We start from the raw sequence: 60,948 nt of genomic DNA, 5'->3' as shown, positions 1-60,948 counted from the left end.
TGTTTCATTGATTTGTAATCCTTATTTAATACTAAAAAAACACAAACATAAAATATAATGTTTCTTTATTTTCAGTCATTTTAATACTATCAGAATTATGTTCATTATGAATATTAATGAATGAATGAATGAAAGTGATACAGAAAAAAATGAAAACAGGATATATTTGTTGGAAATTAAAATTTGAATAAAGTACTATATAAGATCTCAAATTACCCCTTTAAATGTATGTTTATACAGATTTATTTTTTAAATCAATAAATGTAACATACAGTCATGATTTTGAATTTGACCAAAAAAAATTTGACATCATGATGGCAAATATAAGCTCTTTATCTTTAAGAACAGCAAAAGTGTGATTTAAGCGTCGAGTTCATTGTCTACTATCATTGCACATGAAAATGTACAGCAAAACTAACAATGAGAAAAATAAAATTGGATAAACAGATTGATATGGAGTGAATAAATAACAAGTCTGTATCAGTTTGTATAATATTCAAACATGATGATAAAAAGATGATTAAAAGGAGTGTCTCGGTTTTTTTTATATGGAAATCTACAAGGTGAACTTGACCTTGCACCTAGATTTTGCCAAACAGACATGAGTCACAATACAGATATATATCTTGTATATAATACACCCTTAAAACAAACTTCCGTGCTCAATTTAACCTTGTATATACCGATCAAGCACAAACGGACAATGAAAAATAGACAAAATGATTAGAATATACCCTTAACATTGGGGGTGGGTAAGAGTTGGGTGAAATACTGATTTCATTCAGTTTCACTATCATCCGATTCAGATAAGTCAGACATTTCTTCAAATATACAATCTAATTCAATAAAATCTGTCTGCAGAGGCATATCGATAAAAGAGTGAATTTGACTCTCTGCACTTTTATCGGAAAATTCAGATAAACACAAACGATATCTTATCCACTGCTCTTCAGCTTTCAACTTAAACATCATAAGCATATGCTTACGACCAATTTGATACCTGTCATCTTGTGTGGCTTCCACTATAAGATTTAATAAATGTTGATTTTCATCATCAATATGATGCAAGAAAGCTTTGACCTCTAGCATTGTCATTTGTTCCTGCTCCATTGCATGCTGGTAGAGGGAGTAGGCCTGGCAAGCCTTTATTTTGTCTTCATCGAGGAAAGGCGAAACATTCAAATCCTTGAAGAATGTAGCAGATGGTGAGCTGACTTCAGCAAAAAAAAACTTTTCACTGAACTTGCTATTAAATTCTTTGAGGCTTTTCTTTATCTTTTCACTGTTGGAAGACAGCTGTTTGGAAATTCTTTTTGCCATCTCTTGTCCATCTGCCCAAATTACATAAAAGCATTAGATAATAACATGCATGATAGATTACCTGCACATATTAGTGCAGTCACCCAGTATGCAGTAGTACATATGTAGGGCTAAAGAAAACTATCAAAAGTTATACAATGTACTAGAAATTTAAACAAACATGGCTACAAATAGACCAAAGGTTTTTACTTTGCAACCTTAGTTGAGTTCTTGAGGATTTAGTTGTAATTATCATTAAAAATAACTGTAATCTCTGTTATTTTGACGAGTTGAATAATTGACAATTTCTTGTTTATGGAAATTGATGAGCAAAATTTTGAGAAACATTAAATCAAGAGTATTCAGTTATAAATATAAGAAAGATAAACAAAATTTTCTTATCAAAGTATTTCTTCAGTAAAGACAGAATGTATTGCTTTTCATTAGCAAACATTTGTAGTTTTTTGAGATGTCCTTGCTTTAGTTTGTTTTTCGCTGATTCGGCTAGCTCTTCTTTCTGGTCATCCAAACTTTGTACATTTATCTGCTTGCCTACTTTCTTCATTTCATTTTCTGTTCTGCAAACGAATTTTAAAAAGTCAAAAAACCATAACAGAATCAAAAACTATTACAATCAAAGACAAATCCTTTCAATAATTTTTTTTATTATTTTGATAGTTTTCCGTTAGTAATCATTTTCAAAAAGATGCAGATTCTTTATTCTAAATGGATATCTAGGTTTAACAATAAATATTTTAATATTGCAAAATAACATTGAAAATTGAAAAAAAATATATTATAAGTTTTTGTCTTCAAACTTGCCTTCATTACTAGGCAAACCTCATTATCTAAAATTTGTTAAACTTAAAGATATCTGAGGATTAGAGACAATAAAAATTACAAACTACAAAGAAAAAGAGGGACTGTCATAATATTGTGACATATCCCTTGTATTCAAGATGTTAGTGCTTGAGCTAATTTATTTTTTTTTGGTTGACATCCACCATACACACACAAATATGACTTACTTTTGAATATGGTCTTTAAAAAGTACCTTTTCATCCTCAACATTGGAATCAGCTAACATTATCCTGCACAACATAATATTAAAGTTTACATATCAAAAATCATATGAAATAAAAACAGATGCATAGAAAATATGTTTTTGTTTTAATACTTTAAATAAGTCAAACTTCATTATCTCAAACTGGATGGGGCAAAGAAAAACAATGTCAATTTTGTTCTTTAAAAATCATTTTAAGAGACTGAAAATATTTACGACTTTGTCGTAAGTTCTTTTGTAAAATAAGTTCAGCCATTACCTATATACATGTACAAGTACCACATGCATATAGGTAATGGCTATAAATTAATACCACACATGAAACACAATTTCAGTCTTTACTTCACCATTCTGAATTGTTTGATCTACTACTACAAAACAATTAAACTTGTCTGTTACTTAACAAACAAACAAAAATCATTAATGAAGATTCTAGAAATAACCCTCCATTGGTCTTTCAAGGAATTCTACTAACCTCTGTGTTACAATTTGTTTGGAGAGCCAACACTATCTTTCATCTGGTGTTAAACTGACTGTGAGAAATGGATAATGAATTCAGCATTAACTGGTTATTCACAAGCAACGTGTAAAAAATACATGTTTGCTTATACATGTATATACACCAGGCTTGGGGCGAATTACATTGTAAAGTAATGCATTACATTACCATAACTTCATGAATTTGGGCATTGAATTACCATTACTTGATTTTCTTGAAGTAATGCATTACATGAGTAAAGCAATGCATTACCATTACTTTTTTTTTAAAGTAAAGTAATAAAGAGTTTTTGCAAATGTTTCAATATTTGAATTTGCAAAAACTCTTTATTAGCTTTATTACAACACTCTTTAACATATCTACAGCTTCATGCTCAGTATCAGGTTCAAATTCAATGAATAAACAAGAGTCATTCTGTATTTGAGTCATTTGGCATGATACAATATCAGATATGAAATAAGAGACACAGGATAACATGCGTAACAAAAAACAATTTATAAAATAATGTTGCAGTTTTTAAAAGCTAAATATAGATATATCCCCAGATTACACAAATCTTTATATTTTTGGGCACTTAATTTTATTAATTTATATACAGATGATTTTTCCGAGTTATATTTCTTAATATATTTTAATCGTATTTTTTTTTACGGAGGACACTTTAAGACAAAAGATTGCTGTTGCACTTTATGATCGAAGTTTCAAAGGGTTCATCTTTTAAATGCATCCATCTTCCGGGCTTTACTAAGCTTGGACTGGAAAATACTACTTGATGATCTTTATCTTAGGATATATTAAGTGCAATAAAAGATTAAATACATAAATCTTGTATTTTCTTTCAGTCCAAACTAATGTACAGTGTAATTAATATACAAAAGAGAGAGAGACAGAGAAAAAGAGAGAGAAAATAAGTAAGATTATTTTCAAATGGGTTATAATATTGGAAGTGATATTGATTTTCATCATGGATGGACAGTGCATTCATTTTGCTTTTAAAGGCGCATGTCCGTCTCCTATTCTATTGTGACATAGCGAAGGGAAGGGGATTGGGGTGTTTAGCACTTCTTATAGCAATAGATTGTTTTGATACTTAGATTATTCTGGGGGCTTAGTGTGTTGTTGACACTTTTCTTATTAAAGTGCAAACTAATTGCAGTAAATTGTTTAAATGGTTAAAAACTTTTAATAACAACACTCTTAAAATGTTTTAAAATTGTTATCTTTAGTAATAAAAACAATTCAAAAATGAATTTTAAAAAACCTTTTTTAATAAAACAAGTACAATGAAAACATTTTTTCTTAATTAGAATTATTTCTTTCTTCTTTAAAAATAATTTTAATCAAATTCAATTTCAACTATTCAGTTATTCATCACATTTTTTAAAGTGAACATGCATAAATATGCATAGTAATGCAAAGTAATGCCATGTAATGCCAGTATTACACTAGATTTTGGAAAGTAATGCATTACATTAGCATTACTTGTAATGCTAATTTTGAGGCATTACACATTACTAGCATTACTTTGAAAACATGTAATGCATTGCAATGCATTACAATTACATTTAGTATTACCACAAGCCTGATATACACACACCATTGACAAATGCATGTATATCCTTACAAGCTTAATACTCAACAATATTTACCAGTAAATCTTACCAGAAACTTGTCTTCCACTTCTTGATAACTCTTTCCAGAGTAAAATCCATTCTGCTGCACTACCTTCAAAAGATAACCATTTTTGGTAAATGTATATGGTTAAGTAAGATCATTGATAGCCTCCCCATGTATTTTCCTCAATATTTCTTTTTATCTATCAAACTTCGTTTACAACATACCATCATGCTTTGCTTCTACAGCAGTGAACACGTCTCTGGTTTCTTGTTGCAATTTTTTGGCTTTCTCAAGCATGGCCTTTAATCGTTCCCCTAAATATAATTTAAAGTTCAAATTAGCAACCAACTAACAGAATAATCAGTGTGTCAAATTATGAAAACAGTTTAATTAATAAATAAATAATGCAGCGCTTCTTTACGAGTATATAATTATCCACCCCCAAATATGAAAATGTTCAAAATAATATCATGTAAAAACAAATTTACCTAATTTTTCCTTAATTCTGTTTGAATAATGTTCTAATGCATCCACTAACAAATAGTGTCTGTTTGACACAGTCATTTCTTTTGTGATAGAACTGAATTTTCTGAGGTAGGACCACAATCTCTCGACACCTTCTCCATCATTAAGTCCAGTTCCCTCCACAAACCTTGACCAAATTCAAGCTAAAAAAAAGTTTGTTAAGATTTACTTTTTGCTTTTTAAAACAAAGTCAAATCTGGAAACCAACGCCTTTAAATTTAATGTGGAGACAAATCTCTAAAGCAGAAATTATGCAGAATTCAGTAGGTTTAATCTAATCTAAATATATACACTATCAGAAGTAACGGATCATCGACACATTTTGAGAATTAATACGCAAATACTTCTGAACTTTGCAATCTCGAACACTGATGTCTCAAATACCATTGTCAAAATGATTAAGAAGTTTAGATTCCTTCTTCTTTAAGTATTTTAACCTAAATATCTTGAATCCTTGGATATCTTTGAGTTTTTTCTCAGTACCTTGACTTCAATATAACGAGGTTTGACTGTATTTTTTTTTCTGACTAGTTTCCACTGTAGGTTGGTCTTTATTATAACAAACAAATAAGAGTTTACAAAAGTTTGCAGCTAAAAAATGCTACTTAAAAAGAGGAGGGGTTCCAATTACAGTTCTTATCGAATAATATCAATATAATGTACTTCTCAATTTCAAATACCCCATTCACTCCAATAATTGCATATGACTACTAAAGCTAGTGATTTCCAATAAAAAATATCTTTCCAAATACTAAACTTCAATCATATTCTTTCACTTACAATACTATGCAATGTATATAAAAAAAACATACACATATAATTCTTATTTTTAAATTTAATTTCAAAATTGCTGGTAAAGGATTGCAGTATTCTTAATACAGTGTGCTGACTTATTAGATTAAGCCAGCAGTGTACTTTGATCCAATAGATTTTAATAGAGCATACCTGGCATGCCATATTATGTGCATAACTGTGAAACACTGGCACAACAAACTTAAAATTTGCCTGTAGGTCTTTGTTTTCTTTCTAGAAACAAAAAAAAACCAATATAAAGAAAAATGAAATAAGACAGGTAAAAAATAACTCATGAGTTTTCATACTTCTTATTTTATTAACTATACCTGCAAGTGTCTCTGAAGGCTACATGCTATGTCATACATAATAATTCCAGCTCTTTCATCCTGTTCAGAATTGTCGACCAAGTGTTGTAGGAGGTGCACTGAATATGCCAATCTAAATAAATTTAGTATAATACATGTATAAGCAGACTGTTACTTGTGGCACATTTTAATTATCAACAACTCAGTCCAACCTCATTATCTTGAACTTAAGGTAGCTCCATACTCGTAAAATTCTCTGAGGAAAGTTGAAAAACTGAACTGATTTCGACTTAATAGACTTAAATGTCATCAATTGTTAGAAAAAATATACATGTCATCACACTTTTTGAGATGCCAGATAAACATAAACTAAAGCATATTTTAGCATTAGAAAAATGTATTTTTTTTGGTTAAAAGTAAAATCTTGTAGGCAGAAATTTGTTTTTCTTCTTTAATTTTAATGTCAACTTTATCAGAAAGCTTAAATTACAAAAATATTTTAAAATTAATCGTTGGAATAAGAAAAAATATAGCATTTAGACATGCAACTGAGAGAAAAGTCAGAAAAAGAGTTATTTCCCCTTTGCATAGATAAAATATATAAAAATTTGGAAATTTAGTATAAAATTAAGTGCGAAAATATCTTGAACCTACCAATAATTCCAATTACATCCATGTGATTATATTCACATAAAATAAATAAAACTATCTTGCACAATTTTTAAAGAATTCAAAGTTTTACAAAAAAGTGTGACGTCACAGAACACTGGATCTACTTTAAATTACTGTAGAAGCAGAAATATTTGTTGAGGATTTAATTTTGTTATTGTTGTTGGCAGTTTAAATCAACGAAATTAGATTTATGACACATTTTTAACCCAACTATCAATAGACACAGAGTTGATACACAATACATATAAGGAAAATACGATATGTGACAAAATTGAATGCCAATGAAATTATATTTGGTATGCTAACAACACAATTTCAACCCAAGGAAAATATATGCTTCAATAGTATTTTTTATGGCGTCGAGCGAAGCTCGAAAGCCATCTAGGGCTCGTACGTCCGGAAGTTACATTTTTAGGAGCCGAACAACTCAAATGAGTGCAAAGTTTTCGTATGTGTTTGAAGAAAAATAGATGACATACTTCAATTTCGAGCAGAACTGTACGTCAACAAAACAAGTTTGCAGATTCGAAATGGTTGCCGTCTTTAAAAATGTTCACATTTTATTGAAAACAATATGTCTCGGTTTCAGCGGATGAATACACTAGCACCGAGACACATGCGATAGCTGGGCTTACGTACTCAATTTGGTTATGAAATGTTCTAGCCTGCAAAATAGATTATTTTGTATCCATATCGAAAATTGACAATGCACAAATGTTTGATCTTGTAGAAACAAAACTTCCTAATCGAGCGATAAGTACATCTACAACCAACAGTTATTTTAAACCAACTAGTGAACTACTTTCACTTTGTAAACAACGTGAATGGGTGCTTTCTTTTATCTACCCCGGATCTTTTCGGCCCGTGTCATTTGGATCCTTGTGAATTTTAGATGAAATTGATAATAAGAGACAGAGTGGTTATCAGCAGTTTACAATATGTAGAATTAAATACAATAATAATTTTAATATTTATTTTCATATAAATAGAGAAAAAAAATCTAAAAAAATTTTAACTCCTAAGATATTTCTATAAACTTAAATTTTTAATTGAAATTCCAAACTTTTTAAGAATTATGTGAGCAAATTTGTAAAAAAAATATGCATAATATACGAGGAAGGGGTCAGGAAAAATATATGTACAAAAATAAATTACACAGGAAAAAATGGTCCTACATGCACAACTTCAGTCTGTTCACGGGTCTTCTAATTCTCATTGACCTTCTATGAGGAGCAGCTGAGGTGGTTGAGGGGGGCGTTGTCGTGGGGGAGCGTTGTATGGGTAGTTCCCTAATGTATTGGTGTAGAGCTGCAGCAGGTATTGGCATCTCTTCATATGCGACACACTCTTTCTACACAGATTCTGTGTACTTCACATGTACAAAAAAACCATAAAGTGGGTTAAACATTGTGTATCAAACATACATGTTTTGCAGCAGTAAAATATAAATCTGCAAAATTACAGATACTGTGAACTTCACATGTACATAAAAAACCATAAAGTTTAATATTCATTGTGTAAAAAAAAAAACCTGCTAAGATATTGTGTACTTCACATGTACAAAAAAAGAATATTAAGCTGTCAAAATATGTACTTTGCATCTATTAAAGCATCATTTGCATAAAAGAAAAAGTCAAATGCTGTTGCGTCTCTCAAAAAAAAAAAATGACTTGACATAAGATTACACCTATAATTGTTAATTTACAAAGCAAGTTTCTTGGCCATTTGCAATCTGGTACGCTTAGCAATAGTCCCTTCAGGGGTAACCAATGGCTTAGTAGAACAATCAGTACTGGGTGTGGGGGTGTGGCAGTGCTGCTGCTAGGAGTGGTGTACAAGGAGGGTTGACTATGTAGCTGTACTACCACATCGGCTGGCTGGGGGGTTAATGTTGGCTGTGGTGTAGCAGATGTCTGGGGTAAAACAGGGTTATCCTCAGTATCCTGTGGTGTTGGTTGTGGTGTAGCAGATGTCTAGGGTACATCGAATGTATCCTGGGTATCCTCATGTGTTGCAGGTATACATATGTCGCAGCGAGAGTCCTTTTCTAACTTGCGTAGTAGCCACCTTCTTATAGTCAGCAATATGATGATTAGGGTACCGAGAACACACCATGCACGCATTCCTATCAAAATATAAAATAAATAATTCTGCAAAACTTTTAAACTCTGTCAAACATTACATAGTCGTGATCATTATCATCATCAAATGTAGATATGTATGCATGTATTGTTTTCCACTCTATTTCAGACTTTTTGTAGGTAATCTACCTTTTCTATTTATAATGTGCTGTCTCGATTTCTTTGTGTAAATCTTGAAATTAGTTTCTTAAGTTTATCTTTCATTAAAATTAACATGCAAGCACAAATACAAAAACTAAACTAGTAGACTAATTGTTCCCCCCCCCCCCCCCAAGGTTCATCATTATAAGCATTGTATCATATTTATGTGTAACGTGTTAATTCCCGCACTTGCGCGGGATATCATCTAGTTTCATAGAAATGTCTAAAAACATCCGCAATTTAAGTCGACCACCATAACTTTTGATATATACATTTCTTCCTAATATTCACTTTTTTATCCAGAATGAAATATATTTTTTTCTTTAAACTACACGAGCGCAGTTACGTACATTTTGCTATGTATTTTGTCGTTTGCAATTTACGGCATACACAAATGCAATAGTTTTGGGCCAGAACTATCTCAGTTTTTATGTGCCATAAATTGCAAGCGTTTAGCGTAGGAGGAATTATAGCCACAAGGCATGTCAACGCGGATTTTACCGAAGAGCTACAGATCGGCAGCTAATGGCGCACCTTTTATTGACCAGTCTAACAGAATGTATAGTTTCATATCTCTTGCAACTTGACAAGTTGAGAATTCAGATGTTTGGTTGAACAGTACATATATCTTTGTAAAAGTCATGCAACAATTTAAATTGGAACTGTAGACTTTCAAAAAAAATTCAACCTTTACTATATCCATGATCGTAAAAAAGGTATTATGTTACCATGTTGGTTTAACAAATATTAAACGCCAATTGTAAGCAAGTTTTCCCCGAATAGTGTACAAATAATTCCTTCATTCTTGCAAAACAATGAAAATGTTTCATGGCGAAAACGATGCATTCTCAAATTCATCAAAATAAAATATAATTCAGGTTCTTTCATTTTTTTATATTTTTAAATACATAAATAGTCTCTTCTCACTCATTCATTTCATACATACATTTTAAAGTACCCTGATCCTAGTATGCAAATTTATTATGAACTTATTTAACTGAAATGTAAAATGCAAGGATAAACATTAACGAAATAGGGGAAACAGTATGAAAAAACACCAAATATCTGAATAAAAAATATTGTCCAAAATAATTTTGCATGTTTTGTTTTTAAAGTAACTGAACTTAAAGTGCCGACCCCCCCCCCCCCCCCCCCCCCCACCCCACTCCTTTGGATCAAGGTACTTTAATGACTCTCACAGTTTCTCACATCTTGGCCTTCTTCACATCTCTGAAAAGAAAAAATAAAAGTATTAGAAATTCATTTACAAATTGATAAAGCAGGCGAAATATCACATAGCTTTATAAAATGATTAAAGATTATAAATTTGACTTGCATTTCACAAATTTCTCCATTTCTTTTCAGTCCGGTAACCTGTACCGCACTGAATTGTCTGCCTGGAAAAATCTTAGCAAGGTTGTCCTTCGATATTGTCAGCATCATATCGTTAATCTCAATGAGATTGCTGCAATGATAAATTCATAAATATCAGTTTGATAGAACATGGATGTAGACAATTGGTTTATGTTTATTGGGTTTTTTTTTGCCATGTTAAATGAAATTAAATCATTTAAATGTGATATTTTTAAAAGCTCTCTTTTAAAATCATTTTAATACCTTACTTTGACAAACGTAAAAAGGTGGCATGGCAAGGAAAATTATGTTAGAAAGAAATTAAAACAATAAACATAATCAATGTAATAAACATCAGCAATAGTTTTAGAACGGATGATGCATTTAAAAAAAAAAATAAAGCGAAAGGCAAAACCTTTCTAAGAGAAAAAGAAAGTAGTACCTGACAAAGGACACAGACTCAACCACCCCCTCAAATCTTTCCTGGAGTTCTGTGCATTCATATGGCTGCAATTGTTAATCAATATCAATCAATATTAGAGTCTGATGAGGCATCAAAATAGCATCTTAATATGAAGAAATTCGTTTACAATATTTCAATATTTTACTTAAACTAAATAGAATTCATTTAATTTTGAATCAATACTTTTGTCTCTATGTATAGATATTACAATGACTTTTTTGATAGCAAAAACTATTGTGACGAGACAGTGTATGCATTTTACCTCGAACTTTGTCAGAGGGGTGGACGAGTAGCACCTCTGCTTATTGAAGTCGTTACTGGGGACTATATTTCGGACAATATACATGTCCCCAGCAACGACTTCCAGGTATGTCTCCTTACCCCATGGACAGCTGCACCTCCCTTCTTTGCGAACCGGTGGACACCACTCCCGTCTCACCAATCTAAATTTAAAATCAATTATTAGAATAGTACTCACTTGTACATACTCAAACAGACATCGACGCTTTTTACTTGGACCGGGCCAAGCGACAGTCGTGTGTTGTTAGCCAATGACGATGCGTCAGCCATGTTGTAGGTTTTAGGATTAAAAAAATTATTTCTGATTTTGTTTCCTCCTCGGTCAGTTCGAATGAGGTGTCCATTATCTATAAAATATATTTAGATCACTATTCAATATTCCTATTATTTTCATTGATATACATCCTCTCGTCGTATGTGTGTGTATGTGTGTGTGTGTGTGTATTTGAGCGTTTGTGTGTGTTTGCCATTAATTTGTTGTTGTGTTATAACTGTTAAAATATTTTTGAAGAAAAAGGGATGCAACTCCGTAAAATAAAAATACTTACGACCGAGTCCGCCTTGAGCTCAATGCCAAATGTGGGGTGGCTAGTGGCATTCAGAATTTTGTATTGCTTTCCAGGAATTAAACTTTCAATGGTAGATTTTTTGAAGCTGGAAACATTTCGCACAGCCCCCTCCCCCTGAACAATCGCTGGCATATAATACTTGATGCTCCGGCCAGATGAGTCGAAACGGCTCTTAAAGGAAGTGAACATGAAAAAATTATCAAGGGCTAAAATTTGTCTGTTTGATGTGTATAATGATATCTGAAAACCGTTTAGACAGAGCTTTCCTGAGTAAAAAGATATACCACTTAGAATAACTAATTCTTGCAATCCATGAGCGCTGCCATATTGTTAAAATCATTACCTCCCTGCTGGGTTATCTCTAAGCATCTAAGAGAGGGCAGCACTGTTGCTGCCGTCAGTGAGACACATTGCATTTATACACACGTTTAGTAACAGAGATAAAATGCCATCATCAAAATGTGAATGGAAACTTGAAAGGATTATGTAAAGAGTTGTCATTTTAAACAGTGTTTATGGAGGAAGATTTTGGATCTCAGAATGATGCATTCCCACCAGCAGTTAATGTGACATTTAACTAGAATGGAATGTCCGTGGATCAGTGTTATCGTGACCTATTTTTTCTTGCACTCGGGAATTTGTTGTTTATGAGTTTGAGCATTATGTGTGCTAGATAAATGAGCACACAAGGTGCATGCACAGCATCCTGACTTTTAAAAAGTGTCTTAGTCCTGCTATTCTTCTGACAGCATAAACAAAACCGGCGTTCATGTCATCAAGATCTTATGTATAAAAAAAAACAAATCAGAAAAATTTCCAGGGCATTTAAATAAAAAGTAACGGTAGGAAACCCCACAAAGAAAATGGAATTACAATTTTATATCATTTTGAATTGAAATCTAAAAACAGCATTTTATTTTTGTAAACACTGACTGCCCCATGCATCTCCGTACAAACATCTGGAATGTGATGGTCTTATATTTCACAAATTAGTTTATCTATATTCATTTTTGTACAAATGATAAATAGTTATCTGAGGTTCATTTATAGAAATGTACTAAATCCTTGTCTTCTCATGACAATACACAAAATTTTTCTTCACATCAAGGCATATTTTTCTTCTTAACTTTTATCAACTCTGTACATAAACACTGGCCTAGTTCCAACATTGACCCAGTCACCAGCAGCAATGTGGCTTATCTACGTCAGAGAACAGATGCATGCTGGGGAATAATGGATTACCTCCATAAACCTTTCACTGAGAGTGTTAAATTGATAAAATCTCTTGATAGAAATAAACAAAAAGGTAACAGACCTCATTTTTAAGTTTCAAAAGGCTTTTAAAATTTATTAAGCAACAATTATTTTTTTCATGTTCACTTCCTTTAATTGTTCTCATCGTAAATTGATGTTACATGTACACTCTGAGATTCTGAAATAAAAGAAAAATACTATGAATAAATATCTAGAGAAACGAATGAATATATGCATCTATTGACACAATTTAAATGTAAATTGTACGTCCTGAAGCAAAAAAAGAAAAGAAAGCACAACAACAACAACAACAAACACGATGTAGTAAAATACTGATGATACATATATTATAGAATGAGAGAGAAAAGCAGGGAATACTTAATTAAATAAATCTGCAATCTTAATATCACGCATTCGTTTGCACACTCACGCGTTTGTAAATTAACAAAACATATAATTTCGACAATGTCAAATAAAAACATCAGTATAAAAAAGGTTTCAACAAGTATTAACAACTCTTACTTGTTTGGTCGCAAGTTCCGCCATAATTCTACTTCAGGGGCCGAAATGATTTTAGCTGGTTTTTCTCGCTATATATATGTATGCTTTGAAAAAAGTGCTGACTATGCAATTCTTTACCTTTAACTGTAAAAGGATTGAATTTTATTGGCTATCTTGTAAAAACTGTAGTTTCTGGTTGGCAGTTACCAATCACGCAAAAAGTCAGGAGATTTCCAAATTTTAGATTGGTGTGTTCGAATGGGTTCATGTAAATGACCCTCAGGCGATGCGTGCTTACGTGGAAAAGTCCTGAGTCTGCAGTTCTATATCTTGAACTCTTTGTTTGCTTGCTTGAGTAAACGCGATGAATGAATTGGCAGGAAAGTCACCTGATTTCCAATAAGTGACCGCTATAGTGTGCTCTTTATTTCCACTAAGTTCTATAATAATGCAAGTAGTGAATACAAGAAACATATTTATATGCATGTAACAATGACATGCTTACATTTCATTAAGATATATTGCATGTGCACTGTAATATATTAAAAATCAAAACACAATGACCAAATTTTAAACAAAGTTAAAAATAAATTCCTTCATGAATAAATATGTCACAACAATCAATTAGAGATACAGTCTCCATGGCGTATTCGGTTGTGCGTTGGCTGTCAAATATAAAGGTCGTGGGTTCGAACCACGCTTCTATACAAACATGTATTTTCCTCGGAAAGGGAAAAAACATTTCTGATAATTCCCCAATAACAAATTTTCACATTGAAAGTGCTGATCAATTTATTAACCTGCACAAAAAATACAAGCAATGGGAATAAATTTCTATGTCTCAGCATATGTCTTAAATAGTGTCTAATATCTCACTGATATCTGAATTTACAAAAAAAATATGTCTAAAAATGATGCTAAAATGTCAGAAGTGCAATACCTTATTGTGACATTTTGAAAATTGAACATTTTTTTTAAAGAACTGTGAATAAATAATAATAGTTTATGTTGAACATAAAGACTTCCCAGATGATATTCAAAGTATTATGCTTTAAATGTAGACTGTAGGACCTTTTTTGACCAAGCTGTGGTTATACCTTGTCAGGAGTTCAACAGAAACAAGAGTCCCATGGGCCACATCGCTCAAGGGGGGGTGGGGGTGTTATGATTTGAATTAACTTGAATCTACACTAACTAAGAAGTGGTTCTTGAGAAGATTTTTAAAACATGATACCAAATTTTTACTATTTCTTAAGTATCTCCTCTTGAAAGAGGGTGTGGCCCTTCACTTGAACAAAATTGAATCCCCTTTACAAAGAATGTTTTGTGGCAACTTGGTTGAAATTGGCCCAGTGGTTCTAAAGAAGAAGTTGAAAATGTGAAAAGTTTAAACAGACAGACACTGGACAAAATGTGATCAGAAAAGCCCACTAGAGCTTTCAGCTCAGGTGAGTTAAAAATGTAGTGTGGCAAACAAAACATCAATTTTAAAAATCTGAAAGACATTCAAATCAAAAAAGAATTTTTGAAGTGTAAACCAACTTGATTTTTTTATTTTAGAAAATAAAGACACAAAGAACATTTTTACCAAATAGATTTATCAATTAGAGGGTTTGTGTGTGTTTCAGATATATATCTGTACAGTCAATATTTTTTACTTCCCCCTATGATACCCGTTTTCTCTTTTTAGAAGAAATCATATGTTTCACAGCAAATTTCATTTTACTCCAGTGAAATTTTTTCAAAGATGGCTCTTTTTGTTGAGCATTCAAACAATCTATTTGACCTGGAGTTTTGTTTCTTCTAATGAACGAACTGAACTGCTTCTCTAACGCCCTCTTCTCCTCGGCTCCATACATGTCTTTCAACTACAATGATACATGTAGAACCAGCATGACATCAAAGTAAAGAAAGATAAATTAATGAAACTGTCTTCATACTTTTATGTCTTGATTTTTTAAGTCACTAGAAAATTTAAATTCAAAGGCCTGTTAGGCCTATCGCATTGAATGCAGGGCATATTAAGTTGCCATAACACCTCAAATTTTTGATTGGTGGCTTCAATTTGTCTATTTTAAACTGACTTGACTATCACCAAATTCTGGAACTACAAACATTTTCACCATTTTTTTTTTGTACCTGAAGAGGTGAAAAGAAGTTAAAAAGCTGTACATATATTGAGTTTTCTTTGTCCCCTTTATTAGTTTTTTCAGTCACACAAATGCAAATGAAATTTCACTTTGCATCAGTGCACACAGAGCTCATGTTGACCAGATAATACAATAGCTGCCCCAGGTAATTGTTGGCTACACAAAATTGACAGTTGTGAAATGCTGCATTAGCCGAGGGTCATGAATTGAACAAACTTGAATCCACACTATGTAATGACAGGTTTCACAAAAGTTTCTTTCTGGCCCAATGGTTCTTCTCTAAAAGATTTTTGAAAGATGAAACCAATTTTTCACCAATTCTTAAGTATCACCCCTTGCAAGAGGGCATGGTCCTTTATTTCAACAAACTTGAATCCCTTTATCCCAGAATGCTTTACGGCATTAAGTTTGGTTGAAATTGGCCCAGTGGTTCTTGCAAAGTTGAAAATGTGAAAAGTTTACAGGACAAAATGTGATCAGCAAAGCTCACTTGAGCTTTTAGCTTATGTGAGCTAAAGACGTGAAGGAAAATGGAACAACTCACCAAATTTAAATTTCAACAATGAATTACTGTTCTTTGTGGTATTTTTAAATCAAGGAGTACAAACATGTATTTTCCTCGGAAAAGGAAAAAAACATTTCTGATAATTACGCTTGTCGTAAAAGGAAGCCCGAACAGTTGCGATTGATATACAGTGTACCGTATAATAAGACTAAACAAATACTGTGGAATCATTAGATTTTATGGTTGGTCAATTTTCGTAGAATCATGGGTACCTCTCATCCACATTAACATCTCCCATGAATTAATAGATTAGGGTTTCAAAGTCATGTTTCTTTATTGCTAGCGCTCTCGAGCGCTGGCAACTACGTTAGTCTTTTTCACTGGAATACGCATGCTCGACTCCATAGTAGGGGATTCTGTGAATACTGTACTACTGTAGATATACTGTACCATTTGAATTCCGTTTTATCATCTACACATGAAGTTTTGTGTTTTATTGAAAATGTCGAAAAGTAACAGTAGCTTAGGTCCTATAATGCAAAGTTATTCAAATATTATAATAAATAGCTAGCTTTATCTTAAATTCATTCAAGCTCGGAAGCCAACCCCGAATATGTTTTCAGAGTGTGCCGGAAAGGCCCGAGAAGATACGATTGCTACACAAAAGTACCAATGGTTCTTGAAAATGTTCACCTCGAAATTGAAACATAATGCCGGATTAAGGCACAGTCAATGAGCTATGCCATTGCCGATGTGAAGCCCACTCTAGATTCACAATTCTAAATTGAGACCCCACTTCAGTACAATTCAAGTACACCACTGTGCCTTCTTATTGTTAATTAATCGATTCATATATTTAAACCAACGTTTTAGAAATCTGCTTCTGTGTTTAAGGATGGCTACGGCGCTAGCTCACCAATCTTTTTAAAAGATAAGCTTGTGTTGGTATGAGTTAATACCCGAAATTTCGTCCCCATGATCCTGTAATATTTAAGTAATCAACAAAAAATGGCCCCCATGAATTTAAACGAATCCACAATATCATGGAGAATATGGGCAATACATCCAAAGGATTGATATATCTTCGTACTGAAGACAACGTTGGTGCTAGCTTACATATTTATCATTGACAAATTATAGCATAAAACTTCTTTAAATACTTGATATCGATTTTTCTGATAATTTATTTTCTGTTAAGATATCACAGATGTAGTTTTGATATTATTTGCGTTTTACAAAGTTATTAGGCAATATCCAACAATTTATTTTGTTTTGTTTACAGGTTCACCCAACTAAAATATATAGTTTATATGTTTTATACGCTATACACTATATGGATCACGAATTCGTACGTTTTTAAATGATTAGCTTAGCCTAGTAAAGCGACAATACAAGTATGACCTGACCAAATAATTTTATAAAAATAAGTAAATCTACAGAGTATCATGAAATAAGATCATTAAGTAAAAAACTAGCGCAATGCTTTTTACGCCATAAAATGCAAGGCGTAAGTTTTATTTTTTCAGCTTTAATTGGACCATGTTTTTTTTTTTCTTTTTGTGATGTAACTTTGATCGTTCTAAATATTTCAGTAATGACAGTTCACTAATTGAAATATCATAATTATCGAAAAGTATTGTTATCGGAACCTTTCAAGATTTTCAATCGTAAATTTCATTTTCATGTCTAAACTATTTAATTGTCAGTGAAACTGTTCTATTTTGAGTGTTAAGGCATAATAAATGCGAGACGTTTACCATGTTCTAAAAGTAAAGTATCTACTTTATACCCATTCAGCAGTCAATATTGCTCATAAGTTCCTTCTTAGCTTTATTCAGTTTATCATGAACAATTGTAAGCTTTCAAAAAAAAGTAAAAGAAAAATAAATCTTAAACTAAACTGCCCCTTATGATACAATACAAGTGACTCTGTATCAGATCAGATCAGATCTGAGAGGACGCATCATATTTTAACCATCCTGATTAGGTTTTGCTTGATTAAATTGTCGGAAATTGATTTTGGTTTGTGTAACTACCGAATTGGTAAAACATTAATAGCTTTTTAATCTTAATTCTAATATAAAACGAAACATCGATAAAACACATTTAATATTTAATATTTCGTGGAAATTTACGATAAGATAAATTGATCACGATAATTTTGACAAAAACAGAGCTAAAGTCGTTGTGAAGCAACGAGCGTGTTTTCAGCTACAGGTGAGAGTCGAAAAAACAAGTTGTAATGAATAATTAACATATGTGCTTTATACTTTTCCAATAAATAAACCAAGCGTATATTAAATAGCAACATGCCTTACGTCAACTACAACAGCGCACGATATTAAATTGACGTTTAATCTCTAACAATTGCAAAACATGTATATAAAATGGGGACATAATTATCTAAGTAATTTCTAAATAGATAATAAAAGGTAAATATAATGGTTAATTTGTTGCACACCAGTCCTCCTTAATTTGTCATTTTAATAAATTATAATAAGGCTTTGTACGGTCTGTCTATGCTTTGCTTCCAAGTGCGCTGTTACGATACGTTTCTACAAAACAAAATCATAAATAACTGAGGACTTCAAAGAGTAGTTGTTTAAAAACTTCAACTGCTTTTTCGCATTCACATGTAATGCTTTCATGAAATTCAAATATCAGGTTTTACTCAACTTTGACGAGGTCAATTGTGATGCATGTACGTAATGATATATATATATATATATATATATATATATATATATATATTTCCCCTCTTGTCCAGTTTCCTGAGTTGCGATATAGCAAGTGCCGCACACAAGTCAGTTGACCTCATTAAAATAACTTGAAATCAGGGAGCTGATGTTTAATACCTTAACATATAGCTTCTTTGTTAAACTTCTTATAAAAAATATGATGTTACATCACTAAGTATTACATATAATGAAGTGATAAGTGAAAATAAATACAAAATATTCGATTATAGGTTATTTATTGTCCTTCAAAAGCCTTTTTTTTACACAAGCAAGGCTATATTGATTAAAATTATTGAAAATGTATCTCTTCCATTTTTGATAACAATTTGCTTATCAAATATTCATTTTAATAATCCAATGGATATTGATTTCCCATTAGGAAATAAATTCAGAGTGTGAATTACAAGATCCGGTAAAAAACATACTAATACGGTTCAAATTATTATTTATGAGTGCACAATTCAAGGTAAAAAAAAAAGGTTTTGGTGAAATTTTCTTCTATAGAACAATATATTGATTCTTAATAAATATTAACATATTAAAAAATAATAAAAATACGATTTATATATTATTCAACGTTTTAAAATATATGACTTATGTAAATATGGATACATGTGAGATTGATAAAAGACGTGAAAAATTATCTTTAATTTTTGACCTGTGGATTAAACGTACATCAGGTCTGATCACTTATGATATTAATATTCAAACTTTCGGTCTTTTCTTTTAAAGAAACACCAGTTACACATTCCTGACTGATAGAAAGCTAAATTGCACAAAACACAAACACATTCTTTAAAAAAAAGAAAATTTACTGTACCTCGATTTTATTTATTATGCCGATATTTTGTGTATTTAAAAAAAATCCACAATTTAATAATAACAAAATATTTCGTACCTTATAATAATCACACCGTCTCAATAAAATTATATATAACATATATATGATCAAGGGCGAAATATAGCGTGTAAAGAGAGAGAGAGAGAGAGAGAGAGAGAGAAAAGAGAGAGAGAAAATAAAATGTCATATGAACTGCAGTATATTTTATGAGGCAATTAATAGTTGTTCAAGATTTTATGTTTAACCTTAGCAAAGGTAGATAGACTAGAACTGATCGACGCGACGAACTTGCATTCTTTCCAAAATTCTGGATTACGGATTAATTATTTATTTTAACATTTAAATGCTTATTGATTGCACATTAGTCAATAAATCGAAACTTTAAAATACAAACTCTATACAAAATACAAACTAAAACGGTATCAGAATTTATTACTCTGAAGTGCGCATTCGCTCTGCTCAATGTAGAAATAAACTGTATCTTTCTACAGTACAATGTTGCAATTCCAAATCTTTCGATGTCCGTGGTTTTTAATTAGCGTCCTTGTACCGTGTTATGGCAGCTTACAACCGGGCTTCTCTAAACTTCAGCGCGGCCACAGACTGGACCGGAAACTGATCCAATCATTCACAGAAGTCAGTTTCCTGGACTGTGTGTTAGAATGTCTGGTTAGACCACGGTGTAAATCTGTAAACTATTACAAAGGGGCTAATTTCTGTGAAATCAATTACGAAAAAAAGACGACAGCAGAGACTAGGTACATGGAGAGTGCTGGATGGGTATACAGTGAAAAGGAGCACTGGCCAAAGGTAAATTTGTTAAAATCCTTAAAAAACGACTATCTATACTCTGTGCAAAGATATTAATGCAGCACATGGTTACTGGCCTAAGGTAAATGTGTTAGAATCTATATTAACTACAATCTATACTCTATCCCAAGACGATATATATATATATATATATATATATATATATATATATATATATATATATATATATATATATATATATATATATATATATAAATGCAGCACATGTTTACATGGCTATTTACTATTCATATGGTCTGTGACAATACTATCGAGTAATTTTTATTTTTATTTTTGACAATTATTGTGATATGTACTTTGACAATTTTTGTGATATGTACTTTGACAATTATTGTGATATGTACTTTCTCCTGATAAATCACAATACTCACTGTATTTTAAAAACAGGATAGTACTTTTAATTTTTTTTCTTAAATGTGCAAAAAAAATGTAAGTGTTTTGAAACAGTTATTCACTTTAAATGGTTGACAAACATGCTAAGATATATTTCTGCAAATCATATGATAAATATCAATCCCATTTTTATTATCTTTTTCTCAAAGAAAAATGAGTTTTTTGTTAGATTCAAGTGTTTTTGTAGTCTAAAAAAAAACCTAGTGAGATTCCACCAGATGATAATATCTGCTATAATAAAAGAGTTCGTTAATAAAAATTCTATGCTTTTGTAAATGCGTTTTAGGTTCAACATTCTCAAATTTTATGTAGTGAAAAACAACAGTGGTGTAAACATTTCATTTATTTAAAATTTTTTTAAAAAACCTGAACCAAATATTGATAAATGAATACATTGCTCTTTATTCATATCTTTTATAAACGGCACAAGGCTAGACAAGTGTTACTTTTCTGAGTCTGTAATCACCATGTTATATGTAAACTATATGTTGCTATTGTTTTCCATTGTTCTAGTTTTGTTGGTCAATTTTAATTCTTTGGACAAGTTTGGCGAGATCAATATACCTAAGTACTGCGAACGATAGCATTGTCTAGCCGCCTAACTAAAAGTCATTTTTTGAAAATTGTCTAATTAAAGTTATTAATTAAATAATGTACACATTTTTGTATATTTTGGACATTTTTCCTGACTGTGGTGTAAAAGAATGTAATTAAATGTTTACTGAACGTCCTCACTGCGACAAAGAAATACAAAACCAAACAGTTCAAATGTTACGTTTATATACCCCCCGTAAACAAAGTTTGGGGGGGGGTGGTATTTAGGAATCACCTTGTCCGTCCGTCTGTCTGTGCAATCGTGTCCGGTCCATATCTTCCTTATGGAGAAACATTGGAAGTTCTTACCTCAAACAAATATTGCTTATGACCAAAGGATGTGTCAAGACCTCAATTGAGGAAGTTCAAGATCATTGTTTCCAAAATGCTAAATTCTGTCTGTGTCAAGTCTCGTATTAGTGGAAATATTAGAAGCCAAAATTTGACACAAAGCTTGCTCTTCTCAGGCAACATAAAAAATTTTTTAGATTCTCATCCCCGTTTTGAAAATGGCCTGCCCCGATTAAAAATTTTCTTTGGGAAAAAAATGTGTGGAGAAATATTTTCGGAAAAAATCGGGCTCAGTATACCAATATTTCAAAATGTTTAAATATTAAATGGCTAATTGACATGTGGATTTCGTTTGATTCGAGCCATCGTTGTTAACAGAAGGATGCAAATGTCCCCATGCTTTAACAGTTAACTTAAAATAAAATGGAATTAAAGGATAGAAATTGGTTTGTTTACTCCTATTAGCATTAACAGTTTTAAAATAAAGCAGTTGTTATTTATAGAAAATGGACAATGAAATAGATTCATCCAATATTTTTTATAATAGCAAAAATACACGCGTTATGATTTTTTTTCTTAGCGGGGGTATCAATTGTGAGCTTGCCCACAGTACCTCTAGTTCTCACTGTCATATGTACAGTACCGATCAGACCCAACATAGCAGAAAGTAAACCCCAATTAAACACTGGGTTTTTTCTTTCTGGGTTTACTCCGGGCTTACTAGAGTGGACCCACTGTAAACTCCAAGTAAACCCAAAAAGTGAATCCGGGGTTAGTTGGGGTTTACTCTGGTGATAGGCTCGGTCTGATCGGTACTGCAGGTTAACATTCAGTTAGAATTATTAATTGACGAGTTATCCTTTTAATAAGTACAAAGTGGAGTATAACGTATTATATTTCTGTTTTATCAAATGGAATAAATGTGAAAAATACGGCGAGTTATAGGCATGTTTCCTAGTTATTGACCAATAAGAAAAGTACCCAAATTCGAAGCAAACCCGGTGATTTTATCGTATTGGCGTCGACCGAACTGTCCCAGCAAAAGAGTGTATTAAATAGGCAATTTTCAAAACCACTGATTGAATTAGAATATATTTAAATTTTGCTGTCTTGCGCGTAACAATAGCCGCATGCGTTGTTCAAAGAAACGCGTCGCTCCATGACGTCAACGTACTTACTAATTTACCATGTCAAACAATGAGTACATGTTAATATTATTATACAGGTTAATTTTTAGGCTCGTAAAATTATATAGTAAGGCTGAATTCGCAAACTTCCTTCCTCTGGCATCCAGTGTCGATACCATGCAAGATGCAGACCTTTTCAGCACCTTTCTTTCAGCTTATACAGTTGTCACAGATTTTTAACACTTATCTAAACTTATATACACTTGTCTTAGCCTGAACACTTCAGGTATCGATTGAATTAGTGAGAACCAATTGGAATTACGTAAGTGAGAGCAGAAATATATATTTAACGAATCATTGATTTTTTACCTAAAGGTGTGTTCAATACTTGGAATATGTTGACTCAAACAGGCGTATACGTATCACGTATCAAAACCTGCAAATACTGTCATTCTTTAGAACTTCAAGGCATTTTCTTTTATAGAGTGGGTCTGTGCTCCATATTTTTCTCATAGACTTATTAAGGTCTATTGGAAAACAAACCGATTTCAATCAACAAAAACGTGGACAGATGACCCACTATACTAAAAAAAATATCATTTTGTATCCCAACAATTGAACGTTTTGAAAAAAAAACACAAGTCCGGTAGTTCGTGGCCTTAGTCACACATAATATTTAAAAAGCCCACTTTGTTGTGTCTGAAATGGCTCAGTGGTTAGAGTACCTGGCATAAGCTAACCTTATATATCTAGGGGTTTTATGTTACGGGTTCGATACCATCAAAATTTCCGACAATTTTTTTTCTTATTTTTTGTTAAATATATTTAAAACTGACTATAGTTAGACATTTTTATTTTGCAAAGTTGTATTATAATATATTTGAATAGATTTAATTGGGAAAAAATAAATTCAATATTGTATTTCACTACTAAACCGAATGGGCATTTGCGCCATCTTATTCCCCCATCTTCTTTTGTGGATTGGCTACACGATATGAAACATAAAACCTCTTTTATACAAGGCACTTTGCTTACATCGAAAATAAACATGAACAAGAAAATCAAGCAAGATGTGTTCATTTCCTGTGGCATCTAAAATCAACCATTTGATAGCAAAAAAAAAAGATTAAAGAGAAGAGATATTTTTTAATGGGAGTCTCAACCAATTTGACCATGGAATAGGATATGTGAATTCGCTATTAAAATAATCTGGGAAAATGTAATCAAAGTACTGTAGTACCGAAAGCCGGACTCTTTTGGTGTGTCTATGCATATTGTGTAGTAAAGACTGAACATCTCTCTCTCTCTCTCTCTCTCTCTCTCTCTCTCTTTCTCTCTCTCTCTCATGCTTTTAATGTCGGCAAAGCGCCAGAGAGCGACCAAATTTTGTAAGCGGCTATAAACAAAAATATGTCTGTCTAGTAGAAAAAAGTTCAACAGTTGCTGCCTTGTATTTTGCAACAATCGTTATATATTCAATCCCAATTTCTCCAACGCGCAGCAAAGTAGTTCATGGAAATTCATGCGCATTGTATTTCTCCAAAATGCATGTCTTATTTTTAAAACACGTTATTAATAAGAAAATTAAAAAAGAGAGACAATTCTTTCAAAATTAAAAAATACACAACTAAATGCCAACACTTGCTAAAACGTGGCTCTTTGTGTAGCTATGTGGTATAGCGGAAGCTTTAACTTTGACGCTGTTTTGTTTTTTGTTTACTTTTCAAGTTGTGCTATTTATATTAACATTGGCGAGTTGCCTGCCTACAGCCAGGACTCTGCTTTCAGCAGAGCCCGGCTAATAAAAAATGGTATGTAATGAAACAATAGTGTATATGTGTTCATACTTCATAACAAAAAGCATCCCTCCATGTTATAAATGCAAAGACTGATTAAATGGAATTAGTGTCACCGATTATGTTATATGTCACACATTGCGTAAATTCAGACTGAACAGCATATTTTTTCGCTTCTGGCAAAATTGGCATGCGGCTGGAAAATTGTCATCTGAGTGATCCAATTTGAAACCTTCAAAACTCTGTTGCATACAATTTTGAAACATTCATGCAATTATACATATAAACTGTACATTTAAATAAACATTCAACATTTGAGACTAGGTTAAATAAGTTAGATTTACGGTGAACTCTCGTGTTCATCAATGTTTTATTTTGGTAGGAGCTGGCTGGAGCTTGTTCGAACTCAACCTGTGGAATCAACCAGACATGTAAACACAAGACATATTCCGAGGATAAATTCTTTGAATGTGTTTTGTCAGGTAAAATCATCCGGTACATTGCTTTAATGCAAATAGATACCATTAAAAATATACATGTGTTACATGTACATAATTGGTTTTCCTTATGCATATTGACAAAACCTCAAGTGTCAAAGAAAGCTTACTTTTTTAACAAATTACTCATCTAAACAACATTTATAAAAGCCCGTTTGTCGACAAGTATTATGTTTAAATTTAACACGATATACTATAATACTTCCAGGAATTCAAGTTGTTAGATATAAATATTTATTAAACTAACTGTCAGTTAAAGAAAATATCACAATAAACTAGAAAAATTGACAACTTTGTCATACATTTTTGTAAAAGTAAAATGTAGCCTCTTATCCTTAGACCTAGGTGTTGATCAAATTTATTTCAGTGTAAGATTTCATTGTTTATTATGTGCCTTTATTCATAAGGTTGTGGAATACCCGATCTAAAAGGAATAGACCTGAATATAACACGACGTGAGGACGCCATTGGTATACACAGGAGGATACACGCCTCGTGTGCTGACGAATACTCCCAGTCTGGTTCAGGACGGCTGATCTGTCAGTCAAACGGAGAGTGGAAATACGACATTGTTTGTGAAGGTGAATATGCTAATTTGATATGTGAGGAAGTAATTTATTCATGATTTAGTTTTGAATGATAAATGGTATTTTAAATGCATGTTAATAAAACCAAGACTTTTTTTTGTTTGGTTTCAATAACACAACATGTTAAATGAAACGGGTTTATTGGGGCTTTTCGACTTTCGGTCGAAAAGACCTATTGTTTTCGTTCTGTTTTATTATTATTATTCTTCTCGACAAAGTTTCGTCAGCGACTTTTTGAAAACGGAACCAAATAATAAAAAAATTTATGTTAGATTCTTTGATCAATTGTTTATTTCTCCCGTATGTCACTTGTTGGTCTTCCGTTTTATATACTTCCGAATTACACATGCAAAAAACAAAATATTAAATGGACCTTTGTATCTATTTTATTTTCTGACTGAAACTTAAGAAATTTTGGATTTAGATACTTCACAGTATGATATAAAAAATCGTAAGCGACAATTTTTTTCTATCTCTCGCTGTTTTCGAGATATTAGACTTCAAACTATGAAAAAAGGGGGGTTGAAAAAAGTAGAAATTGAAATAACCACCAAATTTTTAAAATGAGGAATGGAAAATGTTGAAACTGTCATAATTATCATATATTTGAAGTTTCGTTTGAAACCATTGAGATCTTCCGGTTTTATAAGTTGATAAAAAATCGTCTATGGGTGTTTTAATGTTATACTGAATTTACGCGTGCCACGTTTTCTCAAACAGTTTTCAAGTAAATATTATCATATTTAATATTCATATTGAGGGACCTAATTTGCAGACCTGAAAAGGTTTTGGGATTAAAATTTGGAAAGATAAGGGATCTAGAGGGGTCAAAGCTGTAAACAGCCCTTTAGCTGTATCTTTTTTTATTTTTCATCCGATTTTTAAAATCTTTTCGGTTTTAAGTTTTAAGTAAATAGTACAATTTAAAAATTATGGTCCGTAGGACAGGAGTTTTAAGGGCATGAATATTGCGACTTTTTAAAAGTTGAAAAAAGTGATTTAGAAAGAGTTATATCGCTTTGCTCAATGAACGTAGAACATTAATACTCTAGGCATACCATGTTTTATATTCAAGAAAGGAATACTTACTTTTTAATAACATTTTGAAAATATTCTTTTAGAATGATTTTTAATTTTCAATTCTGATTTTTAATTTTTAGAAATTAAAAGTATGTTTACTTTAAATTTAAAGTTTTGAAGTTATCTTTTTTTGAAATTGCATTATTAATAAGGTTATATTTAGGCAACTGATTATATCGAGGCGGTGAAGAATTTGTAAATTAAAAAAAAAATAGATACGATTTTACCTGACATTTACAATCAAAAAAGGGACAGGGGGTGTCGAAAAGCCCTTACTTTTTGTTGAAGACAAAAAAAAAGTTCTAGTTAATTTTGTTTTCGATACCACGAGTACTGAGCCACATTCAAGACACCAACAATGCCAACGGTTAAGAACAACGCAGTGAAAGTGTTATTATGCACAATGATTGTAAAAAAGTTATATTTAGCAAATATAACGATTGACAATTAAAATGTTCCCATAAACATGAAATAAAACACGTACAGCTAAGCAAAAAAAAAAAAAAAAACGCGATTAAGCTTATGCAACGTTTTTAAAGGGCTAATCTCTTGAAATAATGATGGCGGAAACCATTGAAAAATCAATAACTTCATATCTATTAAATATTTCGACATTTTTCTTTTCTGTACTTTTTTCCAATTTAATCTTTTCTTTCCCCCCCCCCCCCCCCCCTGATGTTCAGTTCTGCATTTAAACACTATCAGGTACAACCTTCTCCAACCTGCACTTATCTTGAAAACTTTATGAGAACAAAAAACCTAGCACACGTAAATCCATTTTAAACATTAAATCTCTGCTTGAATAAATATTTGAATATAAACCCCTGCATCTTTTATTATGTTAGGTAAAAGAAGCAAGAGCCAATCATAATTTATTTTAAATCTAAATTTTAAAAGCAGCTTAGTTTAAGGGGAATAGGATTCCTACCGTGAAACTATATATAGTGTACATGTATTGTCAGATATTGTATTCATATTCCATATTTATCTTTTTTTTCGTTTTCATTGCAAACCTTACTTTTGTATATTCAGAACCAGTTCACAATGTTCACACTGACACAATGTAACATTATTTTTCGGAAGTGATTAAGTTATTTTTATTGCGATAAAAAAAAACAGTTCGTTTTATTACAAAACTCCGCGTGAAAACAAACTAATTTTCTGATGTGTAAAATAATGCTGTAACTTAAATAAGACTATTTGCATCGGGAATTTATAGAATTATTTCTGTTTTACTTGTTCCTTTAATCGAATTCGTATTTCAGAATTTTTTAACACGTTGACACGGCATAAGAAGCACTTTGACATGCATGTAACATATTGATGAAAAGTGTTGAAAAAAGTCAATTGGCTTTTCGCTGAAATTGTACATTTTTAAATACAGCTCTATCTATCAAAGTAAATTTAGCATTACATGTAGTAAATAGTATGTTCTTTTCATTATCATAAAAAAAATTTAGTTTTGGAATATCGTTGACAGTTCTGCCGAACATCGCATTAGGAAAATGTGCCAAACAATCATCAACGAAAACTGACTATGACGCCGCGTTTGCAGTGGATGGCAACAGAGGAACAGATGTTGGTGTAGACAAGTGTGCACACACAGGTGATGGCGACAGATATCCCTGGTGGAGGGTGGATCTACAGGCTGTGTACTCCATCACATCTGTCAGAATACTCAACAGAGGAATAGATAAATACGGAATAGGTAAGTGTAAAAAGTAACAACATTGCAAATTTTGATTGTGCTATTTGATGTCCATACCTTATATGGATAACATCACAACTGTCAAAATACTTAACAAAGGAATAGACAGTTATACACAGGTAAGCGTAGCTAACAACAACATTACAAAATCTAAGTATACCAGATGTAGAGGAAAATGTTGTTTAAATTCTAATTAATTGGTTCATAGCTTCAATCGAATGAAGCCCCCAAAACTATGGGTTTACTATTTTGTTTTATCCGAAACTCTTTAAATCCCTCTTTATACATGTAGTATAACAATATCATTTATTAACTATAAAAAAGTTATAAACGTTGGTGTTTTAAGAGATCCAAATATCTTGTTTTAATGGGGGGGGGGGGTCGGGGATCAGTAACATATACACAAGTTATATTTTTTGACTATATACGGTTAGAATGATGCACCTTTATTTCAATACTACAGTATCGATCAGACCAAACCTAACAGAAAGTAAATCCCAACTCAACCATGGATTACTCCGGGTTTACTAGAGTGGACCCAGAGTAAACCCAAAGTAAACCCATAGCGGACACAGAAAGTAAACCCCGATCAGAAGTATACCCCGGCAAACAGACGGTTCATGTGTATTTAAAATATACATATACAAGGGGCGGGAATTACAGACAGTAGGATAGTAAGATGAAAGACGAGTCAGCTTCTCACCTCAGTGTTGACCCCAAAAGCAAGTCCCGAGTAACCCAAAGTAAACCCGAGTGAACACAAATTCTTAAAAAGTAAACCCAAGGTAACCCTCAAATGTAAACCAGGGGTTCAGATGGAATTTTATATTATTTTAGTGGGAATTTTGATACATTGTTAAAATAAATTAGAACTTTATATTGGTGGTGGGTTTGCGGCAAAATTTCAAGTCCCATAATTTAAAGGCTAAGGTACTTTTCAATTTGAAATACAGTTAGATTCATAAAGTGGAAATAATATCAGGTTTAGCTCGATCTCTTGATTTGTAAAATGCAATGCAATTATATGCCATTAGTTATAGGTTATAAGACTGTCATTGCATAGTAGTTTTATTAATGTGCGCTATTCAGATCTATTTTTTGCAAATTATTGAAATATAAAAGCGTCACGTCTAGGTCGTTTCCTACGATGTTCACAGAAAACATTACATATAATATCTAAAATATTAATAATTTTTTAAGAGAACTTTGGTTTCACCTTAACCATTGACTTAAGAAACTCAATTCATGCATTTTGTTCCTTTTTTAATAAACATCCATTATATATTGGTGTACACATGTAGTATACTGGAAGTAGGTAAAAGAGGAGAAAAAAAAGTCAAGAAGATGAACATGCAGTAAGCTTTTACTTAGAAACTTGACGTAAAGTCACTGCAGAGAATATGATAGAGTGATTACTAATGACAAATGCATAGTGGGGCCTCAATTACACTGCTAATAGTAACAAAAATCTACTCCACAATTAACGTTTTCCCTTGTCATAAAGATAGTTGTAAATAACACGTGATGTCAATCATTTACAACAATAATGACATCCTTACATCCACCAAGCATGATTCTTTCTATTGCTTGCGAAAACTTATAGTAAATTTATAGCTCTATAGAAACAACAATACTGAAATCTACACGCCCCGGTCATCGATTGGTCAAAACCTACATGTATAGCGACCTACATAATACCACGGACTGCACAAAACAATCATGATGCTGTCAGAATCAAATTCCAATAGGGGACGATCTGGCTGTTACTTTTCGCTAACGTACTGATGTATATAATGTACACTAACAGTCCTTTAGTGGAAATAACCTACTTATTACTACCAATTTATTAATTTGTTAAAAGATACATGAAAATATGTATGTGTAATAATACTTGTTTGATGATTCATGCGGGTTATAAAGGTAGCCATCATTGCAGAAAAAAATCACATAACCGGCTAAAGAAACTAAATTAGCATACTTATTCCTGCCTCATCATACAATTAAGGTGCTTAACATATGTCTACTTTCAACAAATTTATTGATCAATATAAGGCCCGTTCATTGTAATTATGACCCGGGACAATATTATAATCACCAAAGCAAGATCTCGTCAAACTTTAATCATTCTTATTGATCACATTTTTCTTAAAGAATTATCACAGTAAATTTTCTTTTTTTTTTCTTTTTACGTTAAAAACAAAATAATCATATTTTGCTTAATATGAGCCTTTTTGTATGAGTTAATCATGCAAAACAATAAAAATTAAAACAAGTACAGGGAAGTGTAATCTAGGGGAAACACTTCGGTTAGGCTTTTCCTGTGTTATATTTACATATAAATATATTGTGCTTATTTTTACGATAATTAGGCCTACACGACAAAAGATAACAGCATCTTGTTTACACCTGTCATTTGACATTTATCTAGATTTGTCATACCAGCTGCGTGATGTTAACGTCACTGTAGGGCTGTCAGAATCTGATGTCAACACTCCCTGTGGTTTCTTTGCTGGTCCCGGTACTGCGTCACAGCTGGTCGTCATCAACTGTCCGACGTTACCAGAAGGGAAGTTCGTTAAGATCTCCAAAACAACTGAGTTTCTCACTCTTTGTGAGGTTGATGTGTTTGGTGTTCCCGTCTTATCATCATTGATTGGTGTCATAGATGTCTAATATTCATAAAAGCTGATGACCAAGCTGAAATGTTGCCGACTCCAGATACATGTATATGTTTGCGCATATAGAGGAATTGATTATCTGTTCCTATTTAATGTAACTTTTCAAATCGCTTTAAGTTAAAATTCTACCTTATTTATACCTATATATGTCTTTGCTTTTAATGTTACATTTTTGACTTTTAGTTATAATGCTACTTACATTGGATATAACTGTTAAGCTTGTTAATGTACCTTTATATTTAATTGAACACTTTTAAATAACTTTGATCACTACGTATTGGTTTTATTTCTGTTTAATTACTGTGGTATTAATAAATTACATTTATGGTATACATGTATTTTGTTTTCTTTTTAATAGAACATTAATTAGGGCATGGTAATTATTTACACAACAAAATATATAGAACTTTTTTCTAATGGTGTCATTCAGATTTGAAATCCTTGAAGACATTCTGAAACCAAAACCTGTTCCGATTGCTCTGTGCAGATTATATAACATATTAGAATTGTAAAAACTAAAATGTAAACCATTAGATTTCGTTACAACCGTCGCTAACCCGAAGCTTTTTAAAGCTGAACACCGCTCGTAAATAGGCACTGTCTGCCATATTTCTTTTTCATCACTGCTGTCCTTTCAACCCCTATATAGGGCACAGACCTCAAAACAGTTCAAAGTACTCTGCTGTAGAGGTCTCACCTGTGTGGACGTACACCCTCGCCGTGTTATTCGGTCGCGATGAAATTTTTAAATTTTACACTTTTTTTTTCATTCCAGGATGAATTCTATACTAACAATACTAACATCAAATGAATCGGTCAATTTATCATTTACACACAGAATATGCACATAAATAAGAAATAAATGCATTAAATCCAAAGACCACGAAAGGAATACCACACGTCGGCCACGAGTTTCAGGTGTGCAATCTGGTGTTACGAAATCGAAGGGTTTATATACAAGGTACCTGTGCCTATTTATGAGCGGCGTTCAGCTTTAAAGTAAATCTGGGTGAAAAAATGTCACACATACTTTGCAATATCTTTGTGGTTTTTTTTTATTGCAAATATCCATACTGGATAGAAGTATCAGGCGATATCATAGCATGAACTCTCTAACATTTCATTGGAAACATTAACACATTATTCTTTGAAGAATAAGGAATGTATTATTTTATTTCATTCCTGTATAGAATCAGAATTACGTTGATTCGATTCTTACGTGCACGTATGCCGTTAAAATCCCCTTTTCTTAAATCTCATTAACTTTTGAATATGATAATTCAAAATTTATGAAGAATAAATCGGCCAAAAACAAGTGAAAAGCTGTCAATGTGACAGCAAACCGGGTTTTCTTTTATGTGAACTGTATCCATAATCCCTGTCAACCCATATCCATTGAAATGGTGTACCCTATATGCAATATTTTGCCAAAAATTGACTTAGTTCAAAAGCTGGTATTTTTAAAGCGCTAAGCATAGCTGTAGCGCTTTTTTTGTCGCCAGATTTCTAAACCTACTTCCACTTTCGTTTTTGCGTTTCCTATATACCGCCACCAACTGGCGGATGCTGAGAGGTCGTACCCTGGAGATGACGTACTCTTGAAATATCATAACTTTGCAGTAGGGAGAACTTATTTAAATTGAAGTTATCCTGCATGCAGATGCATTTGTTCTACCAGTATTAAATTAACTGTAAAGGAATGTTGAAATAACGATGTATATCATCTTTATCGTGATCCACCATCAACTGGATGCACAGAGGGAATTGTTTCAAAGAAAAGGAAGGATAAATGAAAGCAGGATATAAATTTCAGCCGATAATCAAACGTGTATATATATATATATATATATATATATATATATATATATATATATATATATATATATATATATATATATATATATATATTTATTATTATTATTTATTTGGTTTGCTACTGACTGTTTACCAAAACTTTTGGGGTCGGCTAAATCAATAGAAGGCAAGGCGGAGCCGAGCCTTTTATGAACTTTAGCGACCCTACAAATTTCTGTAAACAGTTACAAACCTAATATGTTTTGTTTTGTCTAGAACCTTAACGAGGCCGGGTCTAATTTGTTCTGCCCTAGATTTTTGGATGAAACTTTTTACATGAATTTCTACTGATATAATTATTATTTTAAGATTTAAAAATAAGACATTTACCACACCGTTTGTTTAGGGGGTCATCTCAATGTTTGTTAATCTTTAACATAGGACCCTATGGGATTTTGCTTGAAATGTATCAATTTTGCATATTTTTTACATTTTTTCAAAACTTCTGCCCTAGGGATTTCTTTTTCTGTTCTACATATTAAAGTTATTGCTAAAAGGCATCACACGGTCAAATAAAAAAACCTTTTACCTCCTGGTTTGTTCCAGGGGTCTTATCAAAGTTTATTTTTGTATGCCCAATTCCCCAGATTCGTCAGATAATGGCTATTTTTATTTGACAAAGGCGGAAAAGGTGATCTTTATAGTATTATTAAAACATTCAGACATATTTAAGTAATAAAAAAATATATAACATCACATATTAAGGGTCATTAATATAAAATACATGGTTACTGTCTTGAAGTATATGAATTAAGCTATATACAGGCGGGTTAAGAAAACTTGACAGAGGGCTAGGCTTGCTGAACCTTCTTCACATTTTCGACCCGAGCCCAAATATAGCTTATACTTCGAGACATTTATGTTTATTCCACAATATAACATTATTTTTACGCATCAAACGAGATATTTTCAACAATTTTCGCTGAATATCTGCAGTTGAAACTATCACGCCATGGCGTCAACCAAGCAAAAAGATGACGTCACAATACAATTAAACGCTGCGCGAAAGCGTGCGTACTCGTTCTGTACTCGGCCTCGTTAAGTTTAATACGCAAACAACAAAAGATAATATATAACAAATATTTTTCTCTAATTTTTTACCTTCCTCGTCAGTCGTCTGCAAACCTGGCCTGGATGCCATTGTATGATCGTAATTACGTCACGGGAAAAGGGGGGTTACTCTTAATATTTTTGGTCTTAATTTAAGGTATAGTTTTACGTTTGTGTAAAAAATCAGCTCAAATAACGTTACGTGGGCCATGTTGCCTATTACATTTTGACGCTCACCGTGTAAAGAAATTTATAAGGCAATCACGTGACGTGATTCATCCAATGACATCGAGACGGTCTAGTCCGAGGCAAAACATATATATATATATATATATATATATATATATATATATATATATATATATATATATATATATATCTGTGTGTGTGTGTTTTTGTGGCCGTAATATATTTTAGTTATAGTTGCTCATTGTTGTGGTTATCCCATCTGTATTGTTATTGATGTTTTAAACGCTTAAACAGTTGTAGCAACAGTCTCGAAAGATTTGTGTTATTTGTATACAATTAAACCACTACCTAATAATGTAACAAAAAATCTAATCCACCTTGAAATAAGATGCTGAATAAAGCTTGTAAGGGTGTCAAATTGGAAAATTATTGCTAGCAATAAAGTATGAATCAAATATATTTACATGCAGGTAAATCTCACTACATTAGTTTTTCTGATTCCTGAGTAAAATTTAAAATAATCAATGGTTGTAATGTTCCGCACTAGATAACAGTGAGCTTTCTAACTGGAGAGCGTCACATGCACACAGATCGTCAGTACATGTAGAGCACGCTAGGCATTCATCTGGTACATTGGCAGTCTACAAAACGGTCACGAGTACATTGGCAGATAAAACGATTTGAATTTTCCTCTCCAAATATTCTTGAGCTTAACATTAAAGGGACATGGTCACGATTTTGGTCAAATTTAGTTTTTTTAAATTTTTATTGTTTACAGTGCTTTAGAAATCCACTTCTAATTTGAGTATTAATTGTAGAATTAAAAGCAAGATACAGAGCTCAAAATACTTTGTTATGAAAACAAGGCTCGAGTTCTGTTTTTGTTTGCGTTAATTAAAAACAAGAGGCCCATGGGCCACATCGTTCACCTTAAACAGCAATTCCTTGTAACATTCTATTTCGTAGCATGTGCTATTTCTATTTTAAACTTTAAACCCCTTTCTGGGGCCCAGTATTGTTCCGAGGTTTATGGTTGGCTTTAACAACGTAAATAGTAACAAAGGAATGAAAATGTGTAGCACTGCGGCGGGACCTCACGTACACAGCGTGAAAAACTGAACGTAGAAGAGTTCCACGGGAAGAGGAATAACTCTCAGGTTGTACAGAACAACATCAAGAAAGATAACTCTTGGTTCCACCACATTAGAATTTACACTATTTGAGGATCCTTGCATAGTAATCTTACAAACTGTAGCATTATAGTTCTGGAAAAAAACTTTTTAAAAACATTTTTAACATATCTTTCTTTGTTAACCTTTGAACCTCTCTTGGGGCCCCAGTTTTAGTCAAAGCTTTATTAATTTGGAATCTACATTATTTAGGGATGCTTGCATAGTAATCTCACAAGCTGAAGCATTGTAGTTCTCTAGAAAAAGATTTGTAAACATTTTCCCTCTATATTTCTATGTTAAACTTTGAACACCTCTTGTGGCCCCAGTATTAGATCGAGAGTAACAGTTTTGTAATTTCGAATCTACACTATTTAAGGATGCTTACGTAATTATCTGTCAAATTGAACCATTGTAGTTCTAGAGAAGATGTTAAAACATTTTCCATATATACTTTTACTTCTATACTTCTTAAACTTTTAACCCATCTTGGGTCCCCAGTACTAGTCCAGGGGTCACTATTTTAAAAATATCGAATCTACATTATCCAAGGTTGTATGCATGGTAATCTCACAAATTGTAGCATTGTAGTTCTCGAGAAGAAGATTTTTAACATGTACCTATATATATATATATATATATATATATATATATATATATATATATATATATATATATATATATATATATATATATTAAATAATCTTTGACCCCTCTAAGGGCCCCAGTATTAGTCTGGGGGTCACGATGTTACCAATTAAGAATGTACATAAGCCAGGGATGTATGCATAGTACCAATTCCACAAACTAAAAACATTGTAGTTCTCAAGAAGAACATACAGGTGACACTCGATGGCTCGAATTCGATCTCTCGAAGTTCTTGATCTCTCGAAGTGAACTCACGGTCCCGATTTTTTTCTCTATATAACTAAGCAAATTTACTCTTGATCTCTCGAACTCCGATCTCTCAAAGTTCTTGATCTCTCGAAGTAAAACCTGGGTCCCGTTATATAAATTTCATTGTTTTTCACTCTTGATAACTGGAAGTGGTTGCTGTGTACACACACGGGCGATCAAGCGTATAATTATAGCTCCGCGTGGACCTTACCTGAATGGTTGAGTGAACTAGGGGGCTAGCGTGGTAGTGTTAATTGGTTGTTAACGTAAGTGACACTACCCCTTGCTTCCTTCAAAGGGTAAATAGGTAATTTGTAACTGATCTATTAATTTCAACAACTTGTGAAAGTTACGCTAAACTGCTCTTTATTTAAACCACTCTATCGTAATGAAAACACAATATGCTTAAAAGTTTTAATGTGAAAAAATACACTTAATAACCACAGAACTAAGTTCTGTATTGTTAAAATTGAAGTAATATAGCAGAAAATACGATAGAAATCATGTCAGACTATCCTTCCATGTTATAAATATAAATTTCCGGCTACTATAATTTTAGAACCAAAATGACCGGAACAAAAATTTCCGGAATTTTTTAAACTTTCGATCTCTCGAACTCTTGATCTCTCGAAGTTTAATCATGGTCCCCTGAAGTTCGAGTTATCGAGATTCACCTGTATTTAAACGTTTCCTATATTTTTTTTTTTAAATGTTAAATTTTAAACCCCTCTTGGTGCCCCAGTATTTGCCTGGGAGTCACGACTTTTTCAAATTAGAATGTACATTATTTAGGGAATTTTTGGGAATGATCGGCCGTATCTATAATGCTCAACCACACTAGCTGCAATATTGCTACAAAATCACAAGATACATTTATCGCTTACATTCATTTTGGAGACCGTGCCCGATAACAAAAAAATTTACATAGTTAATTTTTTTTTATCGGGCACGGTCTCCAAATTAATTGTAAGCGATAAACTAAAAAAATATTTATAGTGAATTTTTACATCTTATCTTATTCATCCGTCATGTCTTTATTATACAAACTTATATACATAGCAATGAATTGTCAATAATCAGGGAGATACATTTGGGTTTTTTTGTGCACAATTTAGTTGAATAAATGGAACAAAAATCTTGTAAGAAAAAAATTTCCTTAGTACTTCTATGTTAAACTTTGAAGCAGAAGGATAAATCGTACGCTCAACTAGGACCTTGGGTCACCCGAAAATAATTCTCCAAAATGAGTGTCTTCATGAGCACTTTTGGTACTCTTTTACAAGTTTCTTTTTTCTTTATAAATAAAAAGAACACAGGTCACCTTACGTCCTAAAACAATGTCGTAATCATTTGGTTAATCAATACGGAAACAAAAGTCACCAAACAGCTACCTAGTGTCATTTTACAATATGTCGATTCATCAGAAGTGATCCACTGTAGGGAGACCAAGATTTTACAAGATTGATATTTACTGGAAGTCAGTCATTTTAGAGAGACCGGGGGTTAAATTAAGTGGAATGTTCGTATGAGACCAGAGGTCATCTTAGGTCCTAAATAATGAACAAAGAAAAATAATTTTGGAAATTAATAGAGCAGGCCCCGGGGCCATAAAACTTAGACGAGCTCACTTTTGATCTAAGTCTCACTTTTATAAAAGGAACATATAATGGAAAAGTGAGACTTAGATCAAAAGTGAGCTCGTCTAAGTGTTATGGCCCCGGGGCCTGGTGTCACTTTAAGTGAAATATTCATAATATGCCCAGAGGTCATCTTAGGTCCTATGAATTCTATTAATCTGTATGGAAATAAGAGGTCACCTTTATAGATTTTTAAGGATACAGATTCACCAGAAGCCATTCACTGTAGAGAAACAAGGGATCGTTATAAATACGATACATGTATCAATAGAGGTCACCTTAGGTCCTGAATCATTTGTAGTTATAATTTTGGTAATATATTGGAAGACCAGAGATCACCGTATGCCATTTTTGAAGATGGATAATCCCTAAAAGTTAGGCACTGTAGGAGACTACCTTAACCTTAAGTGGAACTTCAATAAGGAGACCCAAGGTCACCTTAAGTCCTAAATCAATGAAATAATAATCTTATTAATCTATATAGGGAGACCATTGATTATCTTAAGTGAAATATCCAAAAGGAGAGCAGAGGTCTGACCTTGACGCATTTTTGAAGATAGAGATTAATTCACCAGAAGCAACTTTAGGGAGACGAGAGGTCAACTTACTTCGAACACCATTAAGACGACCAGAGGTTACCTTAGGTAACCAATAAAATAATTTTGTTAATCTAAAGTGAACTATTTATAATGAGTTCATCTTTGGTCCTAGATCGTTGAAGTAATAATTTTTTGTTAATCTATAGGGAGACAAGAGGTCACATATTAAGGATTTTTTTATACTATATTGATCTCCTTTATAATGAAATTCTACAAAAAGATATAGAAACTAGAGCAAAGCTCGTTGCAAAGCAACGAGTGGGTCTTCCGTTAATGTCGATAGTAAAGCTTGATGTTCCTGCAAGAAGCAGAGTTTTTAAATCAATAACAAGAGCAACTTAAACAAAAATATCAAAAGAATTTAATTATTCTTGGTACGACTTTAAAAAATACGAATGATTTTATGTACGAATTAACAAAAATCTTAACGATTCCAAGAACGACTCAACAAAAATATTCAGAATGTGTTAAAGTACGACTCAACAAAAATCGAATTATTTTTAGAACGAGTAAATTTCACTTTGAACATCACGCTATTTTTGAAACCAAGAACGCAGAATCAAAATTTCCGAAAAAAATCAATTTTTTAAACCCCGATATCTCTGTAATGCATCGTCTGATTTAAAAACGGATTTTAGTTTCGTACTAAGCATGGAAATTACCGTAAGATACATATGTGTAATTTATAATATTGAAAAACATGAAAACAAAAAAAAATGTTTTACTTCCAGTTTTGACCGGATGTGTCCGAACTTAGTGTCCTACCTTATGTCTCAAGTAAAATGATAGTTCTATCTTCTCTGTAAATCTCATAGCTTTATCTTTAATCAAAAATGAGAAAAGATCTGGACAAAATCAGTTTTTAAAACGTGAAAAACGTCATTATGTGACGAATGTGATGACGTCATCAAATAAATTTTTCAAATTTCAAAGCAATCGATGCAAGTGTTTTTGAAATATTTGAGTTTGAAAAAAATAACAAGACAAGGATTCAATACATAACTCTGCGATTACCTTAACCTTATACCTATAAATATGGTTCAAGGTCACTGCAAAGCCTTTACCAAAAGGAACTCTGTGGGTGAAGTATGAGCCAGGTTGAGCCAAAGGGAGAGATGCTATGCTCCGGATAAGTGATCTTGGATGGAGAGACAGACGGACAAACTGATCACGATAGGGTACTGATCACTATAGGGTACCCGCATAAATATGCTTTTCTATCTAACCGTGAAATAGTTTCCGTGCTATCTGCCCCTGGTGAATAGTCATCAAAACCATTCACCAGCAGCATTCATTCAATTTCCCTCATTTTCAAACTCGGAACACCTCTGATGTATTCCGATTGCTGCATTAAATTCTTAGTCCGATAACTCCGATTTGTTTATCATGAAAAAAATTCTGCATTTCTGATAAATAAAGGTTTTTTTTGGATAATGAAATAAATATTTACTATTTGGACAATAGCAAGTTTATTTCCCCCCTCGATAGCAACTATTTCCCTCGGCTTGGCCTCATTTAGTTACTGCCTTGGTTGAAAATAAACTTGCTACATCCTCATAGCCAGTAAAAAGGTATATAATGTCCCATCCACCTACATTTGAGTTATATGACCTCCCATTTGTAACCTGCAATATCACTGTGCAGTCAACACAACATTCATAGTTTCAAAATTTACTCCTGCTTCTCATGCACTTAACATAAGGAGCCTTCATATTGCATACCAATTCAAACAGGAGACATCCCTCTAACTAAAGATAATCATTAAAATTCATTCCATGAATCATTACCACACTCATAAGCATTCAAGTACAGAAACTCTCAATTTGCAAAATTATTCATGCGTACTTTATTCGAAACTGTCCCTTGCTACCTTTAACTTAGTACATTATCATTTAATGCAAAGATGTTTTGTCTTAGACTTAGAAAGCTAATGCAATTCTGAGAAAAAGCATACCCCATTTTCCCAATTCCATTGAGGTTTAAGAAAAATATGGCCATTGAAGTGAACCCACCATTTCAACTTTTCTCTATTCAACAAGGCCTTATTGGGTTCTCCATCTTTGCCTAACCTTTTAGAAGTCAATTGATGCACCTCCTTCTATAATAAACCTTTTTCAATACAACATACATCTACATGATATTATCCTGGTAAAAGCATCACATCACATCACCCCCCCCCCCCCCCCCCCAAAAAAAAAAAATAAATATATTTTGATTTTCATAAAAAGTCATTTTTTGAAATCTTTTACCTAATTTTATGAAACTTGTGGCATTTCGTAGAGTCACTTTTCACACATATTTGAAATTAATCATCAATGATACTAAATTTTGATCTGTTTTTGTTTATTGATTGATTGGTAGCATTTCAATTAACAAATAGACATGTATTCCTGCATGTGAATTCTTTTTTCCATGAAAAAAAGTAAGCTAACAATCATATTTAGTGAATATTTAATCTATTCTGGTTTCTTGTCTCCTTTTAACTATGCTAAAACAGTAAGGCCTACAAGTTCAACATCTGTCTTATATTAAAATTAAATTCAAACACACCTGGGGAGCTGAAGATGAGGGAGACTTCCATGAAAAAGGATCAAATTTTACACGTTTTCCTATATTTGTATGCATATATACATTATAAGGTAAAAAATTGTTGTTTCTTGTTCATTTCAAAAGTAATTATCATGGCAGATGTTATTTCAAGGTCTAATGTACATTACATATCCTACATGTAATCTTAATGGTGACAATTAGAAAGATTGGGGTGATTTTTCAATTATGTAAACACATCTGAATATCATTATATAAGGAATAAGGAATCATTCTTTGAGTATTATGAGGTGATAATTTTGGTCGGGCTGTGATCAAATCCAATAAAGCCCGAAGGGCTTTATGATAGATTTGATCACGCCCCGACCGACATCATCATCTCATAATATTCAAAGAATGATTCCTTATTACTTATGTTTATATAATTTTAAACCATCGTACGATTAAATGTTTAAATATAAATAAGCAAACCCCGCTGGTGCCTCAATTTGGCTTAATGAGTTATATTGTACAAAATCGATACGTAGTGTTATCACAGACACTGAAGAATCTAAAAATAAAATTATAAAAAACAAAGTAAAGGAAACATAATTGTATATTTTTATTGAAAAACAAATTTTCACAGCTTACAATTGTAAATAACTTTAAACAGCCTTAATTTTGTTTGTTATAATTTCTAATCAAACACAGACCACAACAAGGCATGATTCTTTCTTAAAGTTCCATTACATCTAGTAACTGTTCATGAATTATCCGATTTAATTTGAATTACCGGTATATAGTCTGTAGAACACAAGGAATAGTGGGTAGAGGTGACAGGTTAACCTCAAAAGCTGAAAAGAATCAACAGGTAAAAACCATGTGGCCACCAATAGCTGAAATAAAAAAAATCAATATAAAGCTGTGTTAACATACATGTACTAATAATAGCTGTGTTTACAGTAACATATGCATAGTATTTCTGGAAATAATACACTGGCCATGTCGTGTAATTAGTATGACATATCCCGATACATGACTTTAACATTTAGTCACTACCAAAAAAAATTTGCATATTTAGTCTTAATATAGAATTTAAAGATTTTCTTAGGCATAGACACAAATCAAATTGAGAGAGAGAGAGAGAGAGGAGAGAGAGAGAGAGAGAGAGAGAGAGAGAGAGAGAGAGAGAGAGAGAGATTGTTTTTCTCATAGTGCAACAGTCAATATTTCAATTCGTAAACTATAAAGGAATACTATAGATTGGCAAATAATCACGATGGTTTTAATTTCATCATGTTTGCGATTTAATATTTTCTTGCAAAATTAAACCCATCGTGAATACTGTCTATCATTAGTTTTAAAAAACATTTAAATGCTTATATTCTGATCAATTGAATTTTAAAGCAGCGTGAAATTAAAACCATCGCAGTTGGTACATGTACTACAGTAGAAATCGTGAAATTTTAACACCATACAATTAAAACAACTAACAGTATTTCATCCGAACAGCGTCAAAGTATATTTTTCTGCTATACCATTTCTTATTAAATTAATTCTACTGGGGGGTTTTTCGGCAAATAAATTTAGCGAGGTTTTTTTTCTCTTTTCTTATTAATTACATGTTTTAAAAACAATAATATGTTTAGTGTGAATAAAATTCCATGAACAATTTTACAAAGCTTTGGATTTTGGTTGCACATTGAAAAACTGAGGGATTGCGTGATAATACATGCTCATTTTGAAAATTAAAGTATTGTTGGTTTCTTTTACTAGATAGAGATATGCACAAAATGATGTTGCTCTGTGACGCTTTGCCAAGATAAAGAGAGAGAGAGAGAGAGAGAGAGAGAGAGAGAGAGAGAGAGAGAGAGAGAGAGAGAGAGAAAAAGAGAGAGAGAGAGAGAGATCTGAGGCACATGCAGTGATTCAGAAGATTATTATTTACATACATGTAAATTTGTCTTACTGTAAAAATTGTTTACAATGTAGATGTGTTATGTATGTAAAGTTTACCTAAAATGAATCAATTAAATTCAATATATATATAAAAGATTAAACTAATCTCAAAAAAATTACATTGGTTCTGTGAAATGATCAAATCTTGAGAAGAATGTTTTAAAGATATCAGGGAACATTAACTTAAAATCTGAACTTGAATTTCTTTTCATCTTGCAATCTGTTTTGCATGCTGCAGCTCTTTCACAGGCGATAACCATATATAACAGAGAACCAGGCGAAAGGTCTAATTTTAATTAGATTGAATATTTACAATGTCAAATATATCTATTTAATTAAGCACAAGACTGTCTGAGTTTTTTATTCATTAATTAAGTGAAGGCAATATGGTAGAGATCTGCTATATTCAAATATTTAGGGTAAAGTTATCATCATTCAAACATGCACTTTAATTACAACATTCTAATCCTGTATACCTTAGAAACCGCACCCCTTTTAATTGCACTTTTTTACAGTGTGTGGTGGGTTGTTCAATACAAAATAAGACATACATATACATAATAATAAATAAATTTCAAAAGAGTGGTGTGCAAAACATACACGTGAAAATACACTGGACAGATAATATTCTGATATTTCTCTGACTCTAACGCCCGCTTTTATATTGTGACGCACGTCAAAAGCGAAGGTTAGAGTCAGAGGAATCTCGGATTAAATTGAAAAGTGCAAATATTTTGAAAAGAAAAAGTCAATACGACATATCCTGTATTGAAACATACCTTTATTTGTATATATCCTGTATTGAAACATACCTTTATTTGCCATACGTTAGTTGAGCTGAAATTTCCACTATCGACGTCTTGCAGGCCATGCTTCTTTTTAAAATGTTGACACACCACTATCAGCTGTTGTTCGCAGTCAAAACATGGTGAGTTGACATGGGGAATCGTACAGTGGTAGCATCGTTATTGTTGACAAACGACACGCACGATTCTAATACACGAACGAACACGCACGATACACGAACGATCACGCACGATACACGGACGATCACTAACTTTCTGAATCTTCACGATACACGAACAAAAACGATAAAACACGCATCCGAACGATTCTACACCATTAAACACGCAAAATCAAAATTAATTTTTAAGATTAGAATTAAGGAAACGTATAACTTTAATTTGTATTGCTTTATGTGTGTGTGTTATTGAAAAGCGTCATGCACTGTTTTGTATTTTACGAGTTAACACTTTTACACATCCATACACAAATACTAGAGCAGAGCTCGTGGCAAAGCCCCGAGTAGGTCTTCCGTTGTTGCTGCGAGTTGAAAATATATGTTATATGGTGTCAAACGATTATAATGACTATACTTTCAGTTCTGCTTTTGTTATAAAAACGTGTTGTGATTGAAAGCCTGTATATAAAACGTGTTTTGAAAAAAGAAAGGAAGAAAATATTTTAGGAAAACTATTTGTCGAGCAGAGTTTATGTAATCGTTTCAAACATTCTTTAAAAAATGAGATGTTTAATGGCGAGTTAAATTTTCATAGGGTAGCAAGCATTGTTATAAACAGTATGTACTCGTGATTCATGTCAGGAAGTGTATTTCTTTTTTAAACTAAACCCGCCTACAAAACACGTAAACTTTTCTCAAAGATAACTTCTATATTAAAATATTTCGAAATTTTTTGAAGATTATGTGCAAGTTTAGAATTGCATGCTGACAAAATTTACAGACCCTAAAACGTACTACTACACCAAAAAAGCGTGCGGCCTACGTGCGAGAAACGTTTCGTGTAAACCTTTTAGAGTTTCATGTAAACCGTTTAGCGTTTCGGGCAAAGCGTGCGAGAACCGGAACTCTCTAACAAGTTAATTGTTTCAAAATGGCGCCCGTGTTTTACATTACTTTAACAAAATTGAACGAATTTTTAACAAACAAAAGAAAGGTATATGTATTAAAAGACGACTAGTTACAGAGTACATGTATATTTAACGTTTTCATGCGATGTTTCAGTACTGAAACAATTTTAAAATTTGCTATACATAAAAAATATTAAATACAGTAAGTGAAACATGATTTCTATTGGAACAAACCTAAATCAACTTTAACTTGCACGATCATGTTTTGATAGGCATGTATTTTTATTATTTATTTACATCGATAACTCCTACTGATAACTCTTACTGAGACCATTCGGCTGTGTACAAACAGCACACATAACCTCGGACATCGGGTGAGACCTGCACCTGGCTGAACCTGTCAATCAAACTCTGTGTATTTGTTTTCATTGGATGGTCAGGCGTCTCTCTTTTGTCAAAAGCCAATGGAAAATTAATGACTTCAAGGTAATCGGAATCAGTATTTGATGAAGCACACAATTTAAATGATAGAAAATTTATTAATTATTTGAACAAAATTAAATGTAAACATAGAGAGGAAATAAAAAAAAATTATTATTATGGGAATCTATACGCATGGTACTCAATTCAAATAGATTATATTATGATTTTATTATTTTATGTAGTAAAATCACCCTTCCAACTGTTACTAAATTACATAACAATTGATGACCTTGGGCTATAAATGTTCTGAGCTGTGTGCGCTGAAGTGACACAAGATTCTCGGTCGCATGCGGCAATTGAATTAACACAGACTGGCCGAATAAACAAAGGGGTGGGAAAGTGAAACAAAATGTTACACATACGGAGAATCCACCAAAAATGATTTTCGACAGATCTTGTTATCTTTTCTCCAATTAAAAAAAAATCCAGCGCGAGCACCTGTCAGCGGGGCGGGAGGAAAGGGGGGGGGGGCAGCAATGAGTTCGCTTCCACAATGAAACTACAGAAGTGATTAATATGTGACCGATAGAATATAATCTAAAGTTGTTTAAACTCATGTGAATATTTTTTAAAATAATAATCGAATGCCTCAATTCAGGGCATTCCTTTATCATGCTAGCCCCTACCGCAAACATGGAACTGTACAAGTAAAATCAATTCATGTTTTCGTCTTAAACCAATATAATAGTTGAAAACATAATAAAATATAGTTGTGTCCATGCAAAATATGAAACATAAACGCGTCATAAGGTACATGTAGAAGAATACGAACCGATGGCGGATCACTTATCCACTCGCGCCGGATCTCCTCAGCCATGTGCGATGGATGATCATCATTTAAAGGTTTAATATTTGAAGGGGGGTGTTGATTTAAAACATTAATTGTACAGTTTTTAGAGTACTTTAATTACCTGAACAAACGAACCATTAGTTTATGTCTAACGATTTTTCCGATTTGGAGTAATATCGTTTATTAATATTCATTTACACTCAAATATTTAATTAAATATATATACAAGTAGGACAAACTTTTTTAACATAAAATTAAAACAGTTCTTGTATATACGGCTATATTAACTCAAACACGTTCATATGCATGTAAGTGTAAGTCGCGGTGTGCGAATCTTGTGTATTAAATAACCGCCTACTGCTAGGTAATGCAGCCGTGGCTGATCTCCTCGGCCGTGGACGAAGAATATATTACGTAAAGGTACAACGCACAGAAACGCACAGCTCAGAACCAAGGAAGATTTGAAAAGTTTGCAGTATAATGACCTTACTCTATCAAATAGAAGTTATATATTTTAAACTTAAACCCCACAATTGATCTATGTCTATTATTGCTTTAGATAATGACATTGCTTTTATTAATTAGATGAACGATATCTTACTTGACATCCACTCGTTTAATCCACAAAAGATTTTGTGTAATCAAAACTAAAACAATTCTTGAGTTCGCGGCTAAATAAACTCATATATGAGAGACGCAACTCTCGTGTATTAGATAACCGCTGACCGCTAGGTAGTCCAGCCGCGAGCATGGTAACCAATTTTCTTGGCCGCAGGCAAGGGAGAGCTTACGTAATGGTACACACACACATGCAGCTCTAATTCAAGGTAGATTTTAAATGCATGGAGTTAATAACTAAAATGTAATGCACAGAGCTTTTTAATTCCAAATTTTGTGGTTTACTAGAAAAGAAAAAGAATGTTTTGTTTTCCAATTGCCGTTTTTAATGATTGTGCACTATAAAAACTTAACAACAATGACTTTAACTCCTAAAGGAAAAGCTTATACTCCAACAACAAAAAAAATTCTTATGAATTAATGCCTCCTGTATAAACCAGCATACTTTCTGCGGCAACTTTATGCCAGTTGTACGCACAAAGACTTTCGTTAACTTGTCAAATGAAAACAGGTACATGTCAACATGTAAAGCTTTTTACACTCATACTACACAAATCACTTACAAAATAACATTGTTACGACCTTTATGAGATCCCAACAAGCAACTTTTCCAGCGACAGCCATATCAAAATCCTAACCGTTTTTGAGTTATTTAGGAAAAACTTTTAGAGGCTATTGGCCCTTAATTTAAGGGGCCAGCCCTTTTTTATTGGTATTAAATGAAAGCCCTTGATATTCTGCACAACTTTTATTCTACATGTCTTTACAAAATTTTTTTGTTAAAAAGATATAAAGGAAAATATGTCTAAATTTTTGCACTTTTTTGGAATCCTGTTTTTTGACCCCTACCTTTTCCTAAATAAAAAACGTAATCTAAAAACAAAAACTAATGTGCACCACTACAATGTCTCTGCTATTCAAATTCGTTGGATTCCCATTCCCTGCTATCATAGTCTCGGAGCCTTTGTCTGGAAACCAAAGGCCCTAAAAAAATTTAAAAGGGGAATAACTCGTTACCGGAAAGGGAATTCTATTTTTTACGAATTGATGAAGATAGTGTTTTGTAAAGTCCATTAGCCCTGAAAATTTGAGCAAAAACCGTTCAGAAATGAGCACGATATGAAGCCTCAAAGTTCGCGTCTAGGAAGAAAAAAAAAGAAAAATAAGAATAATCTTAACCAGCACAATAATAGAAAGGTCTTCCGTTGGATTCACACACAAATTAATTTTTTGTCCCCATAACAAATATCAACTTCTATCATCAGTTAAAGAAAATTACGTGTAATAGAAAGGAAGATAATGCATAAACTACACGAAATTATTTACATACGAGTTGACTGTATATGTAATTTAATTCTCTTACATACGATTTAATTATGCGGGATACAAGTAAATGTGTTACCTTGTTCCATAGAGTTTTGATTTTTCACATCCAATATTTTCATAAATTAAAGTAAATAATTGATTTATTTTTATTTATTCTAAATATTAAAGCGTCTAAATAAATTTTATTTAAAAAAAATATGTATACAATCTACTAGATAATAATGCGTATCGTATTCTCATTTGAAAGAAAAAACGTTAGAAATAATCGTTTAGTTTAAAACGGGGAATGGGTAGGCTTAGCCGCTATCATTCAACGTGTCGCCTTTGTTAATATGATTGAAATTATTTGTCAAGACACAATTGATGCTTGGTATAGGCTGATTTTAAAATTAAGCAAAACTAACTCGACCGAACAAAGGATTGAATGAGCTATAGAAATAAAAAAAAGTGTATTTAACGACGAAAGAGAGAATGAATGTTAACAACTGTCAATGTTCTTATATAATAAAAAGTTTTGAATTCAAATTGTTTTACAAAAACTACTTGTCTTTGTTTCAAGAATAAATCCTGGCATTCCGTAAAAAAAGGTTACAAAACGAAAAATCCGCACGATCACGCACGAACACGCACGGTAAAAAACGCAAACCAATTTTTCTGATACACGCACGATCCCGCACGTTACACGAACGATCACCCACGTTACACGAACTATTAAACACGATTGGCTTGTCAACAATAACGTTGTTCCCACTGTACGATAATTATTTCGATTAAAACTAATACATGTAAGACTAATAAAAACTAACAACGTAATTATCCATCGAATTAACGAAATCATTTCAATAAACACTGATTAACATTTAAAAAAAGGAGTTCGGTTTTATGACTTGTACGAAATGTTTTTAGCAGGAGTTACTTTCAGTGTTAATTTTGCACTATTTTTAAACCAATAACGCGGAATCAAAATTTCCGGAAAAATCAATATTTAAACGCCAATATCTCTGTAATGCATCGTTCGATTTTAAAACGGATTTCAGTTTTTAATTAAGCTTAATAAAAGCTCCTTTGTTGCTCTATGATTTATATCAAATTATTAATCAGAAAAGAGTTATCATAAACAGACTTAGCAGCCCTTCTGGCCCCTAATTTGAGGGGTCAGCCCCTATTTCTTGATATAAAAAAAGGTGTCGCTATTATCAACATATTTTGTTCTACAATTGTTCACGAATTGTAAACCGTTCTCGAGATATCTAAACAACTGTGTTTTAGGGGCCGACCCTTTAAACCCTTACCGGGGCCACTAACAACAAAATATTTGCTATCATATTGTTAAGAACATTATTTTGAACAACTTTTGTTCAACATTGCTTTTAAAAATAGTTCTCCTTTTTCAGATATTGATGACCAAAGTTTTGAATTCTGGCCCCTTGAAACCCATAATTACGTAATATATGACTTAGGTATGGTACTGTATAGATAAACAAATGTACAATGAACATTTTTGCTTCAATAATTAATAACAAATTATTGTTCAGTGAAGAGTTATTGTAAGACAACATTAGAGCCCTCTTGGCCCCTAATTTGAGGGGTCAGCCCCTTTTTATTGATATCAAATTAAAGGTCTTGTAAATATTAACATATTTTGTTCAACAAGTGTTCTTTATATATCAGTACAAATATGATTTAAGGGCCGACCCTTAAACTCCTTAATGGGGCCATCAACAAAAAATTTAAAATGGCATATTATACAGAACATTATTTCAAACAACTTTTGTTCTACGTTGCTTTTCAAAAAATTTCTCCTTTTTCCGATATAAATGATCAAAGTTTTGAACTTCTGGCCCCTTAAATCCCCTAATTACGCAATATATGACTAAGGTATGGTACTGTATAGATAAACAGTCGTACAATAAACGTTTTTGCTTCTATAAATATTAACAAATTATTGTTCAGTAAAGAGTTCTTGTAAGAAGACTTGTGACCCCTCCTGGCCCCTAATATGAAGGGCCAGCCCCTTTTTCTTGATATCAAATGAAAGCCCGTGCAAATTAAAACAACTTTTGCATTACATGTTTAAACAAAATATGGTATTACAGAAAATGTACAAAAATTTCATGAAAAATTTGGTGCTAATTTTCAGGGTCATGCGACCTTCTAGGCCTTGAGCATTTTTTACAATTGGAAGCATGGAGGGAAATAAACAGGCATTCATCTACAATCCCTGAAAATTACAAGCTTCTATCTTGATTAGTTTTGGAGGAGATGCGTTGAGAAAATGACCCTTAAAATTAACAAAATCGTCAATATCTGAAACCGGAAGTGACGTTATCATTTGCATTTTTTATCATCTGTAGCGACATTGATAATTTAAAAGTCCTGAAAATTTGGTGCAAATTGGTTGAATAGTTTCTGAAAATAAGGCTCGAAAAAAGTCAGAAAAAGAAAAAAAAACATAACTAGACACGATCTCGTTGCGAGCAACGAGGAGGTCTTCCGTCTGATTTTAGAATTTGAGATGTATGTTCTTTCTTGATTTTTCTATTTAACAGCTAAACATGATTTAGAATAGAAAAACAGGGTCTACATTCCAAGGGCCAGATACTATTTTGTTACAGGTGTAAGAGCTTTGTTGAACAAGTGTTTAGAAATTCGTCACTGTTCTTGAGATATCTTAGAAAATTGAGATATAGGTGGTCATAGTTTGGACTCTTGACCCCTAAAAACATAATTACTTAACACATGATAAAATCATTACATTGCTTTGATACATAATTGTAAGATAAACATACTTGCTTCTAAATCCATTCACAAAATATCCCTTAGTAAAGAGCTACAGATGAAAGTCTTTAGAGCCCTTTGGTCTCTTAATTTGAGGAGCCAGTCCATTTTTCTTGATATCAATAAAAGGTCATTTAAATTTCAACATATTTTGTTCAAAAAGTGTTAAGAGATTCGTTACCGTTTTGAGATATATATGGGTTAGAACGTTTTAGGGGCCGAACCCTTAACTCCTTATGAGGAGGCATTTAACGATATCTTGAAAATTGCATATTATTTAGTACATCATCTTAACTATCTTTACTTCTATACTGCATTTCAAAATATTTTCCTTTCTGAGATATGGGTGATCAAAATTCTGGACTTTTGGCCCCTAAGAACCCCTAATTACGTAACACATGATAAAATCATTACATTGCTTGGATACATAACTGTAAAATAAACATATTTGCTTCTATAACCGTTCACAAAATATCCGTCAGTAAAGAGCTACAGATGAAAGACTTTAGAGCCCTTTGGTCCCTTAATATGAGGGGCCAGCCCCTTTTTCTTGATATCAAATAAAAGGTCATTTAAATCTCAACATATTTTGTTCAACAAGTAAATAGAAATTCGTTACTGTTCTTGAGATATATAGGAAAGAACGTTTTAGGGGTCGATCCCTTAACCCCTTATAGGGGTCGTTTAATTAAATTTTGAAAATTGCATAATATTAAGTACATTATTCTGACTATCTTTATTTCTATACTGCATTTCAAAATATTTTTCCTTTCTGAGATATGGGTGATCAAAATTCTGGATTTTGCCCCAAAAAAACCCCTAATTACGTAATACAATAAAAATCATTACATTACTTGGATTCATAACTGTAAGATAAACATATTTGCTTCCATAACTGTTCACAAAATATCCCTCAGTAAAGGGCTACAGATGAAAGATTTAAGAGCCCTTTGGTCCCCTAATTTGAGGGGCTAGCCCTTTTTTTCTTGATATAAAATGAAAGGTTTTGTAAATATAAACTTTTTTTCATTACATGTGTTAACAAAATATTTTTCAGAAAAGAGATAGACTAAGAAAACCATGAAAAATAACGACTTTTTTAGTTTCAATTTTCAGGACCAAACGAGCTTTAACGCCTTTTGAGCATGACAAATATGAATGTCAAATAGCACATCTACAATCTGTTGTCTACAATCTCTGAAAGTTTGAACACAATATCTTTTACCGTTTAGGAGGAGATCCCTGGACAAGCCGACCCTATGAAATTCGTTAAAACGTCATTTTCTCAAGAACGGAAATGACATCATCAAAAAAAAAAAATTGTATGTTCGGATTATTATCTATAAGATCTAAAAGTTTCACGAAAATCGGCTAAGCCGTTTCCGAGAAATCGTCTGCACAAATTTTGTAAGAAAAAAAAATAATAATAGGGAAAAAGAAACCGAAAGAAAACAATAAGGTCTTCCGTTGGAAAACGGAAGACCTTAATAATAAGAAAAATGAAAAAGAAACAATAAAAAAATAGAAAGGTCTTCAGCTGAGGACGGAAGACCCTAATAAAAATAGACTGTTTTTGTCAAAATTACAAGTGGTTTGACTAAGGGCCTGCCTTTGTGTAAACTAAATGATCGTCTCTGAAACTTAAAGTTACCACTCTTATTGATGTAGATGTATGTTCCGTCTAGAACTAGTATGGCCTGCTGGGTTGCTGCATCACCAAAAAGAGTCTGGGCCAGTGGTCGAATATGTTGTTGGATGACCGTTTCTCTTGTGATATGACCAAATCCAAGATTTTCTTTAACAAATCTGCCATTCATTAAAGATGTTCTGATTGACTTTATGCTTCTGTGAACACTGGATTTGGAAATATTAAACAATGTAGAGAGAATGTGGTTCGAGTCCCCTCCCCGAAGTTTCATCAAGAAGATGGCCAGATTTGTACGAACGGATCTTGCAGGGGTTGATCATGTTGAATGTGTCTAGCTATCAATATATCATTATTGCCGATCATTCCTTTAAAAGGAATACTTGTTTAGAGTTGAACTACTTTCATTATAGGAGTTGGAGGGGGATGAAATAAAGCTTCTATTGGATGTTATATTATACTAGCATTTGTATTAACTTACCATCATCTGTTCCTTTTCCGTCATCTTTTACCAGAATATCTAAATTAAGAAAACCTTATAAATAACAAGTGTATATAGACAACCATTCTGAGATCTTACACAAGCAGTACAAGTACACTACTGGTACCCCAATTTTGAAACAATTGTCATTTTGTGTGCAGAACAGGTCGAGAAAATTATGTAAATATTTTCTTTTCTTTCCCCCTTGTTGTCAGCTTAATTTAAGACTGCAAATGCACACAATTTTTGACTTACTATGTAAATAAGAAAGAGTATCTATCACACAACTGTATTTGGATAAAGTCAAAACTGGGCAAATCCATTTGTAAGTGTAGAAGGGTGAGAAAAAATTAATAACCCTCTAGAAGTAAATTCTTGAGAAAATAACCAACCTTCGAACTGGATTTCTGACAAGTCTTGACCAGCAAATTGTCCAGCCATATTATTCTCCTTTTTAAGTAGAAGTTTTGCTATTTTTACCCTTTCAATGAGACCGGAAGTGGCTCTATAATGAGTCTCGTGCAATTTGCCTGTGTGTCCTAAATGGTGCGTCAAAAGAACAGTTGCGAATCATTTGTTTTGTGCTTTCCCATGTTAATATTTAAAATGAAAAGATCTAAAGTGTTTGCATTACATAAAAAATCTGCCGAGATATATGGACGAAAATGTGTACAATACACATGTGCATCTCATTATAACTGGATCATAAAGCAAAAAATTTGGAGAGAAAAAAAGATTAATTTATTGAAAATTAGAGTATATTAAATTTAAAAAAAACAACAATTGTGTAACACTTTAGTTATTGATGAACAACTTTGTTGTTATAGACAGATGATTTCAAATACTTTTTGTTTGTTAAAAATGATTACAATACAAAGAAACAAAATTATATTTATCTCACTTAAACATTTTTTTTTATACTTTTAATGTATTATATTTAGCCTGTACGATATTTGGAGGAATATGATTTTTCAACAAGTTAGCGTGGATTTGATTTAGCACAGGTCTGAATGTACCTGTTTATTGACATATATTTTATATATGGCGATGACCTTGATTTAGTGGACGCATTAACACCTATACATCTATTTTAGCCCTGCCCTACAGTCAAAACCCATACTCCAGTGGACACGAAAATTACAATTTCAGTAGAGGACTTCCTAGTAAACATAATTATAAGTCAGTTTTTCATACAGATGTGGGAGAATAGAGAAGAAAATTTTTGAACATTATATGCATTAACACTATATTGCCATATTGCCTCCCTCCCACTTCATGTCCTGAACCCCTGACCCAGGGGCAATGAATTTCACAATTTAAGTAGAGAAGTTAGTTGACATCATAACCATGTGTTCAGTTTGTTTTTTTGCCCACATGTGTGGGAGTAGAGAAGAAGATTTTTTAAGATTTAAAACATTTTTTTTTGTTCTATTTTAATTGAAAAGCTGTTATTTATGACAATATTTGTTAAATTTAGTATGAACACAGCAAAAATGTTGAAAGTGTTGCTACTATAATGTTGCTATGCATACGTAAATACTTATCTGCTGAACGTGCTGAGCAGAAGATTTAATTAGCTTAATCAACAAGGAATTTCGATTTTGAAGAATTTTTGAATGAGCAGCAGATGAGGATAGTGATTTTGAATTTGAGGGTTTTGATGTAGATGACATTACAGTGAGTAGGTCAACAGAAAACTTTGAAAACTTTTTGGTGCAGACAATTGGGTGGCAGGAGGCAGGGAGCCCCCATCACTTGACTATACAAAAACTCCTGGATTGAAACAAACAATTCACAACAAAGGATCACCTCAACAATATTTTGAACTATTTTTAATGATGATGATTTTGAATTTCTTGCACAACAGACCAATCTGTATGCACAACAGTTCTTGAGATCTGCTCAATTGAAACCATGCAGTAGGTTTCATAAATGGCATGAAACAAATCGCTCAGAAATGAAGCAACTTATTTCACTCCTCATGCTGATGGGACTTGTCCATCAGCTAGACATCAAGGAGTACTGGACAACCGATCCGCTGACTACAACATCATTTTTTCCAAGCGTCATGCCAAGGGACCGGTTTTTGTCATTGGTGACTTTCTTGCATCTAAATGACAATTCAGAATTTGTACCACGTGGAAAAGAGGGCTATGATCCTCTCTTTAAACTTGGTCCCTTGTATCAAAACATTTTGGACAGGTAAAAGAATGTTTTGCATGTAAAAAGTCTGATGATACCAAACTTTATTTATTATACCAATCAGAAATGAAATTTGGGATGTTTAAGTCAAACACCTTGTCTATCTGTCTCTATATTTGTTCAGACCAGTTCTTTATGTTGTCCGAAATTTCTGCTACCAGTATTATTTGTATAATAATTAGATAATCATAAACATTTATATATTTTTGCCCTACTGGTAGATAAAAATGGTCAAATCAAAGCAATTCGGTTGCTGAAATACTGAATACAGGGTTATTTTTGCCCCGTGTAATTTTTTGTAACGATTTATTTTAAAAAGATTTTAAAATTACTATTACCTTTAGTGCATTTTGCCGTTGATTTTGCTTTGGTTCATCTGTCTGACACTTGGATGCAGTTGCAGCTATTGAAAGTAAGAAAAATGTTCTTAAAACAATAAAAACTTCCAATTGTTAAAAAATGCAATATTAAAGCAAATAAAAAAAACAGTGTCACTGTTCTATGTTAAGTACATTATATGTAGTGAATTTCAAATTATATTACATTTCAATTTTTTAGATAATCTAGAGCCTGAGGATGTAGCGGTGGACGTGGTAAAGGTAGTGGTAGTGGTGCTTTTTGACTTGGAAGCCGTGGATGGAGCTAATGTCAAGGAAAAAATGGGTACATAAATATATATTTTGAATATTTTAATTTGGAAGAAAATTTCAGTTTCATGAAGTAATAATTTTAATTACCTGTTCTCTTTCTTCTTAAGAAAAGTTGTTATCCAACTGCAGGATGCTTCAATATTTTCAATTCCTGTTAAACTTGACATACGATATGAATGTTTGTGTATTTATTTTTTCAATGAATGAAATGCATAAACAGCTATTAAAATGGTATTACGTGTATGTGTAAAATTTAACTATACCCTTCTGTACAGGTACTTCAGATGGACCTGTCTCACCTAAGTCTTGGACATCACCTGAAACGAAGACAGAAAATTAATAAGTATAAATAATATTTTATATTTCTGAAGGTTGCATGCATCAATATTTCAATTTTCTTTGAACTTTGAAATGTTTTTTTAATTATCAAAATAAACTATAATTATTGTTTATAATTTTACCAGTTTCCATGGCACATATGGTTTTGTCAGCATCTACTTCATCCTCAATGGAGACAAACATTTCCATCATATCAATGGCTCTCTCAACTGAACTCCCTACTTGTCCCTTTAGCACTGCAAGTTCACCACAAGAAAGTTGCCTGTTTGAAGGAAATGATCAGAAAAATTACAAGTAAACTTGTGTACGTTTTGTTTGCTAATATTTCTGAAGTTTGCTTTTTATACAATCGATTCATGGTTGAATAACCACTATCATTCGGGGGACGAAACCAAACGGTTTCTTTTTCTTAACTTCCCCGTTATGCATTTTGTTTCGTTTTTTGGCCCACAAAGAAATTATTTTTATTTACTTTGAAAGGAGACTGATTATGCTGATGTAAATGGGCGAAAGCCCATCACATTCTTCGATAAATGGTTTGTATGGAGAAATTGTTGATACTGTAATAACAAAAAAATCGGACCAAGTAGCTTTAAATAGGGAGGGAAAACAAAGTTAAAAAGCAAAACAATTGAAACTTGAAATGTGTTACCTTCATCCGACGGCTCGATTGCCACAGTGAAATTTGAACCGACGGCCAAATAGGGATTCGCTAATTTCAACGATTCCACGCAATTTGCGATGGCGCAGATTTGTGTAAAAATATTCTTTGAACACTTCATTTGGATGTAAGATGCCCAGTTAACGACAGTTGTTGTGTAGAAAAACCAAATGAACCTTGAACACTGGGCGAGGTTGTTCGAGGTAGGACTTTATAAAGAGCAAAATATCTTGGAGAAGTAGGTTGTTCTTCTCGAAGAATGAATACATATTTGACACTCTGGTGTGATTTCTGTTCCTCGAGCATCTGAAGACAACCCCACCATGGCCACGGGAGAGGGAGCGGAGGTCCATGTTTCCACTGCAGTCATCAACTGGACAGGGAAAACCTGTTGCAAGAAGGCCATTCTTCCTGCACCATTCATGTACAACGCTTTTATCTTGTGAAAAAAGATGGAAAATATTCCACGGATTGGCAGAGTCTGTAAAGGCAATTGATGATACGTCCACTTTCATCTCTCTCTCTCTCTTAAGTTCCCGCCTCTTCTACGGCCCTCCCAATCCGAGGTATTTGACAAGGCTGGCATCAAGGGGATCCTCACTTACTTGCTCTTCAAAACGGCACACAATCTAACACAAATTTCTACTTATGCGGACGGGGGTGCGAGGCCACGTCATCAGAATAACTGAATTGACCAATTGGATGCTTTTCCCAAAACATGCCAAGGTTTCCAAACACCCTTATTTGACAATATTTTCGAGCCACGATATCATCGACGATGGATTCGGCGGAGGAAAAATAAACCAAATCACAGTGACCAATGCTGTTTCTAGGAAAAAATGCAAATGTTTGCGAAACATCCCCCCTTTAACAATAATTTTCCTGCTAAAAACTAGTCGGCAGTGTTAGCTTCTCAAAAACGACCAAAAGTATTCTGGAAAAAAAATGCGCACGTGGAGAAAACGGCCATTCCGCCTCGATAATTTCGCCGAGTGCACTCTGCAAAAAATAATGCACAGCTCTTCCAAAAACACAAAGTACACGAATAGAGGAATGCGTTTATATATAAATATTTCATCGTATATCTTTTCATTTACAATATATATTAACTTCTTTTCAAGTGTCTTGGGGTACCACACTGCCATTCAGATATTCACATCGCCTGGTAGACACGATACCAATGTACTTATCACAAAAAATGATGCGGTCCTGATTATTTCCTTGGTCAAATCGGCGATACTTAATAAATTTTGACACAATGTTAAAATATTGCACGACCTTCCGTGGCATTTTCATGAATTTGTTTAATAAACATCAGAAATAAATAGAATCCTAGCAGTTTTTTTGTATTCAGCCATTTTATCTGCAATTCTTCTCAAAATGAATGACATTCAAAACGGTTAAGCCCTTGCAATAAGTCGTTTTAATTACCTTAGCCTTATTTCGCTTCCTCAATATCATAATACAAACGCACCGATGATGATGATCAAAGGGGAGATAATTAACACGGTAGATAACTCGAAGTAAAAACAAAACGAGAAGGGATGTTTATAAATCTCTTGCACCGTGCAAGAATGCTTCATTAAAAATAAAAAAATATCATTGAATACATTAAGAAAATGTTTGTTTTCCCCTTTCAGGTGCATATAATCCTTGGAAATTACACCCATCATTCGCAACCAGTCATCTCCTGTATCAAAGAGACCAGGCCCAATGAAAGTCAGCGTATATGAACTCTTGCATTGACTTTGTGTTTTCATTGTTTGATGAATGGGATAAAAATGTAATAAAAATGGCAACATATTAAAAAAAAATTTTATTTCTTTTTTTAACATGCAAGAGCAAGCGCATGAATATAAAATTTAAAATATATACATAGTTAATAAATAAAGAGTAGGTAACAACCCCCCCCCCCCCCCCCACACACACACATATGCACACACATACACACAAAATAATACAAGAACAAAAATAAGGAAAATAGGAAATATATATAAATTGATTTTGCTATTAGTAATATTGAATTTGGATTAATATAATAAAGAATAAATGCAACAAAAATATTTATTTACAAAAACATATAACCTCTAAACCAAAAATGATGAACAGAATAGAAACAAAAATGCAGCTTTTTACATGTTTTGAATAATAGTATTCAGTACATCATAATTATTTTCAACTTTTTCAATCAATTTTTAATCAAAATATGTCTTTTGTTAGCTCAAGTAATAAAACATTTTTTTCAACATTTCATATTTAAAGTTTAAAAAATAATTAAAGTCATTCTAATTAATTTAATCTCAAATTGTTTATAACCCAAGAAAGTAAAAAAAAAATATGTTCTTACTTTTTCTTGTTGAGATTTTCTTACAGAATATACCATGGCGTCTGCTGGAATGGGTAATGTAGTCACATTCTAATATCAATGGTTTTCTGTAAATCAAGGAAAAATGAACTTTTGCAACTTTGCTAAGGTCATAATAGCTAGATCCTCAAAAGATCCCCAGTCAATTGAATGGTGGAAAAACAAAGCAGAGGGCAAGTCAACAGGGACAATATTGCCAACACCACAGCTTAGCAAATTTAGTAACTCGGTTTCGGCTCCAAAACGATATGATTTCTATCAGACCACCATGCATAGATATCCAAAAATGTACATTCCGTACAAAAAATTTAGTTCAAAACTTTCAAAACTACAAAATTATTTAACAAACCACAAGTATTGGAAAAATGCAAACATCAATGGTGGAAAACAGCAATTTCTTCAAAAGTTTTCCCTGGATTCATGGTCCCTTTTGTCAGAGAGAAAAAAAAATTTGCATTCTCTACAAGACTGTGCAAAGTGTGAGGCAACCGATCCATCGTCTTCATCTCTGCACAGATCTGTAAGTGAAAAGATAGAAAATATAATGTTTAAAGCTGATGATTTGATCAATGAAATAAGTACATTGACCCCAAACAGAACTGCCAATGGGCAGCTTCAAATGATGAACATATAAGAACCTATCTTTGAGTCAAAATTTCACACCAGTCTCAAAAATGCTACCTCAAATTTTTACAGTCTGACAGAAAAAAAACAGGTGTGCAAAAATTTCAAGAAAAAATTAACGAGACAAGAAAAAAAAGTGAAAAGGTTTCCAATATGTTATCCAATGAAAATGAAATTAGCTCTTTTCTTTCATCTGGTCATTCATATAATCAAAGAGATAGGGACAGACTCTCAGCATATTTTGAAACACCCGAAGCTGCAAGGGGTCGAAGGGAAAAATTATCCAAATTAGTCAAATCTGGTACAAGGAAAACCAAACAACATACAGGCAAGATAGAGAACTATGTATTTGAAAAAGAAGCATTTCAAAAATACATCAGGGAATTGCCATCAGACTCTAAAGTTAGTTGGAGGGAATTATCAGTAAAATTTAACTTGAGAAACAAAACAGGGGCAAGACCTCCAAATGGTGGGCAAGTATTAGCTAAATTTGCTAAATTTGGGTGTAAATGTACATCAATTCAACCCCGAGCAAAGGCTTAGTGGACGCAACTACATTCGAAGAGTTTGCAGAGCCAGGCACAAACTTTATAAGAAAGTTTCAATTCCTACCCCAAGACCAGCAAAGCATTTACAATCTGCTATCCAAAAAAAATTGAAACAAAAGAATTCTACATTGCGCGGGGGTGTTAAGGAAGCGTATGGGTAATTTAGCTTCTTATTTTGACTGTTATATTCAAAATCGTGAAATTAAATAATTATTTTGAATAACATCGAAAACTTATTATTAGTATTATCCTTTAAAATAGATGTCAGTGTAATAAAATCGGGTAGTACATAACTGCCACATTGGTGCATTATCACGTGACAACCATAAATAGCGGTTTCAAAAATAAAATAAACATACAAAGTGAAAGCAAAACG

At 32.6% G+C, this 60,948-nt stretch overlaps 2 protein-coding genes and 2 pseudogenes across 2 annotated transcripts; 1 reads left to right on the top strand and 3 right to left on the bottom strand.

Moving 5' to 3' along the window:
* Nucleotides 1-224: 224 nt before the first annotated feature.
* Nucleotides 225-9,760, bottom strand: LOC128174663 (uncharacterized; annotated as a pseudogene).
* Nucleotides 9,761-10,242: 482 nt separating this feature from the next.
* Nucleotides 10,243-11,597, bottom strand: LOC128174662 (uncharacterized; annotated as a pseudogene).
* An 8,547-nt stretch (nucleotides 11,598-20,144) lies between these two features.
* On the top strand, nucleotides 20,145-31,584 carry LOC128172671 (uncharacterized). Its single transcript, XM_052838443.1, has 5 exons — nucleotides 20,145-20,541; nucleotides 25,146-25,245; nucleotides 25,668-25,841; nucleotides 28,408-28,635; nucleotides 31,064-31,584. The coding sequence occupies exons 1-5, from the start codon at nucleotides 20,227-20,229 to the stop codon at nucleotides 31,306-31,308; spliced, it is 1,062 nt and encodes a 353-aa protein (XP_052694403.1). The 5' UTR covers nucleotides 20,145-20,226; the 3' UTR covers nucleotides 31,309-31,584.
* A 24,305-nt stretch (nucleotides 31,585-55,889) lies between these two features.
* LOC128174660 (uncharacterized) lies at nucleotides 55,890-57,441 on the bottom strand. Its single transcript, XM_052840158.1, has 5 exons — nucleotides 57,314-57,441; nucleotides 56,497-56,636; nucleotides 56,299-56,352; nucleotides 56,123-56,186; nucleotides 55,890-56,027 (listed from the first exon to the last, which is right to left on the bottom strand). The coding sequence occupies exons 1-5, from the start codon at nucleotides 57,439-57,441 to the stop codon at nucleotides 55,949-55,951; spliced, it is 465 nt and encodes a 154-aa protein (XP_052696118.1). The 3' UTR covers nucleotides 55,890-55,948.
* Between the last annotated feature and the right edge of the window lie 3,507 nt (nucleotides 57,442-60,948).

This window comes from Crassostrea angulata, chromosome 2, assembly GCF_025612915.1.
Source record: "Crassostrea angulata isolate pt1a10 chromosome 2, ASM2561291v2, whole genome shotgun sequence".
In the NCBI taxonomy this organism is placed as follows: Eukaryota; Metazoa; Mollusca; class Bivalvia; order Ostreida; family Ostreidae; genus Magallana; species Magallana angulata.
This window is presented reverse-complemented; position numbering and strand designations above follow the sequence as displayed.

Bases quoted from the DNA above. Each gene is read 5' to 3' on its own strand.
- LOC128174660 (XM_052840158.1), bottom strand. From the start codon at position 57,441: ATGGCCTTCTTGCAACAGGTTTTCCCTGTCCAGTTGATGACTGCAGTG. The intron at 56,353-56,496 runs GTAAAATTATAA...TCTTCGTTTCAG, and splicing joins CATATGTGCCATGGAAACTG to GTGATGTCCAAGACTTAGGT. The intron at 56,187-56,298 runs GTATAGTTAAAT...CAAGTTTAACAG, and splicing joins TGAAGTACCTGTACAGAAGG to GAATTGAAAATATTGAAGCA.
- LOC128172671 (XM_052838443.1), top strand. From the start codon at position 20,227: ATGTTGCAATTCCAAATCTTTCGATGTCCGTGGTTTTTAATTAGCGTC. The intron at 20,542-25,145 runs GTAAATTTGTTA...TTATTTTGGTAG, and splicing joins AAAAGGAGCACTGGCCAAAG to GAGCTGGCTGGAGCTTGTTC. The intron at 25,842-28,407 runs GTGAATATGCTA...TATCGTTGACAG, and splicing joins ATACGACATTGTTTGTGAAG to TTCTGCCGAACATCGCATTA.